General features: G+C 34.0%; 1 protein-coding gene and 1 pseudogene across 6 annotated transcripts; one reads left to right on the top strand and one right to left on the bottom strand.

The window, feature by feature from the left end:
* Positions 1 to 5,655: 5,655 nt before the first annotated feature.
* Positions 5,656 to 10,486, top strand: LOC145634867 (cationic amino acid transporter 1-like; annotated as a pseudogene). The gene is made up of 2 exons (XR_014113653.1): positions 5,656 to 6,422; positions 9,438 to 10,486. The product of XR_014113653.1 is annotated as a cationic amino acid transporter 1-like (transcript).
* Positions 10,487 to 12,898: 2,412 nt separating this feature from the next.
* On the bottom strand, positions 12,899 to 57,320 carry LOC145636054 (187-kDa microtubule-associated protein AIR9-like). 5 transcript variants are annotated; one of them, XM_081687495.1, is made up of 38 exons: positions 57,000 to 57,319; positions 55,476 to 56,368; positions 53,883 to 53,954; positions 52,108 to 52,173; positions 51,904 to 51,975; positions 51,754 to 51,819; positions 51,572 to 51,634; positions 51,423 to 51,488; positions 48,601 to 48,700; positions 48,421 to 48,522; positions 42,751 to 42,977; positions 42,533 to 42,647; positions 40,808 to 40,928; positions 40,316 to 40,491; positions 38,842 to 38,977; positions 37,903 to 38,003; positions 37,778 to 37,825; positions 36,488 to 36,672; positions 36,280 to 36,397; positions 35,623 to 35,750; positions 35,355 to 35,523; positions 34,879 to 34,997; positions 34,298 to 34,466; positions 33,831 to 33,915; positions 33,681 to 33,754; positions 33,496 to 33,615; positions 31,455 to 31,650; positions 31,241 to 31,362; positions 30,680 to 30,887; positions 30,275 to 30,348; positions 28,425 to 28,563; positions 23,536 to 23,717; positions 22,296 to 22,451; positions 21,121 to 21,252; positions 20,640 to 20,698; positions 17,132 to 17,164; positions 16,891 to 17,037; positions 12,899 to 13,314 (listed from the first exon to the last, which is right to left on the bottom strand). In XM_081687495.1, the coding sequence occupies exons 2-38, from the start codon at positions 56,322 to 56,324 to the stop codon at positions 13,138 to 13,140; spliced, it is 5,172 nt and encodes a 1,723-aa protein (XP_081543621.1). In that variant the 5' UTR covers positions 56,325 to 56,368; positions 57,000 to 57,319; the 3' UTR covers positions 12,899 to 13,137. The 5 variants fall into 5 exon arrangements, with proteins under 5 accessions (XP_081543621.1, XP_081543623.1, XP_081543618.1 ...); XM_081687497.1 differs by having other exon boundaries at positions 16,906 to 17,037; positions 57,000 to 57,310; XM_081687492.1 differs by having other exon boundaries at positions 48,421 to 48,700; positions 57,000 to 57,320.
* Between the last annotated feature and the right edge of the window lie 14,769 nt (positions 57,321 to 72,089).

The raw sequence follows: 72,089 nt of genomic DNA, 5'->3' as shown, positions 1-72,089 counted from the left end.
TGCAAGTTATAATTAAAGCTGTCAAAAACCGACCCGAACTAGTGAATCCGAACCGTTTTGAACTGTTTCGAAAAGGAACCGAACCGTTAAGAACCTGTTATTTTAAAATCGTAAACCAACCCGACCCGATTTTTTTAAACCTGAAACTGAACCGATCCGAATGTTTGAGAACCGTTAATGAACCGTACCCGATATCAAGCCGAACTGATACAACCCGAAACCGAGAACAACCCAAACGGATTACTTTTGAACCCGATAGCAACCTGACCCATTGTAAACCAAAACCGTTTAAACCCGACAAAAACCCGATAAACCCTAATCTTTTACAACCTGTAACTAGTTAGGATTGAACCATTTATAGCCCGTAATAAGTTATGATCACTCGTAATCGGTTATAATCGAACCGTTTATAATCCGTAAGTCCGTAACCCGTTATAACCGTGGATTTTTTTTTTTTTTTTTTTTTTTTTTTTTTTTTGCGTACATTTTATCATTAGTAAAACAAAAGGGTTTAATTTGAACTATAAAGTATTTATATTGAAAAGGTTTGGAATTTTAATGTCATTAAAACTCTTATGCTACAATATTATCGTCCTCTAACGAGTAACGGCTTATGGAACACTATGTTGTATTAAAAAAAAATTAAAAATCTAAATCAAAAGCTAACTCTAGATTTGTTATTATTAGTTGATCCTTAAAATCATCATACAAAAGAGGGACATAAAATTAAACAACTAATTAATACTCCGTATGATCTACTGGAATAACTAATTAAAGAATATTGAGGATATACTAGATATATGTTAACGAAACCCGTTTAAAACCAACAAAACTAGTTGTCAAATTGGCTGAGTTCAACTTGAACCAATTACAACCCAAACCGATTACAACCCGACCCGATTAGGACCCGATATGTGTTGACCTAAAACCCGCTTTAAACTGACAAACCCCTTTTTTAAACCGACCGAATTTAACCCGAACCGATTATGACCCGAACTAATAATAACCCGACCCGATTAGAATCCGACCCGAAAAAAACTGTAATAAAAATAAATCAAACCAAACCGACCCGAAATTATTTAAAATCGACCCGAACTGACCCGTTTATAATTCCAACCCGTTAAAAACCGACCCGTTACAAACCGAAAACTGATAAACCGAATCTAAAACTGAAGCGAAAACCCGATTGACACCCCTAGTTATAATCCTTAGTTTTCTGTCAAAAAAAAAAAAAAACCTTAGTTTATATTTTTAATTCAGAATATATTATTTTTATAACTTTATATTCCTCAATTAATTTCTATTAGAATTATATTGATTAGGTGAAGAATTGAAGTTACTAATGGTGTAGCTATTTCTTGTATCAATTCTCTTTCGTAGTGAGTAGGGGATTAGAAATTAAAATTATTTTTTTTTTGTTTTTTGTTTTTTTTTTTTTTTTTTTTTTGTTTTTTGTTTTTTTTGTAAAGAGATAAATTAAACCTTTTAATTCAGTGTATTTTTTTTAAAATATTAATCATTATTAGTAACAGAGATTAAATTAGAACTTTTTAAGATATAATTGAGAGAATTTGGATGGTTGATTAAGATTAAATTGTAATCTTTTATATACTCTATACAGTAGACAAATACAATCAAATAATCATCCATAACCAATAATCAAAAGTATTGAAAACCTTGCAACGTTAATTTTTTTTAATCAAATTTTATAACTTGATCAATATCTTTCAATCCTTTTACATGTACATATGCAGAAGTGCAGAACTTATATATTCACACATAAGAAATTATAACCAATCTAATTACATAATATGATGCATGGCACATTCCTAATTCAGTTTCCAACTCTCATTAGTTATATAGTAAAAATTAATTATGTATCTGATAAAAGCAAAATCTTGTATTTCCAAAAGCACCCTACTTGGTAAAGATCAAACCAACCGATAAAAGCAAAACCTTGTATTTCCAAAAGCAGTGTACTTGGTAATTAAAGATCAAACCAACATTATTGATTCCTGTCAAAAAAAAAAAAAAAAAAAAAAAAAACAACATTGTTGCTCTGAAAAATAAAATTTTAAAGATATAAATATAATCAGTACATTGATAACATTCATTATAATCATAGGTTGATAACATTCATTATAATCATACGTTGATAACATTCATTATAATCATAGGTTGATAACATTCATTATAATCATACGTTGATAACATTCTTATATTCAAACAGCTTAAAAATTAAAAGTTTATAACCATATACTAAACTGGGAGTCCTCATAATAATCTGTATAACATTATAAGCGAAAATTGATTGCTTACCGAATCAGAAACCGAAGATCCCAATACAATAATCTACTATATCACCAAATTTGATTTTGTCTTTGTTTATATTTTTTTGCTATGAAGTATGAGTATTGATAACTGTAGTAGTAATCTTAAGTTTGGTATATTATGAGGAGTGAAAATGAAGGTGGAGGTGTGGAGTTTTACAACTGATTAGCACATTTAGTGGTTTTTTTTTTTTTTTTTTTTGAAAATGAGATTAGAAATAGATTACGATAAGGCTGATATTTTTAGAGAGCAGTTTATGGATGGTGAATTGTATGTAAACTACTTGTGTAATCCATTTTTTTTTTTAAAAAAAAAAAGAATTTAAATAAGTGAAAAAGGCGGGAGTAAATGAGAGTGTAGTATTGGGGATTTGGAGGATTCTCGTGAAAAGTGTCTCTCTAAATATATATTAGAGTTATTTTTATTTTTATTTTATATTTAATATGGAACATAATATTTTATTGGTCTATTTATATATTACAGAGTAGTACAAATGGAGTGTTAATTATGAATTTCAAAACTATAAAGAAAAAATGGCCGCTAAACAAGATTTCTTGCTTTTCATTGCCTAAGTGCGTATTTTTCATTGCCTAAGTGCGTATTTTATTCGCATTCATATCTAAAATTTTCTGTTTCGATTTTTAATATGTACTTTTAATAAGTTTTTTTCTGATAAGATTACAAAAAACTGGTAATGTTCTTAATGGTCAAAAAAAAAAAAAAAAGAAAAATCAAAATGAATGAATTGAAGTATTATTACTATTGTATCAATATTCATAATTATAAATGTATTAAACATTTATTTGATAGGAGGTTCTATTAGAGATAACTATAGATTAAATTCGGATCGGGTGGAGCTTCACCCGCATCCATTCATCATTCAAATAGCTCCATCCACATCCATCCATCACCCGCTTCACCCTCATCCATATCCAAATTTGTCCATCCATCATCTGTAGATGAAACGGGTGTATCGGATGACTATGTATGAACATTTTATGATAAAAAAAATCACATAAAATTTAATTTATGGTCGAATCTACATTATTATTTTTTAAAAAATAAAGAAGCATTAACTACATATTCTTTGTAAAAATTAATTTGCAACAAATAAAGTATATTTATTGTATATTTCAATTTTATTGAATTAAAATTTTTAGATTAAAAATCTTTATATCCCTACCTTATAAAAAAGTAAAAAGTTGTTCTTATGAATAGTGCACGAACTTTTATACCCTTCAAAATGTTATTTTACCTTTGTACCCCTATTTACCCTTCAAAATGTGTTTTACCTTTGTACTCTTATTTGTAATTTTGTACTCTAATGGTCCAACTTTAAATTGTTCTTACTCGTCTACATTTCCTTACACATTTGAGCTTTCTCTCCTCCTCTCCATGGCTCCATCTCTTGAAAGCTTTTAACTTTTCTCTCTCCACACTATCATTGCCATTTTCGAGTACTAAATTCCACATCTTTGTTCACCACCTTCCCAAAATTCCCTAATCAAATTGTGGGCAAAAAAAATTGACAATACCAATATATAGCGGTTGTTTAATATTGTTAGCCTATGTGGTGGATTAGGAATTAGTCGTTTCAGTTTTATCATTGATGATTCTTTCTCCATTTCGTGTTGTACCACCACAATTAAGTAATGCTAATATCAACACTGCAAAATAAACAAACAACAATTCTGACATTTGTTCCTTTTCTGCATTATCATTGAAAAACCTAAGAATTATATTCTACAGTGACTCTACATAGTATTTCAATTAAAGAATCACCATATACAAATAGTAAAATAAAGATTTTTTTCAATATACAAGATATTTCACACATAACATTCAACTTAGCACGACTGCAAACAAACAATGCATAAGCAATAGAAATACTACTTCCGGTTCAATGTACTCGCAACAAAGGGGTATTATTTGTGAGACATAAAATATTTCTTTGATGCGAGTAAATTGAACCAGAGTTATTATATTCCTTTGCCAGTCTTTTATTCCTCCATGTGAAGTGCAAACACAAGACAAGTAAAATTAAGTTGTAAAGGCTAGCCATTCCGCACGCAACGCGCGCGTTGGCTGCCCTAGTATGTTAAAAGGTGGATGGTTAGCTGATGAAAAAAATCATCATCCACGTCCAATCCATTATCCACTTCACCTCACCCGTGGGTTAGTGAATATCCATCTAATATTGTCATTCCTAGGTTTTATGATAAGTAACTTGACGAAAAGGTTTTGTGTGAGACCGTTTTACGTGAGTCTATTTATATTGCACACAACCATCACCCACCCACTGCCACTATCTAGCCGCTCCGGCGACCCCCCCCCCCCCCCCCCCCTCCCATCCCCCAGCGCAGCAGTAGGCAAGACCTCATAAGACCCCCCAAATCTTATAGAAACACCCAAAGCCTTAGAAACCACAGCATAAACCATAGACACCAAGAGGACAACAACACCCACATGAATCAAAAACGCAAAATCAAGATGAAGCTTAGATTCCTCGAGCTCACATTTAGTCGACCCTTCAACCCCACTAAAACATCAAGAAGACGACGACACCCTTCCGGAATAAACGCCTCCACAATTCCACATAGAGCGACAACCCAGTTTGCAGAGCCCACAAAGTTTGGAGGAGATTAAGTTAAAGACTGGTGATGTTTCAGCAAGAGAATATTATGGAAATCATAGTTAATTAGGTATATGGTACCTCATGCTTTAAAAAAAAAATAAAAGAATTTTGTTAGTGGGGAACAATTTTGTCAGGAGATTATGGAAGGCGTCAAGAGCAAGGGAGAGTATGGAGGTTGAATTCTCCTGTTTTCAATATTATGATGAATATTGTCGAATATCTTATAAACAAATATCTGACTATTAAAATTTCTAACACTTTTAATCAAATATCTGATAATTATAATTTAATTTTTGACCATTACATTCTAATATCTGATAATTCTAATCTAATATCTGATAATTCTAATTTAATATCGGAGTATTATATTCTAATTTCTAACATTAAAACCTAATATCTATCACTTATAATCTAATGTTTGAACCTTTTTGTCTAATTTTTGACACTTTAAATCTAATATATGATATTTATAATTTAATATGTGACCATTATTATCTAATTTATGACAATTGAGAATTTTTTATTTTTTTTATGTTTGTATAACCGGATTCACATGAGTCCATTCTATACAATACTTTACCCGTACGATTATATGGGTACAACCTAGTTGTATACTTAATACTTGTTTAAATCCTTTGTGTAAAAGCCATGACTACATACTCTATAATGAATTAACGAGGTCATTTGGTTAGTGATAGAATGGATATAGTTTCTTTTAATAATTTTTCTGTATTTCTCATCCTTTCTTCCAATGCATTAGAAATTGCTCTTATTTGGAGGATTTTTTTATGTTTACTTTTTTTTTCTTACCATTAATAACGAGGTCGATTTACAAATAACAGGTGGTTCATTTGCATATTTAAGAGTCGAGTTAGGAGATTTCATGGCGTTCATAGCAGCAGGAAACATCATCTTAGAATACGTCATAAGCGGCGCAGCAGTTGCACGCTCATGGACATCATACTTCGCCACCCTCTGCAACCACAAACCCGACGATTTCCGTATCATTGCACATCACTTAAGCCCTGACTACAGCCACCTCGACCCAATCGCAGTCGTTGTAATTGGCGTAATCTGTTTTGTTGCAGTCTACAGCGTCAAAGGCTCTTCCCGTCTCAACTACATTTCTTCCATCGTCCACGTGTTCATCATCGTCTTCATCATCATCGCGGGTCTTACTCACGCCGATACCAAGAACTTAACCCCCTTTATTCCCTACGAACCTCGTGGTATTTTCCAGGCCTCGGCTGTGCTTTTTTTCGCGTATGTTGGGTTTGATGCAGTGTCGACGATGGCTGAGGAGACGAAGAATCCTGGAAGGGATATTCCTATTGGATTGGTTGGTTCCATGGCTATAGTTACCGTTGCGTATTGCTTGATGTCTCTTACTCTTTGCCTCATGCAGCCTTATAATCAAATTGATAAAGATGCTCCTTTTACATTAGCCTTTGAGAAGGTATTCTTCTACTCCGATCCTTACACTCCTTTTATTTATTTGGACTATTTTTTTTTTTTTTTGGTGTCTAGAGAGCAGTGGCGGATCTAGGATTTTCGAACTTATGAGTCACCATCAATAATTGATCACTTGTTTCAATCCAAAAATTATATATATAAAAAAAAAAAAAATTATATTTCACCAAAATGATTTCAATCCAAAAATAGGATATAAAAATACATACTATAAAACTATTACATTAAACTAACTTTATGATTTCTTACTTAAAAACAAGAATTATATAAAAAAAAAGTAAGATAACTTAAGAGACCGGTTATTTAATATAACAGGTCTCTTTAATGAAATATAAAAGCAGCACAAAAAATTATTCTAATGGCTGACAAAACGAGACCTGTTATCTAGAGAACAGGTCTCTAATGACGTGATGGCAATAGCAGCAACAAAGAGACCACCTATATGATATTTTAATAGGTGGTCTCTTTGATATTTAAAAAATTGGCAGGCTAATCTCAAATAGAAGCAAAAAAGAGACCGCCTATCTGTAATAGGAGGTCTCTTAGATTTTTTTTTTATTTTTTTTGTGCTAGTGAGTCACGTGACCCACTGTGCACCTTAATAGATCCGCCCCTGCTAGAGAGCCATAAGAGCTATCTCCTGGAACCGGGAGGGAAGCTCTAAGCCTCTAACCACTTGAGCTATCCCTCACTCTCTCATTTATTTGGACTATTTGATTGACACTCTAAAATGTTTTCACTTGTTCGATTAATTACACGTACTACTATGTCAGATGCTTACCACACTTTTATTTTTACGTTTGTCATTATATAATTTCAACTATTAATTTCTTAAAGGAAATTTTAACATTTGCTACCACTAAAAACACCACGCTTCACATTTGCTACCTGTTTAAATTTTTATTTTTTATTTTACTACCACCTAAAACAGAGTTTGTTAAAAATCACTACCACATGCCTTATTGTGTTACTATTTCCGTTCGTGGGCCCACTCCACCGTTTAGCCACCCCTCCAACCACCTTGCAGCCACCCCTCACCTCCCCCCTCCCCCTGCCGGCGCCGCCGCGCGAACCCACCCCCTCCCTTTCCCCCACCCTATGCGCATCCAATCCCCCCTTTCCCTTTCCCGTTCTTGAGCTCCGACCCCCACCCCGAACGAAAATCACCCCCTTTCCCCTTCCCTCCACCGGAAATCGACCCCCCTCCCCTGATTCCCCCACCGAAATCGACCCCCTCCCTTTCCCCTATCCTTTTCGGTCGTCCCTAACCCTAAACCACCACCCCAAAACCACCCTAAACAAATTTTAGGGTTTCGGTTGTGGTGGTTTTGGGTTAGGGATGGCCGAAAAGGGTAGGGGAAGGGTAGGGGGGTCGATTTTGATGGGGGGAATCAGGGGAGGGGGGCCGATTTCCGGTGGAGGGAAGGGGAAAGGGGGTTACAGTGGTGTTGGTATGGGTTTTGGGGGTTACGGTGGCGGTGGTGGTCTGGGTTTGAGGGTGTCGGCTTAGGATTAGGATTGTCAATTTTGGGTGTGGAAAAGGGAGGGGGTGAGGTCGCCGGCCGCCGGAAGGGGGGAGGGAGAGGGTGGCAGATTAGGTAGGGATGTCAGTGGGGCGGGTCAAGTAGGAGACCCGCCCCAATGGGGCGGGGATGGGTCTCAGTTTGGCGGGTGGTGGGGCGGGGATGGGGATAAAAACCATACCCGCCATGGGTGATGGGGCGGGGGTGGATTTTAAGTTGTACCCGCCCCATCCCCGCCCCGCCACCCCCCCCCCCCCCCCCCCCCCGCCCCCACTTGGTACCCGCCTCATCCCCACCTCATACCCACATCCATATATCTTTTAAAGCAAAATTACATACTTTTATTCAATTTATAAAATAATTACATGAAATACAATATTAATTATAATACTTTGTACGACACTTATATTATAACACAAAAATGTGTATAGAATGTTTTATTTTATAATTCGTATTAATTATGAAAGATTGTGTATTTGAGATACGGATATTAGGTGGATCTTGGGTGGGGATTAGGCGGGTCTTCGGTGGGGATGGATATCCAAGTGGGGGTGGGGCGGGGATAGTTTTGGAGTTGTACCCGGTGGGGCGGAGATGGGGATGAAAATTGGACCCGCCGCGGGGATGGGGATGAGGATGGGGATGAAAATATTAGGTGGGGATGGGGATGGAAAGACCAACATCTGCCCCGCCCCGCCCCGCCCCATTGACATCCCTAAGATTAGGGGAGGGAGAGGGTGGCGGATTAGGGGAGGGGTGAGTGGGGTTGCTGGTTTTTTTATTTTTTTTTTAATTTTTTAAAAATCTTTTTAATTTTTTTTTTTTAAATAAACTTAACGGAAATCCTAACGGATTCCGTTAAGTGGTAGTGATTTTTAACAAAGTCTGATTTAGGTGGTAGCAAAGTGAAAAAAAAAAAAAATTAAATAGGTAGCAAATCTGAAGCGAGGCGTTTTAGGTGGTAGCAAATGTGAAAATTTCCTTTCTTAAATTTATGTTGAGTAAAAATGGTAACAGTTAAAATTAACATTTTAAAAATAAAATTTGAGGAAATATAAATATATATTACAAATACATATAACTGTGTTTTTTGTTTGAATAAATCGTAATGCATAGTGATAGTAGAATATCTTAACAAAGTAGTATTAAAAAATTTACAAAACTTAAGCTATGACTGAAGTACTAGTTTTGACCGTACCACATTTTAATATATATTACTAACATGTAAATAGTTCATATATGTCGATAATTTTATTGTTATTGGCTTGATTACAATATTAATTTTCAAATATATATCTATTTTTAATTATTTTTTGAATACAAAATTAAAAATATTAATGGTTAAAATTGGGTAAAGGCAGTAACCTTGGTGTGCTAGCTCTAACAATTCTAAACATTTGCTAATATGAATGTTCAAACATAACTCTAATGTACCACATATGTTTGTATACTTACATTTGCTATGGAAATATTTTTAGGTAGGAATGAATTGGGCGAAGTATCTCGTAGCCATTGGTGCTCTAAAAGGAATGACAACCGTGTTATTAGTCAGTGCAATAGGCCAAGCTCGTTACCTGACTCACATAGCGCGAACACACATGATGCCTCCATGGCTAGCTCAGGTGAACGAGAAGACAGGCACTCCAAGAAACGCTACCATTGTTATGATGTTTGCTACTGCTATTATTGCATTATTTACAAACCTCGACATCTTGTCTAACCTCCTCTCAATTTCCACCTTATTCATCTTCATGCTAGTAGCATTAGCCCTTCTAGTACGAAGGTACTATGCAAGTGGGATAACTACACCTAGTGATCGTAACAAGTTTGTTACTTTCGCTGCTCTCATTCTTGGCTCTTCAATTGCGACAGCTACTGGGGTGCTACACAAACGGGGTGGATAGTATACACCATCACCGGGCCTATTTGGTTCCTTTCGACGTTGGGACTACAACTTTTTGTTCCACAAGCAAGAAATCCTAAACTGTGGGGTGTCCCATTGGTTCCTTGGCTACCATCTGCGTCGATTGCTGTCAACATATTCCTTCTAGGCTCAATTGACAAGGACTCTTACATTAGGTTCGCGATATGGACTTGCCTTCTAATGGTTTATTATGTATTCTTTGGGTTGCATGCGTCGTATGATACCGCGATTGAAATGGCAAAGGTAGGTGTGGAAGAGAATGCCATGGAATTAGGTAAAGTTGAAGCAAAGAAGTGTCCTGTTACTCGTGAAGATTTAGAAGGTCACAGTGGGAACAATGACGACAAAAGTTAGTAATATATAGAATGTTTTTTAGTGTATATAAGGGACAATGTAGTGATTGTTTCCTATTTATTTCTTTTTTGGTTGTTTGATTATTATGAGAAAATTTGTGACTACACAAGTATGATTGTTAATAAAATTAGGTGGGAAAATAGTTATATTATTATGAAAATACACTGTTTTACGAAAAACACTTTTACAAAGTTAGTGATAACAATTTTTAAAACAAGACGGCTAGTTGGCTACAATATTACAAAAATAATTTAAATCTCTGCAAATATATTTCAATTTGTACAAAAATAGTTGAAGAGAAGAAGGCCTATAAATATTACAAAAATAGTTGCTTTATAAAGAACATATATCTATTTTATAAAGAATATCTAGTTTTATATGTTTTTTTGTAAATCTAAAGAACATTTGTAAAAAAGTACATTTTATTGTATTATATATAATGTACATTATATTATATTCGAGTTATATACAATTGAAGGTACTAAAGTTTGGCAAAAGTTGCACAAAAGGTACCAAAGTTTGAGAAGTTGCATTTAGAATACTCAACTTGCTACAGCAGGTAAACTTGCTTGAAAAAATAGGAAAAATAAAATTTTGACAAAAAAAAAAGAAGGGTACTAATGTTTCTGCACGGATTGAATTCATATCATCACAATTCACAATCATCATCTTCTTCCTCAATTCGAACAATCAAAACCACTTACAAATCCCCATTTCCTCCTTTTTTTCCACTCAATCATGGATTTCCCACAATTCTAAAATACCCCATCAAATCAAAATTATCAATAAAATAAGCTCAAACCAATTTATCAGTGGTGAATTCATCAATAATGGACTTATTCTTTCAACGCTCATTAGATGATTTAATCAAAAGAATTCGACTTCATTCCCCAGAATAATCAACACTCCTTTCATCTTTCCTCTCAAAAGCCATTGAAGAAATTCGTCGCGAAATTAAATCAACAGATCCACAAATAAAATCCATCGCACTCCTCAAATTAACTTATATTCATTTAATTTATGGGTTTGAAATTTCTTGGGATGCTTTTCATGTAGTAGAAGTAATCAGTTACCCTCAATTCAATCTCAAAAGAATCTCAGTAGAAGTAATCAGTTACCAATCAATTCAGGAATGCTAGAATTTCAATTAAAAATAAATAAATAAATAAATAATTTAATTAATTGTTTCTTCTAATTTATTTTTATTTTTTTTTATTTTCTGCTTCTTAATTGAAGGTTTTTTAAGGAGAGAGAAAATAGAGGAAATGAAGGATTTTTGTTGCAGTAATGGAGGAGAGAGAAAGTTGAGAGTTGGTGAATGGTGATGAAGGAAATGAAGCTTTTTTTTTTTTTTTTAAAAAAAAAGGAATATAAAAGGGGGAAACCGGTTGGAGCAAGTTACCACTTGGAGTTTTACCTGTTGTAATAAATTAGAGTACTCTAAATGCAATTTCTCAAACTTTAATACCTTCTTTGCAACTTTTTCCAAACTTTAGTACCTTCAATTGTATATAACTCTATTATATTCTAATGAACATATATGTTATAATGTTGGTTACATGTTTAATGTACATTGTATTATTTGCATCATGTAAGTATATGAAAAAGAACATTTTACTGTATTTTAATGTACATTGTATTATTTGAATCTATAACATTTTCTAAAATTGTCTATTTGCTTGCTTTAATTTCTTCTTCAAAAATGGATTAATTGGACGATCTTCTTCAAGAACTTCATTTTATTTCTCATTGCAACAACAAATAACATCAAAATCGCAATTAATTCCCAATCAAATCAAATATTACAATTTTCAATCAAATTTATAAAAAACAAACACTCAAACTCAAAATAAACAAGTATGAATGTCAAATAAACAAGTATGAATGTCGAATTTGGTCTTACCTTTCGTTTTTATTTGTCATCTTGAACAATTTTGGACTCAAAATTTCGAATTTCTTGAAATTTTGCTTGAGGTTTGAGGAATTTAAATGGGTTTGAAGTTTTGTTTGGAAAGAGAGTGAACATTTGGTAAAAAAAAAAAATAAAAAAAAAAATAAAAAAAAAATAAAATTGAAATAATTGTAATTAATGTATGGTAAAAAAAATAATTATAGTACTATTTATCTATTTCATTATAAAAAAAAAATAATTATATTATTATACAAAAATAATATACCAAATTGTTGCACAAAAATCTAATATACATTATAAATGAACACTATATTCTTTTATGTATATGTCCATGTACATTATAAATGAACACTATGTTCTTTTATATTCTCATGTACATTAATATATATACCTGCTTGTTTATTCCGCCTTTTTGTACTTTAGAGCGGATACACCATGCGGATCGTGCATCCGCCTCCACGAATCAAGCTTTAATAAATACTTTCTAAAATAGAATGAATTTAAAGATTCATAACATGCATGAATCGCTGCATCAGTACAATTAATGTTTATTAATTCTTAATATTTCCATTTTTTAAGCTTCATGTGCATCACTTTCCCTTATTAAGTATGTGGGGCTTTTTCTGAGATTATCTCATATCATTGAAATGTTTTTATATGATCGTGCTTTGTTGGATGCTGTTGGGAAAAAGCTGATAACCTGGATCAAACTTTCCTATAGAAGAATGTATGACTAACATAAGAAGATATAAAATATACGATGATATACATATAGTATTAAAACATCATTGAATTCTCTATTCATCGTCATAAATTAATAAATTTACAGAGCCAAACTTCTAGCTACACGACCTGCCATTGTCTATGATGAATTTTAATGAAAATTTCGATACAAGTTAGAAAATAAACGGATATGAAACAAACCTTACTTCAGACTGATGAAAATGACCTTTACATTGATTCACTGTGAGAAACTGTGAACAAGTTCCTATGTTTCTATTTTCAACAAAGAATTTAGGGATGTGCTGTTGAATTTTTGAGCTAAACCTCTGAGAACAAGCACAATTACATCCCTCAAGTAGCGTGTATGCACTATAATATCTGCTTCATTATTGCTGTCAACCACAACCCTCAACCGGTGTTGATCATTGCGAAAAACCTCCACCTGATCAAACAAGTAACCTGTTATGATTAAAACTTTTCCAACCAAAACAAACTGAGAAAATCTGTAATACACCAATTGACAGATCTTGTTTTTAAGAAAAATGTATTAGTCCATCACGCTTCAGATAAAGGTCAGATTATGTTTATGCATTGGATGATTTTTGTCCTAAATCATCTTAATCTACATCAACCCACGAATAAGATTTGCAAGAACTAATACTCCCTCCGTGTTTTTTTAAGTGACACACTTTCCTTAAACGACTGTTTTTTTTTTAAGTAACACACTTCCTCTTTTAGAAATTCCTTACATTTTAATAATATATCTTCACCCCACTATCTCTTACTTTATCATTTCTCACTCCTTTTATAGTCCCCACTTCCTCTCACATTCTTTTACTTTATCATTTCTCACTCCTCCAACCAACCCCACTAACATCTTATTTTATTAAAGTCAGTTAAATCTCCTAAAACTACGTGTCGATCAAACTGTGTCACTTAAAAAAACACGGAGGAGTAACTTATTCTTTAAAATAATATAAAACTTTAAATCTCAATTTTTAAATTTAAATCACAATCTAATATTAAGTCTTGGTTCCAGTTGCAGTGTATTTGTCCTCACCATTGCTTAGATGGCTTTGTAGTAGTCAATTAGTCAGAGTTAAGCACAATACTAGGTACTAAACTATCAAAGAAGATGCAAATAAGGTACTCAACTTTCACTTGTTGCAAAATGGGCACTCAACTTTGGTAGAGTACTTGCCAGAGGGAGGGAATATTCCGATGAGTTTACCTCTATTAACAAGTTACAACCGGTTTTACTTATAAAAAAAAAATTGATTTTCGAATATCAGAGCAATTGCCTTGGTTAAAGAGAATTGATGTTTTTCTTCTCCCAACACTGCTCCATCAATAATCCAAAGAAAAAAATGAATTAAAGACAATTAATCACACAAATAATACTTGAATATGCTTCAATTAATTAATCATGAACAAATTAAAAAAAAAAAAATAAAAGAGAGAAAAAACAAACCACGCCTCTTACGAGATTGCCATAAAACACTAGTTAAAGAAACGGGTGAAAACCCATCAAAAAAATCTCTACTACTACCATTGTTTCAATTCTCTCTAAATTTGCAGCCTCTCCCATTATTTGTTGCAAATTTGAGCTAAAAAAAAACTAATTTCAGCTTTCTCTCTTTTTTTTCTTTTTTTTTATTTTTTTTTTTTTTTTTTATTTTTTTTTTTATTTTTTTTTAATGAATTAAAGTTCCTTTTTTTTATTGTTGATTGAATTTGAAGCGGTGAAATTGTAAATTTGCAAGCATCTTCTCTTATCTCAACTTAAATAGTCCGTAATTTTTACTCAAAATAAATTAAACAAGAAAATTTGTTAAAAGGGAAATAATGAAAATGTCAGAAATAATGTTATTTTGGAAATAATTCAAACAAGAAGATAATGGAGCATACTCAATACTCATCATCTTTATACTAGTATATTGTTAAGCTTATACGGCTATATTTTTAAAATCTGATTTGCAATGCTTACTCTGACAATTATTGAACTTCACAAAGTTTCATATACGGCTGGCCGTACGGTGCGGCCAGCCATATATTTTTTAAAAAAAAAAAATCTTCTCTCTCCTCTTTTCTTCTTCCATCTTTTGCAACATTTTTATTTCTCTCTCCTCTGTTCTTCTTCCATCTTCTAGTCTTCTACAACATTTTTCTTTTTCCCCCAATTTTATTACTCTCTCCTCTTTTTTCTTTAAACTTTATTAATGGTGTCATCTTCTTAACCCAAATTTCTTCAAAACTTCATTAATGGTTTACTTTTGGAAATTTATGTTCCACAACTTTTATGTTGAATTCAAGCTTATTTGCTGAAGATTTTGATTATATAACTTGTAAGTTGTTAAATTTTATTACTTAATTTTTTGTTTAATTGAAGAACGAAAAACAAATTATTTTTCGTGTATAGTGGTGGTTTCGTGGGTGGGTAGTGGTGGTTTCGTGGATGGGTGGTGGTGGTTTCGTGGTTTTGGGTTCTAGATCTGGTTTCGTTGGTGGTTTAGGTTGGTAGTGGTTCGTTGGTGGTGGTTGTTGGTGGTGGGTAAGGGGTTACTAGGTCCAGTCAGGGGTTACTAGGTCGGCGGTCAGGGGTTACTTGGGGTTACTAGGTTAGGGGTTACTTGGGGTTACTAGGTCGGCGGTCAGGGGTTACTTGGGGTTACTAGGTCAGTTAGGGGTTACTAGCTGGTCGGGGGTTACTTGGGGTTACTAGGTCAGGTAGGGGTTACTAGGTCGGGGGTTACTTGGGGTTATTAGGTCAGTCAGGGGTTACTAGGTTAGTCAGGGTTTACTTGGTCAAGGGTTACTAAGTCAATCGGGGGTTACTTTTGTCTTGGGGTTACTTTGTCATTTGCTGATTTGGTACCCTGCCGCATGGTGCGGCCAGCCGCACCAGAAACGCACTGATTGAACTTAGTATCAGACTACAAGGCAAAAAAAAAAAAAAAAATAAAAAAAATAAAAAATAAAAAAAATAAAAAATTGCTATTAAATGCTGTCTATTACCGACTACAACAAGTAAAAAAAGGTAAGAGTACAAGTTTAGTACTTTAACTGCAATAAATGAAAGTTAAGTACCCAATCTCCAACTTTTGGCAAAGTTGAGTACCCTCTCTTATACTTCACTCCAATTAGTCATGTAACTAGGTTAAAATCCCGTGCAATAATGCACGGTTGTTAAATATTTTTTACAATAATATTACAAAATATAAGGTATATAAATATATTCAAAAATATTTTATTTAGGTATATATAGAATAGGATTAAAAAATAAAAATAAAAAAAGACAAAGATAAGTGAAAAAGACGGGAAAATTTTTCACAAGATAATGACAAGTGTTATAGATGGATTGCTTTTAGTATAGGTTAATAGACAGGAGAAAGAAAATGTACATTAAAAGAAGTATGTGCTAAGGTACAACTTTGCAATTTCGGAGAACCGTAGACCTCTCTCCTGGGCTACAAATATTACAAAACAAGGCCAATACCACCAGATTACGGACTTTACAAACATTACCATCAGTTAGCAAAATTAATAACAGAGTACTCATTAAGAAACACCATATAAACTATGGCATCAATGCACCATCATATGTTTATCAAGTATCTTCAGGCTCCACGTTCAAAATTTAAAGAATTAAGTACTAATCTCGCAATAACAAAAAACTGATTTGACCGAGATAAAGTTGGCGTTTCATCTTCTAGCAAGGGCAACATTAACTAAATACTTTCTTTTTAAAAGAGAAAGACAACTCACAGCAGCTAGATAAGGTATTATGTACTGTTTTGCTCTGGTTTAAAATCTTTTAATCGTGTTAATAGTATGGCGTATAATTACGTAGTTAGTATCCTGATACATCTTAACACATGGATTTGAGATAGTGGAACAAAGCAAAGACAAAACTCATGTGCCACTATTCCAACTGACATAAACAATGAAAAAGAACATTATCAAAATACTGCAGTATAGTTAAAATGATATGATGGACAAAAAGTGACATTCTGCCAACCTGAGTATTACTTACATGGAATGGAGGAGCATAACTGCCACGCATTTCAGTAGTTGGGAAAGAGGTTTTAGAACCAGGCTTCACCACTTTGGCTCTCTTTCTGTTGATTTCAAGTATTCTCCTCTCAAGTCCCCCAGTATCCAAAATCTGGGATGTCATATGGTATTTTAAATCATCAATTCAAAAGAAAATTTTAATAATATACAAAAAAAAAAAAAAAAAAGGGAGCAGAAGTAGCAACCTTCTTGGATGATGGAGCCTTGTTGCATATTACCTGTAGTAAACAGTACAAGTCGTTAAGCTTAACCAGACCACACTGGAAAAGGTCCACATGCCTTTGAATTTTAATTATAATGAAGTGAGATTGAAGGAAAATTGAAGGAAAATATCATGCCCACTTCTAATGAAGTGAGATTTAATGTTTGAATATTGAATCATAATGAAGTGAGATTAATAGCTCTGTAACTTTTAGTCATCTTGGAGCATTAGATAACAATTATGTATCGTACTAGATTACAAAAATCAGCCCCTCTGTCATCAAAAGGGTCACACATTAGATTAGAACATCCGATATGTCCCACCCCCACCCCTCTCTCTTCCCCTCCTCTCATTCCCTTTCCTAGTGCAGTATTGAAATGGGTTGAGGCCATTGTCTTCTTACTCATGATCACAAAGTTGCAATGAAGGTGCTTAAGAAGATTATTTTCCTGAGAATTGAAATTACAGGAGCCATAATTGGTGATGGGGGTTCTCACTTTGCTCATGGTACATTCCAAAAGATGTTGAAGATGTAGTTCATCACAAGGTTGTCTTGCATATCACCAGCCAAGCCCAAATTTCCAACCAAGAGAAAAAGTTTATCATGGGTCTTTTCCTTTACTTTGATAGTTTATCAACCGGTTCTCCCAAAGACCGCAGCAAAATATAGGAAAAATTGGAGAGAAGGTAAATGCAGCTCTTTGGCCTTTGGAGACTCAAATTGGGAACTTCTTACAAGCTTGTCTATGGGAAGCTGTGTCGCTTGAGTTAAAGAATCAAACTCAATGGGTGATCAAGAAGATAAACTTTGATCTTGCTAGCACCACTGAGCAAAGGTAATTGGATTTGCATAAAATGGAAGAACCTATGTTTGTGCTAGTGTGTGTAAGGCTTGAAACAAAAAGTGGCATGATTTCCAAATCAAAAAGGAGCTCCATGTTGATGACAAAGTCTCTAGTACATTTTTGAATCAAGGTTAATTCCTAGGAAGCTCAAAGTGTAGAGGTTCGCTGAGGTGAAACTGTGAAAGAGGTCTTTCCACACGGGGTTGCTGAGTTATGGGATAAGTCAAGTTCGTTCATTAGTTAACGGATATCGTTACGAGTTGTACTATGAAGGTGTCAATATTGGCACGGTTTACACACTAATCCACATTGATACAAGAAAGACTCATCAAGTTAAGACACTGCATTAAAGACACGAAAGGGCAAGCTATTTTTATTCTCATTAAATAACTTTATTCTGGCATTTTCTCTACTTTGTCATTTTGGATGTAGATTGCAAATAATGAGAAATACCATGTTTAATTCAAGAGCCACAAGTAGGTAGTGTTGAAAGCCCATAAAGAGACGTACTTGTGGGAAATATAGGAAAAATTAGAGCCTTAAGATACCACATAAAGTTCCGAAAAAATTTTAAAGTCAATAATTTGAGCTGAAAACCCTCTTAATGTAGGTAGAAGGATATGAGTGCCTAAAGTCATTAGAGATACCATTGAGCAGGTGCTCGCTACAAGAAAAGACTAGCGGCACCCACTAAATGAGTAACTGACTTCAATTGGATATCATATCTTGCTAACACTCTCAAGTTTCACTCAATTTGCACTCAAGTACTCAAAAAAAATACAATCTCTGTCAAATTTATTGATCAAAAACCCACTCTCCCTACTAAAATATTTGCTAGAAAAAGAACCCCAATTTCCTCCTTGTTAAAGAGGTTGATACTGAATAGCACCCAATGATACTTAATTGAAGCAACACAAATATTATGGATTGAAGAGAACTTGGTTTTTCTACTTATAATCTTGGTTCTACTTATAATCTTGGTTTGAGGTTCATGATTTGGCTTTCCAAAACTTACCCGGACTTAAATCTTGAGTTTTCTTATCTTCTATAATTACTTAAATTGGAAACAATGATTATTCGGTTATTCCAACTCGACAACAGACCTCAAAAACTCACCCTCCAGCAACACAATGAGCTAATTTGTTTTAATCCGGATGCCGGCATATCTATTTGAAGTTTGCAAAATTTAGCGTGTAGTAAATATGGTTGGTGGTGGCAAGAAAGATCGGGGAGTATAATTTCATTCTAACTCGTGAAAAGAAACTCACCCTCTGGCCCTTCGTATTCTTCATCAAATCTTGGAATAAACTATTTTAGAAAAGCAAGACTTAGGAAAGATCAACAATAATGAGGATTTGATTTTATGGATGGACTTCACAAAAAATGATGACATACTCTTGTCATGGGTTATTTTTTGATATGAGCACGAACACTTGGATAAGCTGAACTTATATTTGGATATGGGCTTCATAAAAATGATCAACAAGTGTGTGGCCTCCTCAAATATTTGGATAACAAGAGCATTTTGATAACAAACCTCAAAATAACACAAGACAGAGAGCATGTCTTGTGTTCCTAATGACCACAGTAACTTAGCCAAATAATACTATTTTGGGTCTTTTGTTAAAGCCTAAAGCACAACTACTTGTGAGAATTTTAGAACCGTCTTAAACCATTCAAGCAAATGAAATTAGCAAATTATCAGTATTGTTCTGGAACTCTACGGGCCTTTGTGAATGTACTTTGATTCCTTCAAATACACATTTGGATTTGATTCAGAAATTCAACCTCAAAATGGCCTATGATTCCATATCATATTGGCCCAAAATAATAGTCCCTCCGCCCCTTTTTTATCTACCCGTATGGCCAATTTTAACAGGATAAGAAGGGGAAGGAGGAACTTCAAGTAGTAGTAGTACATGGGAAAGCTAAATTCACATTGAAAGCAAAAAAGTAGAGAGAGAAAGTAGTGGAAATACATGGGAAAATCAAATTCACATGGAAAAGCTAACTTTTGCAGAAATATATTTGCAAAATAAAGGGTAATATAGGAAGATCACCAAATAAAGACGAGAAAATGAAGATAAAAGGGTTATTTATGTTATCCTTCAATAATAAAAAAAAATGAGATGGGTACATCATTTAGATCCACCAAAAATGGCATAAGGGTAGATCAAAAAGGGACGGAGGGAGTATCTTTTTACGCGAATTGTGACAATATTGTTCATCTGTTCTCCAAACAATCAGGTTTAAAGTGTTGAAACTTTACAATTATAGATTTGGCAAACAAAACTGTTCTAACAGTAAGTAAAGTCGCCCCATGGACCAGAAAGGTACAAATTCTGTTTCTTGTGGACTTTTAAAATTCATTTGTTTACAGGACCAAAATTATTAACATGTATACACTAATTGGAAATGGAAAGGGTGAAAGCTAATAATATTGACCACCTATGCATGAGAGGACAGATAATAAACTATTGGCACAGAAAGACAGGGTGATCAAAAGACAACCCATAATTTTGAAATTCATGCATGGCCTTATTTGGAAGACAAATGATGACCACAAAGAGATCATTATAATATATTAATTGAGCTACAAATTATTTTCATATCAAAATAATTAAATTGTATTGAGCACATTAGTACCTCAAACTTCACAGAACCAAAATCAAGCTTTTTCTTCACTTCTTCAAGAACATCAGGCTCTGCAAGCAACAAGGCAAAAGGTCAGATTTTAGGAACTATTAGAATTTACAAGGGTATCTTTCAAAAAAAATAAAAATTACAAGGGTACAGTGATCTATCATGTAAGCATAAAACATTCAGAACATTCCTCGAAAAGTGACTGAAAATAACATTAAACAGCTAGAGAGGGGGAAGGGGAAGGGGCATCGATGGAATCAAATTATGCAATGATGTTGAAATGATTTGTTCCGCAATCATAATTCAAGCACAAGGAGATAATATGATCTTATGACAGCCATATGATTTGTAAGCAAACCAACTGGGTATAAAAAAAGATGATAACTGCTGTTCTGCATCAGACAAAATGATAGGGAAAGAAAACTAAACAAAAGCAAACTTCTTAAGAAATAATCTATGAATATCTATTTACAGAAGTGTTTACCAACTGCTATTGGCTCTGTTGAAGCCGAGACCGGGTGTCCCTCAACTCCATCATCTCTCACAGGGGTGTATACTGCTACAAGTCGGTACCCCACATCATCAACATTAGCTTCATACATCCTTCCCGTTTCTCCTGAAATAGTAAATATCATAACTCATAAGGTTCTCACAGTCACAATAAATGCTGTGCTTAGTGAATACCGATGAGCATAATGCATATTGGAGTTTGTTAGTGACTTAAGTATACGTTCAGTAACAATAATGCAAAATTCTGACAATTCAGATTTGAAAAAAGCCTCACTAAGTCTTTCAATGAAGATATAAAATTTAAGAAACTTCATAGCACATCACATATGGTAGTTTGCAATTGATTAGAGTACCCACTATCCATACGGCGACAATAGACAGATTCAAAAAGCTTCTCCTACACTATTTACTCGAAATGAAATTTAACACACTTCAGCCTGGTTGACATTTTTTCAGCAGCTTCTTAACCATAGACAATTGAAATGACACAAGATACTCCCCTAACCCCAGCCAAGTTCTATTCCAACAGCCAATTCCTGGGGGGCTCCCTAATAGGCTAAGAATAATGTTTGTATACTCCAGCACAGATGAGCCTAAAATGACACAACGATGCTACATCCTGCTTTAAATTCAATATGATGTTTCAAATGCCTTTATTAAATCTTAATCTAAAAGATGATCCCATACAACACATTAAATAAAACTCTTCCATTAATCTGTTCTTTAAGGACGAAAGACCACATATTCTACATAATCATCTTCTATGTATAAAATGATCTATCATATCACTATGAATGTCATTTGCCAATGATGAGGTTTTACTATGATAGTTAATACTACCTCCGTTTCTTTTTTAGTTGACACGTAGTCCTTTTTAGGAAGTTTTTTTTTAGTTGAAATGTTTCCTTTTGGGGTAAGTTTTTTACCTTGCATTTACAAGCTACCCCACTTGTTTTATCATTCTCTCTCACTCTCTCTCCTCTCCTTAATATATGTGCCTAAATCAAACGCGTCAACTAAATAGAAACGGAGGAAGTAGGTTACAATGATAGTTATTAGACAAGGTCACATGTACATGCTTAAGAAGATGATAATAGGATAACATATAATGAAGTTTATGGAGACACAGAGTAAGCCTGACGGACATACCTGGAATAGAGATGAGATCAGGACTGCCAACCATGGATCTAAGCCACTGTATTCTGCTTTTTCCCTCTTTTCCTCCACTATAAACTCCTCGAACAGCATACAAATTAGTGTGAAATCCTCTTCCCTCAATCTCCAGTTTATTAATTCTAGGTGTTCCTGAAGATAGCAAGAAATTAATTTGATAGAACAACTCCTACATAAATATTAAAGGATAACATGACTCCTGAGTAGAGCCAAGTGGAAATTGTATTGATTAAATAGCGGCAACTTTAAGCAAGTAATATGAAATGTAAGTTGCATGACTCGTCAGCTCAGAAAACAAAGAATTGTGCTCACTCAATCCTCCAATTATTGTCCTTATGGACTTGCAAACACATATTAACATTGATAGTAGGGTATATAGGTTTTTTTGTTGGATAGAGGAAAAACAAGAATTAAAATCTGAATAAGGAAATAAGAGTTGATGGAGGGTCCAACATTGCTTGATTTATGAAGAAAGAGAGAATGAGATAGCTAGTACTAGGGCCCACAACGCATGAGTTGGATGTGTTATATAAAAGGTGAATTTTCCATTTAAGGTAATAAGACAATCATATAGGGACTGACCAAAATGGTAAATGGAACAATTATTTGAGGACAATAGTGATAAAGACATTACAGCAATTAGTTATGCTTGCATTCCCTTCATGCTGTTTATCATCCATTTGAGTAGCTCAGTATCTCTCAAGTGAGAACAGTGGGAAGAAAATTTTCTTTGATGACAAAACAGTACATCAGACACAGCCTATTCCATGTAAAATGCTCAAATACGCAATGAATAAAGCAGATTTCAGATATCTAACCCAACAGAAATTGGTCATTACTAGGTAAACAAAGGGTAAAACATAAAGATATGGAATAGAATTATCAACCTCTACCATATACAATCAAACATCACATGGTCATATAAAATAAAAATAATCATCTAACTGTATGTGCATTCTAACATCAGTCATGACAGTCAATATAAGTCAACTTCTTTACTTATGTTCTAGCTTCTCTATAGAAACACTAATATTTTAGGATACTAAAAATCCATTCAGCAACTATGACATGCTCATGCGAATTAAGATGTTATTTCCCAAGTATACATCGTGAATCATTTCCCTCTTCTTTTTTCCCTTTGTATCTGTATTATGGAGTAATTCATTTTAGGATCTGAGAGAAGAACAGAAGAGAAAAAGTGGGAAAAAAGATATACCTGGCATTATAGGAGTACTTTCAGTATATACGGGCTCACTTGACCTTCCAAAGACATCAGTAACAATACACTCAGATCTCAAGCAGCGATCAATGTCTTCATAACGCAATCTGTAAGAGCAGGAACTTTCTGAAGAAAGTAACTCCCAGGATCTGACATCCTCAGAATCTGAAGAATAATACCTACAGCATAGTGCATGTCAACACCAAGGTAAACTAAAAGTTTCAGATAATAATCAATCAAAAAAAAAAAAAAGGAATATTCATCAAAGAAATGCTTTTGAAAAATGAAAACACCACTTTCTGGCTAAGTTGTTGAATTCTTTTTCCTTTACAAATGTGGCTACCAAAGTGGGCAAAGTCACTCTCATGGGGATGGAACATTAATTTTGAAGAGGCATACCACAGGTATGCTAAACTCAGACCATTAAAACAAATATGTTATAAAGGAAAAATATCATGCATTGAATGAACAAAACGAATACCCTCTTCCATAAAATTTGATGCAACATGCATGCAAAAGTGGGGACTGGTGTAGGGAAGAGGGGACTGGTGTAGGGGAGAGGGGACTGTTAACTTAAGAAAAGTCCACACTAGTTAACGTTAAGAATCTAAAATATAGTTTGTCTTCCAGCTATTTGGGAATATAGTTTTAAGAAGATTTCATTATACTTTAGATTTCATGTTACTTTATTTGCTCAAATATAAGCTCATTAAGAAATTTGGTAATTACCATGTAACTGCAAACGATGGGTATTGTAGGATTACAATGTGACCTTGGGTTATCTTTAATTGTGCATATGATGTGATTCTTTAAGACTTGTTTATAGATGTTTAACTTTATCTTGAGAATGTAAACTTATTCATTGTAAAAGTATAATCTACGTACATTGATTGAACACTACTAGCAAACTATCAGCATTACATGAAGAACATAAATATTAAAACAAAAAGTAATTCACATTTGTTTTGCCTACTTATAATATCAAAAAAATAGTCCTTTTGATATTTCGCCTACTTATAAGAATTGCTTTCTTTAGGACTTTATCAATAACCCGAATAAGGCCCAGATGAACAGCTTCATTTATCAACGCCCGGGTCTTTTGAATTTGATGAGGGAATTCACAAAACAAAGAAACTTGCTAAGGCCCGCACAGACTAGATTTGCTACAGCTTTCATCACACTTTTATCAATATATAAGCAACAAGATAATCTGAAAAAGATGTTTACATCTCAAGAATGGAGGACTAGTAAATGGGCCAAAGAACTGGGAGGCAAAAGAGCTACTGAAACTATTTTGATGCCTTCCTTTTGGAATGGAACTGTGTATGCATTGAAGTGTAGTGGTCCATTAGTTCGTGCATTAAGGTTGGTTGATGGAGAAAAAAACCCCATGGGATATATTTATGAGGCTATGGAGTATGGACCGTGTCAAAGAGGCAATTGCTTCATCTTTCAATGGAAATGAGTCTAAGTACAAAGAAGTGTTTAAAATTGATAAAAGGGGGGAGTGTCAGCTACATCGCCCTTTGCATGCTGATGGACACTTCTTCAAATTGAGCAATGTAAAGAAGTAGTAAATGGCTTGTATGAATGTATTCAAAGCTTGGTTCCTATTGTTGACAAGCAAGACAAGATCATGGAAGAGCTAACATCTTACAAACAAGCACATGGTCTCTTTGGAAATGCAATGGCAATAAAACATAGGAAGACTAAGGCTCCTTGTATAAATTTCCTCTCTATTCACTTTTACCTTTAATACTTCATCTGTTTCACTTTATCTGCAACAATTTCCATTTACGGAAGCTTCACATTATGTGAAAAAAAAAAAAAAACAAACTTTCCTATTATAGTAAATTTTTTGTGTGAATTTACAGTTATACCCTTACTAAAGTTTACTTAACTTCAATAAACAACATATTAACCTCATAATCCAAATTAATTTATCCATAATTAAAACCCTAACCTACATTCTCTCTCCTCCCTCACAACCACATCCACCACCATCACCACCAATTTTTTCTCTCTCCTCCCTCTCAACCACCACCAGCCCTATTCACTATTCTCTTTCTTCTCTTCACAACTACCGAACCACCACCACCGCCGGATCAACTCGCCCACCTACTAGCCAGTACGCCGCCGCCGCCCCTCTTTGTTGCTTTTCAAAGTCACGTCGTTTGCTCTTTTCCCCCTTTTCAAAGCTCGCCGAATTTCAAAATCTAAATTGGATGGGTTTTTTTTAACCAATACGAGGTGAGGTTTTGGATCTTGTTGGTTGTAAGGTAGGGTTTTAGATCTTTGTGGTGGTGAGGTGGGATTTCGATTTGTTTCCTTGGTGGTGGTTTGCTGGGGTTTTAAATCTAAATTAGTGGTGTTTTGTTGGGGTTTCGATTTGTTGAAGGTGGTAAGGTGGTTGTTCGATTCGTTGGGTGGGTTCGTTGGTGGACGGTTGGTTGGTGATGGTCGTGTGAGTTAGTTGGGGTTTCGATTTGTTGGAGGAGGTAAGGTGGTCGGCTCGTTGTGCGAGTTGGTTGGGTGGGTTCGTTGGGTGGTGGTGCGAGTTTGTTGGGTGGGTTTTGGATGGTGCTGCGAGTTGATTGGTGGTGGTGCGAGTTGGTTGGGTGGGGTTTGGGTGGTGGTGCGAGCTGCTTGCTTAGTGGTGGTGACTGGTAAGATGGTGGGTTACAAGGTGGGTATTGGTGGTGTTACTTTCTCTCTCATTCAATTAATCACATGACCCTTTTTTTACTAATCTTTGCTTAACAAATTTTGTCTTGGGGAATGTGAAAGGGAGTTTGTTGCATATTATGTGAAACGAAGGTAGTATAAAATTTGTTGTGCAATTATATATTATGTACTAATATACTATTTATCTTATGAATTTGAAGCTGAGTGGTGGTGTTGTTATGGCTCTTCAACTCCCACTTTACAACAATTTGCCATCAAAATCCTAAGTCTTACATGTAGCGCATTAGGGTGTGAAAGAAATTGGAGTACATTTGAACATGTAAGGAAATGTTCTCTACAAACTAATGTGAACTATTTCATAATTTTATATACACAAACTAATTGATAATACTTTTCATTTTCAGATTCACAGCAAAAAAAGAAATAGGCTCACCCAAGCTCGATTAAGTGACTTGGTGTATGTTAAGTACAATCAAGTATTAATTAAAAGATATAAGTTACGTGATAAAATTGACCCGATAGCTTTAAAAGACATCGATGACTCCAATGAGTGGCTAACTGGGAGGATAGAAGACGCCGAAGATGCATTAGTATTTGAGGATGATGATGGTCTCACATGGGAACAAGTTGCAAGTGCATCTGGAGTGTATGAACGGAGGTTTAATTTGAGGTCTAAAGGGAGTAGTTCTGGAGGAAGGGGAGGTAGCACGAGTCGAAGTTCGTCACAAAGGAAAACCATAATACTAGAAGAAGGGGAAGAAGATGAAGAGGATTGGGAAGAAAATGAAGATTGAAGAAGATGATGAAGGCTATCAATCACTTGAGGAAGATGACATGGAGGAAGACATTGCGCAAGGAGATGACTATATATGATGCCAATCTTCCATATCCTTTTGATATTAAAAGTAACTATGTTTATATATATGTAGTATCTTTGTTGCATAATATTTATTAAAAAAAAATTAAAAAAAAAAAACACATGATGTGTGTATCACCTACATGTTGTGTTCTTGGAAAATTAATATAAAATAAAAATATTTAGATACTTTGTTGAATTATTATGTGCTTTCTTGATTTATTTAGTGGGTTATGTATGCTTGTGAGTAAAAAAAAAGGCTTATCTAAGTAAAAGTGCGCCTCACTTTGACAAGGCGCGTGCCTAACGCCTGCGCCTAGGCTCCAAGACCCCTATCGCCTTAGTTCACCTTGCGCCTTTTTATACATTGGAAATAAGTTAATGTTGCCACCATTTAACAAATTTTGTCAAATGTTCCATCCAAGTAAGCCAACTTCATGTTATCCCTAGTTTTCTCTTTTTTCTACCTTTTCTTCTTTTGATTTTCACATTTAACTAAATTTTTGTTCCAACAAATATTTTAATTGGGTTAGGACAAAGTATATTGTTATAGATTTGATTCATTTCTAGTTCATATAAAAAGAATAAGTTAATATATATATCAATTATAATATACTATTCTTCCCTTAGGGATTATCTTGAATTTGGAGAACCTATCAAATAGTGTTAATTTCCAAATTAAACGTAATTTACACTAGTTAACTTCATATTGAACCAAAATATGTTCAATTTATAAGCCAAAATATCCTCAATTTATGATTATTACTAAAAATTCTATATAATATCTGACATATAAAAAATAAAATTTAAATTTAAAAAATCCCCAGCTTGCATATAAAAATTTACTAATGTTTTTACCACCTTCACTTTGTTTAGCTTAATTTGTCAGCCACTCTTTTTTTAAAAAAATCCAACAAACCAAAAAAAAGAACTCCTTATGTTTTCTCTAGTCTAGCTTGCTCTACTTTCGCTTCGCACTCTACTTAGTTTACTTTCTTAACATATTTTTCTTAATTTACTTTTCACTAATGATAACAAATGATGGTTCATGTTAGCTGACCCCACATCCTTTTGGGATAGTTGTTTCTGTTGTCAACTTGTTATTGGCTAGAGCTACTATCACGCTAGTAGACTTTGTACATAACATTTAGTTTCTAGGAATGACCAACATCAAAGCTAATAAAGTAAATTATTTATATTGATCCAGCATTGAATTAAGAAGAATTTACCAAATAGATGAATTTTGGAGAAATGCTAAAGAAATTAAATTCTCAAATACTCATCACTCATTAAGTCAAAAACACACAGAGAATATGATGCATTTGCGCAATTATCAACACCTTACCACTGATATTTGACATCTTTCTTATACTTGCTCCAAACAATTTGTTGGCTCTCGCTATTTGGAATAACTTCAACGGAAGTGAGCAATTCTCCTTCCATTGCTTTTCCAGTGAGAGCAACCATCTCAATTTTCAACAGTTCTAAAGGAAGAAAAAAGCTTTTCATCATCCAAGAGAAAAAGACAAGGTATAGAGTACAAATTTGTAATAGAAATCCATAACAATTACAAGTTATGTCAAAGTCGTGTAATTAGGTAAGACAATTTGAGAGTCCATCTCTATTATGTCTGAGAACAAGCCTACCTCATACAAAATTTGCCTAGAAGAAAAGCCACAGAAGAGCAAGCAATCTATTGCTTGTAAGTTAAAATAGAAACAGATAAAAGAAACTGAACTGCAAAGGAAAAGTACAACATAAAGACAAAAGATAAGAAAGGCTAAACAAGCAGGAACTGAAATGGATAGTTTTAATGCCATTAAGAGAACCCAAGCACTGAGCGCAGGAAAAAGATAGAGACGTGTTCAGAGATAGAAAAAACAAAGGTGCCATGCATACAATTAAAAGACAAAGTGTGATGTTGCATGATAAATGAGGGTACATGAGTCAGAAAATGCAAATCATTTCAGAAAAATTTCACGAGAACTAGGGCTGAATTTAGTAGCTATAGAAAACTTCAAGGTTTTCTCACCCAAAGCACTATTCATAAGAAATTGAGGCACTATCCACTTTTAATGGGATTAGGGATAGGGGTTAGGGTTAATTCTAAACCTAGGGCTATCAGCCTACCATATAAAAGGAGCCTTGAGCAGAAATCATCATTATATCAGGGAGTCGGAGATTAACCAAGGCATCAGGGAAATATTATTCATAAAGTAAATGAAGGGCTAGTAAAAAAAACACTATGACATCAGGATACAAGATATTATGTCCACAAAATCAAGAAAAGACGAGTGCTTAGATTTTTGACAGGAGGAAGTTTTTTTCGTCAATATCTGCCCGTTAATTTGTTACCTTTGTTCATCATTCCCAAGCCACATCAACATTTTACTTTTAACCTCCAGGGTTGAACCAGCTCAGCTCAAACAAATATAAGCGCAGCACCACGGGGAGAGAGAGAGAGAGAGAGAGAGAGAGAATCCAAAGACATTAGAGTGGTCAACTCAATCAATTAATCAAAGCCTTAATCCCATAAGTGGGGTTGGCTATATGAACCAAAAGTGATTATTCCATTTTCCGTATAGTCATCCACCAAAATCTTCCTCCTCCATCTCTTATAATCGAATACCTCATTCTCATGCAAACCCCATAAGAGTTGGTCAACTGATCAACTAAAGTTTTTTGATCAACAAAAATTTTATTAGAAAGGTGAAGACACTAAACAGAATACATTATATGAGAGCAAGTGGGTAAGAATATGGCAATAAAAATGCTGGAAATATTTTTACTTCAGCTTTTTGTCCTTGGGATGTGGGTTGTTTTCCTGTTGTCCTAAAATTATAATCCAAGACAACTGGCATAGAGCGTATTTCAAATGAGCCTAAGAATTACTGCTACTTGCTACTAACAATATCAAATTTGATATCAAATCAAGAAATAATATGAGATCGTGTTACATCTGGATGTTACGTACTTGTTTGAGTAAAGAGCAGAACTCCCAAGACTGGGACCCTGATAGCTTGACTTAAACTAGATAACTAATTCATTACACAAGCAAAGGACCGTGTGTACAGACACACACATCACCACCTGATATGCATGTGCAGACACACAAGTGAGGTCCTAATAATTTGAGACAGATCATAAAACTAATTCATAGCACATGCAAAGGACATTCCTCAGAAGCAGTCTTACCAGGAAATAAAAGGTCTGTCGGATCTGAAAGCCTGAGTTCCCCAACGACTGAATCCAAACGAACTGGTGTATATCTGTTGCAAAAAGATTTAATGTAGCAAAATTTCAAAGCATAGATTAGCTAAAATCTAAGTTACCCTGTTACATATAAAAGTCAACATTAAGAATCAACAAATATAGATAACTAAAGTAAAAAACTAAAAATAGAAATTTAAATTCCATGGAAATTATTCCAGAAATGGTTAATTTTTTATATTCATTATGTAAAAAGGTCATTCATTAATATGCAATCACGAATAGCTTCAAGAGATAAAATCAGTCAAAATAAGGGTCAAATATGCAGCCCCTTCCATCAATATGGCTTGGCTCTTACATACACTATGCAGATACATTATAATAACTTACCCAAACAACAAACGACAATTGTAATCTGATTCAGTGACTTCATATGTCAGAGAATCAGCCCCATTAATTAAAGTAATTGTGCCTTCAGCTGTTTCTCTGTACCAACTGAACAAGCTTGATCCTTCATGTCCCCCAAAATATTCACCTTCGCCAGAATAAGTGCTTAAATTTAAAGATTTCACACAAATATTTCTGACAACGGGATGAGCTGTAAAAGTCAAACAGTTCAACTTTAATATTAGTGACTACGGAACTCGCATACAGCCCAGTTCCAAGCAAACAACCAGGTGCAAAATGCTAGCATGTAACAGAACCTTGTGCTTGGGCAATTAATCACAGATGAATAAATAATCTACAGCCAAAATCTAATAAAAGAAGCACCAGATAGCTCTCATCACTACATACTCCATCCAACGCCACCAGCCCCTAAGAAAATTACTACAAGAAAAAGAACAACAGATCCTGTCCATACAATCATAAGTTAACAGTCACGTGTTTATATCCATTAGAATTGCCTACAAAGGAAACTGCATGCATATTAAAAAGTGAAGCGCTTTATACCTGGGGCAACTGGATCATCACAAATTGAAACCAATGGCTTGCCCGGTTTCCCGTCATCACGAATTGGAACCCAATATAGCACCAAATATGTCCCCACATCATCAAGAAATGGTGTGTATGTTCTGTAACATCAATTCATCATCAGAATTATTGAACTACAGCATGGAAATGGATATGTTAAACTATGTACAGACCCAAGCAATATATTACTTACAAGTCTCTACCACAAATAACAATATCATCATATGTATCAGATATGCTACTCAAATCAGATCCATGAAGCTTATTCTTTGTTCTGTACCAAATATATTCCCCAAGACCTTCATGTCCGCCAAAGTATATCGTATGTGGAAGCACCACCTCAGCCTCACAGCAACCAGGAATAGTAAGCTCCAAACCCACAGGATCAGCTGGCAAATATAAAAATAGAAACAAAAACAAAAAAATAAACATTAGTAATGTTCAACTAAGTGAATAAAATATTACCAAAAAAAAAATATTTAAAAAAAATATTTAAAAAAAAAAAAAAAAAACCCACATATCGATAGTCCACACTCATATGTCATATTCCATCCAACTATCACAAGACAACAGGTTGCCATGAAGACAAATTTCTACAGAAGACAGCTGCCCAAATCCAAGTGTCATGAAATTTATGATGATAAGAAACTAAATGGGGTCAGGCCTCAAGGAATCATACTAATAATCAAATAGGTCAGAATATAGTTTGTTTTCCTGACAAAATATTAGTCAGAAACAGGTGATGTATAAGTGTATAACCACGAAAAAAAAAAGAAAAAAAAAATGAATTCAAGAAGTCAAAGTATCCTTAGAATCAATGGGAGTTGAATTTGTTTACCCCCTACAAACAACCCAGCACGGGGATATCACTAGGTTTTTAACCTAGCGTCCTAGCCTATTTGTGTAATTTTTTATATTCCTCAAGATCAATCAACCATCCTTACACCTTCCCCTGTACATAACTAACACATTGTTACTTAACCTTGTAAATCCATTACAACAGGCATAGCTCCTACCTCCTAACCCAGAGTTAAGGGTTCAATTCTCATCACCGTTAACATTATAGTTGAAGTAATGTGGTGACTTCTTTCAAGGTAATACTCTTAAGTTTTATTCTATACGTTTCTTTGTGGGTGTTAATCCCCTCATCCACTGCCTGCAAGAAATCGTGCCAATTGTAGCCGGTAAATTTTCCAAATACACATAATCAAAGTAAAAATCAGCCTCCTCTCTATTTTCTCTCTCTTTTTTCTCCCTGGGGTTCTTCAAAATAAGTGTTTCATAGGCCGGAAATAGCCAAATTGCTCGACCCTTTTCCATTATTTAATTTATGTTTTTGTTATTAAATACAATAAATCTACATTCTTTGAGTGTAGCAAGTACCCTTATAGTGGGCTTCAATGCCGTAAGTGCCCCTATGGTGGTTTTTTTCAACTTTTGTTTTTGAGGTAAGGATTTGTGCAGGATCAAATAAGAGGTTAATTGTTCTATTACAATCTGACGAAAATTTTCTTCACGGCTACAGCAAATCAATACACCCCTTCGTCGAAAAAGTTTGTATATCACAACGATATGAAAGAGGGTATAAAAATTTACGATTTGCAACAACGATCGTAGCTATTCTAAAAGGATGTTTTTATTAGATTCAATTATCATGTATTTATTAGACATAAATCTCTTTGTAATGGCGTATGACTTTTTATTTATGAATCAACTTTTAGTACCAAAAAAAAAAAAAAAAAGGAAATCAGGGTACACAGGCTAAATATTACTTCTACTTCCTTCGTTTCTTTTTAGTTGACACATTTCTTTAGTCACTTTTTTCAATGCACAAATGCCTTTAATTACCAATAAGCAAAAATTATAAAAAGTTGATATTTTGAAAGTATATATCGTGACGAAGCTAACAAGATCACACCTGACTACATTTTTCATTACGTATAAATCATAAAATACGGTCAAAGGTAAGTGTGTGAATAGTGCTAAAGTCAAAACTTGTCAACTAAAAAAAACTGAGGCAGTAATTTTTAAAAATTAAAGAAAAAGTGGGGTAACTTTCAGCCAAGCAGTCAATTTAAAGAGCAAATCTGCAAGCATACTGATAGAATTTTATTAAATCTAATCAATCTAATAAGAACAAAGCAGCTTAGTGCAAAAATTGTTAGCACAGACTAGCAAGAATAGTCAACGTACATCGAAAACATGCACAATTTCTGTGTGTTCAAACCACCTACCAGGAATGATAACATCAGATATAATACTCTGGGAAATTCCTCTTATTCCATCACCCCGAACAGGCGTAAATATAATTTCAATGCAGCTCCCAACATCATCAAGGGTTAGATCCAGATAATCTGCTAATATGACATATTTAGATAACCATTCATTTCATTATATAGCATGAAAATTCTCTCCTCACCATTAGCACATAGTTTCTCCTTGTGACCATTGTTTTGAATTCTAAACCATTCAGTACAACAGTTGCCTTTTACCCTGGAACGGATCAGAAAGATGATTAGAAGTACAATTGAAGAAAAAAGGAAGTTTAAATTTTGAGTTACATTCTCACCCTCCATGATATGAAGCAATGAATGCCAATCGTTCCCCTTCCATCATAGAACCTGAGAACTTCAGTTCCTCACAGGATGGAAGGCCTACATAATGTCATATAATCAGAGAAAGAGTAATTTTCAAAATGATCAACCAAATTTAATATGCGGAATAATCTCTTTTTTTATTCTTAAAACAGGCCACCTGATTTACACAAAAAACTACAAGTCAATTGCTCAATTGCGCTCGTTTGTTTTCTAAACAATGAGTTGAATTGAAGAAAAAATCATAATACCATAAGTTTGTTTAATAGTGGCCACTAAAACGAATGTTACTCAACATTTTCAGCACAAGGTAGTATAAATGCCTATTACTATGTTGCATAGAGCAGATAAATCTGGTACAGGTAAGAACTAAATAGTTCAATTTTTTTCTATAACAGAAACGTGAAACCATAAACATTATCAAAGACTACTAGATATTTACCAGGTACTATGGGACCAAATTGCTCAGAGATTACTTCTGGACCACGTGCCCAGTCACTTCTAACAGGTCCACAGGATACTGATATTAAACATCCAACATCTTCAACCGAAAGTGTGTATGATGCTGTCATAGCATCATTGATTTCAATTTGTTGCCCACTTGAATCAGTCTGTAATTACAAATAAAATATGCTAAGAACACAGTAATTGCATCTAATAAAATTCGAAAATAAAAATAGATCATTCTCACTTCATTCTATTTTTATTCGAAAATATTCTTTGGAAAGTTGCAAAATGTATGCTACATTGTTTTTTTTGGCTAACTGCTCTCTATGTTCCTCTCCTAATCATGTGGGTCTCTCTTCTTATATCTCTCCTCGCCTTGAAAATATGCATCCCCCACCACCACATTGCAATTAAAATAAAAGAGAGTAAGAATAAATTTAAGCTCACAACCACAACATGACGAATAGTAAAAATAATCTGAACAGAGATTGATTCAAAATGCACATTGAAAAATAAAGTCTAGGACTTGAGTGAGAGCGAATATCAGTCACATGCAACATAAACTGGATGCAGTACCCGAAACCAGCGAAAAACTGATTCTCCCTCTTCACCTCCCCAATATAATTTCTCAGCAACCAATGTTGATCCTTCAATAGATTTGCCAGCTATTTGCAAAGATATCAACCTTGGGCTTCCTGTCAAACAAAATTTCAAGAATCCAACACTGTTAATTATAAATTTATTAAAGTCTTCAGTTTACATAGGAATAAAATATCATGATCAACCAGCTATATTTTTGAGAATGTGTTATTTACTGCACATGAGTCCCAATAGTCTTTAACGTGGGCAACCAGATACAAGTTTCCTTTTCATTGAATAAGGAAGCAGGCACTAATGATTGCAATTGACATACACCTATATCTAATTCCAAATTGATTACGAGACGAATTCAAACATGATCTCAAATGATATAGGATGAAAACAAATAAGACCCTTCCAAAAAAATGTTGTAGAAATAAATACAATGAAGAAGGTAAATTAGATGTATTTACCAGCACGAACACGCTCATGTCCCATGCAAATGGTTTCTTTGCCAATCATACCATCATCTCGAACAGGTATGCATTTGAAGGCTATAAATTTACCAATCGCTTCCTTGGGTATTCGAAACTGAAGATGCCCCAAAACCTCATTGATTAAAGTGCCTGTTTCAGTTTCATCCTATGAATAGAGAAAATATTAGCTATGACATGTTAACTTTTAGGGGAGGTCAGATGAAAGAAGAGAACCTGTAGTAACACCCTAAGTGGTAACTAATACCTCATGAAGATACCAGTTGTATATACTTCTGCCTTCGTGACCACCTATATAACCATAGGAGGCTGTCAACATTTCACCTTCTGCATAATCACCAGTGACTGACAAGAAATTCAAACTTGGAGGAAGAGCTGCAAGATGTTGTAAAGATATTAGTTATAGAGAAGAGTTTGATCTTGGCTTAGAAGGAATGCTAGCTATATGCTTAATTGTAATCGGCTAAACAAAAATTAATAAATAAACATAAACATAAAAATATACAGTATAGAAATAAAAATAAATAATTAAAAAATAAAATTAAAAAAACAAAATACAGGAATACATCCCTCTAACATTTTTTTTATAAATGAATGAATGAATGATGATCAAAGTTTCATTACATTATTGAAATACAAATGTGAGAAGAGTTGCAACAGTAGAGTCAAATTTAATAACTTGGACACAACATTCGGTTCCGGCCTTCCGCAATGTAGCTTACAATTTTGTGACAATCATTCTCTTATAAACTACGGTTTGGAACCCCACCGGCCCACCCCCTCTCAAAAAAAAAAATTAAAAAAAAAAAAATAAATAAGAGAGACGGAAAGAGAGAGAGAGAGAGAGAGAGAGAGAGAGAATAATATATGCGAATTTTATATAAGCTTATAAAGTTACACGTACTCTCAACAGTCATCTCAGATATAACATAAGCTGGTTCACCAGCTTCATCATCAGGGGTCATTGGAGTAAATTTTGCAACAATATAGTAGCCAACAGCTCCTAATGGTATGCGAAAGGCCTGCATAAGTGTAATAGTGGCAATAGACATAAGCACAAAATTGGAAAAGATTCTTATATATGTAACCCATAATATGATTAAGAATCCCACCTTTGCAATCTTGGACATGCTTAAAGCTTCTAGGCCATCCTCCCCAGATAAAGTAAAAGAGCTTGTTTTAAACCATTGTACTCTGCTGGCCCCTTCTGTTCCTCCAGTAACAGCACCACTTACGGTAATCTTACTTCCCTCTCTAAGTTCACCAACAATTCTTGTATTCGTTACCTTTGGAGGTGCTGCAGTTTGTAATACAACATGAGGATGTATGCTTTCCACATAAATTTACAATTTACAAAATTCTAGTTCATCCATCTAATAAGAAATAAATATAAACATTCAAGCAGCTCTCAGGCATCATTCTCAATATTTTTTATTACGGCTACCATAGAATGTCTATATCAGTAGCACTGAGTGGCTGTCGTGTGACTCGTGTCATCAGTAATCAAAGAAGAAAGTCAAACTAAAAGTAAAAATAAATAAAATATGAACCTTTTTAAACTCTTAACTCTCAGAACTACCCAAGCATATTGGGAAAACTAAATACAAATTAACATATTCCTCCAAGCTAGATAATAATTCAAGGTTCAATCGCTATAATTAATAGTGCAGTTACATATAGAGCCTCACTAAGCAAGTATATTCTGCTGGTTTTTAGCTGAGAAATTTCATCAACTAAGAAAAAGGATGTGGAAAGCATGTACACTGGAATTCGAGGAGAACTAAACCATAAAGCATTGTCTAATACTTTTAGAAGTAACAAATATCATTTTGTCCACCTCCTTTTTAATCCCTAGTTGAAATTGTCACATGATAAACCATCTTCTAATGATGATAAATATACGTTGTATTAAAATTCTAAATTCCCAAAAACATATTCATCTCACACATTTTCCAAAAATAAGAAAATGCTTCAATAAATATCTTACAATCAAATAAATTACAACATATCAAAGGGAACTTAGTATACCAGACACAATTTCAGAGATGATCAACATGCTGTTAATTAACTCTCTAAATCATGCCCCATGGAATATATCCAACGTATGAACAACAGTCAACATAAATTAGATAACAATGCATTGCTGGCCCACAAAATATGTTGGAAAAGTAATACATCAATATAGCACAAAGACAAAGAAATGGCTTCATGAATCATGAGCCTCCTTCAATTCCCAGGCTATATATAGAAGATTCAATATGAATGGCAATGATATGACAAAAACTCAAACATGAAAAACTAGATCAAACATAGCACAAAGAAACATCCACATGAGCCAATTTCTTCACAAACCTCCAGATATAACCAGAAGAATCAGAATAAGGGAGTATCTTAGCCATTACCTTGCTTAACTATATCAGAAAATGCAGAAGCAGATTCACCTTCTTTACCTACAAATTGACACAGAATTAGAAACATAGAAATATATATATATCAAACTATGCAAGACAATAGAGAGATAGCAGACCCTCAAAATTCACAGGTATATATGTGAAAACCACACGGCAGCCAACATCGTCCCGTGTCAAGGTATATTCTGGAGCCCCACTTAATATTAATTCAGATACCCTGAAGACAAATAATTAGGAAATAAGATAAGCTTTTACACTGATTTCTGTGGCCAAAGAAACAAAAACTAAGCAATATAGAAACAAAAACTAAGCATCACCTTAACTATAACAGCTGAAACTTTTTACCAGTGAACAAGACAAAATTTGACCAGAATTTTATCCAATGTTTTTCCAATTTAAAGTTTTATGATAGAGTACTTGAAATTTAAAAACATAATATAACTAAATGTTCAAATGTTATATGACTAGTACGTTGTTAGAGATGAAATGAGGTGACAACTGACAAATGAGTCATTTTGTTTGATCATTTGGATTTGGTTAATATCTGGTGTTTGATTTTATTACAGTTTGGCCAAGGTAAGTGAATAAATTGTTAGATAAAAGAAAATAATTATCAGTAGCATTGATTCTCTGATCAGATTGGTTTAGGGTCAATATCATCTCAGGTAAAATTGCATATTAACTATAGGTTTGGGTAGGGCAATCCTAGATCTGGTTTAGTTCTGTCTGGACAATGTTCTATGAATGAAGACATGAAACATCAACCAGGGTGCCATGTTGATCCTGCAGATCTTCTTAACCCTTTGCTCTAACAACTGCCACCTAATCACACTCATTCATATACTCTAGGCAACATACAGCATCTAAGCAAATGAGGTATGAACATACTATTGTCTCATGACAAATTTATTTACTAGACCGACCTGTACATAGAACAATTCACCATTCCTCAAGAAAACATATGAGGCCAATAAAACAACACTATGGTAATAAGAAAGAATAAACAAAATTTTAAAGTAATGAATACTCAATAATTACACCAGATATGAGCTAACCTTGTTTCTTTATTGGCACGCAGCCACTCATACTTGCTAGGACCTTCTCTTCCTCCAAAGTAATCTCCAACACCCTTGATAGTGTTGCCTTCAACATAATCTCCAATTATCCGTAAATTAGAGACTGATGGAGGAGCTGACCATTGATAATGATCATAGTCAGACAATAATAACTATTATATTTCTCTGAATTGTATACTCATACACCATGAAAGAAACAGGGTTATTATGATCCCAAACGAATACTAAAACATAACCAGACAGTAAAATGCATCAATCAAATGCATTCAAAATATCCAGCTAATGAAAAATCAACTCTAGTTGAATGAAGTATGTTAGCAGTAGTCAAACAGCTGGGGTAAACATGCACATCCAGATCTCACAAGGGTGAATGTCTCCTAAATTGCACCTCATTTCAATACAACATCCTTAAATATTAGAAAGCAAATATGCTTTTGTTGAGAGTAAATCCAAAAATTAAAAAAAATAATAATAAATAAATAAATTAATAAAAAGTTAATAGATAGTCCCACAAAAAATTTAAAAAATAAATAAAAGTCTTTCTTGAGATGGGTCCAGACTCCACTCTATATATAATGTTTTACTTTTCCTCCTTTTATTTGTTTTCATCTTCTTTCTACGCAATTAAAGCATTATGGTTCCCGCTTTCTCTCGCCTCAATTAATTAACAATAAACAATACTGGCTACTTATTTTCATATTCACTTATTCTCAACATAAAAAGTTCCCAACACCAAAACTCTCCTAAAACCATGTGCCTGATAATAAATAACAGTTGAACATAAGATATATACCATTCACGTACCTAAAGAACAACGAATTTAGCAATATTAAACTAACCGATGTGAAGATAACAACACCAGTTACACTACATGATCTTCCAAAACTGCATGACTGTCACAACACAGCATGTCTATTCTCAGTCCCACTTCAGTATTCTTCATCCTAAAACACAATGTAGTCTATGGTAACACTCAACACTTATTATCTTTAACTCGCCTTCTCTGACTTTTGTTTACATTTTATACAGGAAAGTTAAGAAAATGTTATCTTGGGACGAGAGAATCACCCTACCGAGTGCAAGCAAATGTATAGTGCCCATATCAGATAAATCTCTTCGACATATAACAGATTAAGCATTTATATACATCAATGTGAGCTTGCTAAATGCTACTAAAGTATTTTTGGGTCTCAGGATGTAGCTAAAAGAGCATATTAGAGGAGCAATGCAGTTACAGTGAAAAGCCAATGAATCAATCCAATTTTGCTTGTATTTACCAATTCATAGTATTGCGAAAAGATCAAAAGGATACAAATAAAAAAAATAAAAATAAAAATAAAAACAGAACAGGAACAAAAAAGAGTATTATTCATAATGCACAATTATTCTAAAAGTAACAAAGTTGGGGACAGAAATAAAATCTAAAAAATTAGCAGATTAAAAGCTCACACACCTGATTTTACATAATCAGTGATGGCATACTGAGGTTCTCCTTTGGTACCTTCAGCTGTTACCGGAGTGTACATAAAAACTAAACTTGAATCAACATCATCTATAGTCAATTGATATTTAGCTTCTTCAGCTCCATGAATTACTGCAGGGCTGCTGTTCCATTTTCTCCTTAACCAGCTGTGAGATTGTGAATTTATCATACAAACAAAATCAAATGGCAATTGCTGATCCATAAGTCGGAAAGTTTACAATAGCACTACTGTGCAACAGTCATGCAACGATGGTTCAATATTTTGCTTCATAGGTAAATCACAAATCTATGGGATCAGCTATACCATCAGCCTTTTTCCAACAAAAACAGAAACACCTCCTCTCAATACAAGACAAATTTTGGGTCTTTTAAGAACTACTTTCTAGAAAGCCTCTTAATAGATCAAAGCTTGGGTTTAACAGTGGAATGGAATATTAGAAAATTAATGCAAATAAATTTCACCTGGAGACACTTTTTCCAGGAGTCCCACCACACCAAGCAACCTCAGCACAGCCCTTAATGATGTTTCCCTCAACAAGGTCACCACGCACATCAAGATTCAAGACCTTTGGACATCCAGTTCCTTCAAGGACAGTAGATATCCAATGAGCGACAGCAATAATATCAGATTATCAGTCACCAAATAGTTTGATGTTCATATTTAAATGACTAGTTCATTGATGCACATATGATACCACATTTCATACTGTAAATAACTAACACATTTGCCTTACAAGTGTACTTCATTTTTTTAAGTTGTAACATATTGACTTTTGACATCATCCATATACCTCACTTTGACCATCATTTCCATCGGTTATTTATAAATTAAGAATGAAAGTTATGTACTTATGTTGGGTCTTAATTTGTCTCAGCATATAGTTTAGTTGTAACATGTTGAATATTGACATCATCCACATACCTTACTTTGACCACCATTGCCATTGCTTATTTACAAATTAAGAATGGCATGTGCTTATGCTGTAAAATGTTGAATTTTGATATCGTCCATATACCTCACTTTGACCATCATTGCCATTCGTTATTTAGAAATAAAGAATATCAGTTATGTACTTATGTTAGATCTTAATCTGTCTCAGCGTATAAGTATTAAGTACAAATAATAAACTTTTTGTAATAATTACTAGCAAAATTATACATGGGTCAGCGCTCATAATTAATGGAACTAAAATAACAGATGAGGTACATATCTGGCAACAAAATAGACTTTCAACCTTTGTTAACATCTACCAATGTAATCCAACACTTCAGATAGTAACCAATTAAAATATTATCAAAAAACCCAATGAAAAGAACAACACGTCAAGCCATTTCCAAGCCAAAACCAATCTATAATCTGAATAAACAATCACGAAAAATCACTATAAAGCAACCACCAAAGCCCTCCTAAAAGCCAACACAATGACATCAAAAATCACAGCCCTCCTCATCTAAGGCCACCTTCACCGGCACCTTTTGCAACCGAGTGCTACTAATACTGCTCCTATACTATTTTATTTCCTTCATTAAGTTTAAACATATAAAAGTACTCCCTTCATTTTTTTTTTTTTTTTTTTTTTATTTGCATCACTTTCGTTTTATGGGTGTTTTAATTTAAATGCATCACTTCTATTTTTATCCTTTCTCTCTCTTACTTTATACCCCACTCAAATTATTTTATCGGTTCTCTCTCTTCCATAGTCCATTAGTCCCTACTTAAATAATAATAATATTTATCTCTCTCACATACTTTCTCTTTCATGATTCCCATCTTACTTTTACTATAAGTATTTATTCACTCGATCATAATATTATATTACTCTCCTAAAACTCCGTGCATTCTCAAGTGATGCAAATAAAATTAAAAAAAAAAAAAGAAAAAAAGAAAAACAAAGGGAGTATTTCATTAATGGGAAACAAGTGACGACGAATGTAGCACAGAATTCCATCTCCTTCCAATAATAATTTATCTTTGCAGCATTTATTCACAGAAACCTATCTAATATCATTGAATGATTATGGGCAAGGCTTTACAACTCAGATCAACAGAATATTATATCTCCTGCTAAGCATCATAACTAGATGTGGAAACAAGAAATATTCAAGATAGTTTAATAATTAACAATCCAAGTTCTAAAATTTATACAACACAAAATAAAACTATAAGTAAAAAAAAAATTAACACACCAGGAGAGACTTGTGAAGAAATTGCAAAAATTGGAGGGTATTCTGTCTCCCCAAATACAGGAATGCATTCAACCTTCAAGTACTTATCAACTTCATCATGCTTTGGACAGTAGACCTGTCAGAGAGACCAAATGATCAAGCAGAGGCAACACACCATTTACAGATCAAAAATCTCTTTGGGATCCTCAAGAACTGTTAAAGAGAGAAAAGCATATTACCTCAGAAATGGCATCAGGAATTGCCTTGAAATTTGAAAGAACCCCTTCTCCGACATACCATTGATATTTTAAAACCAAGTTTGAGTCATTACCATGGTCTTGAAGGAAAATAAAGTGGCAGCGGCAAGCATCTTCCTCAAAAGGCAGATCAATTGATGCTTCCTTGAGGAGAAATCCTGGGGGCAGTTGATCCCTCCATTGTTCAACGAGGAAGTCAAAAGTTGAGTCTGCAAAAGAATATATATAAAGCAATATTCAGTAAACTGTACATAAATAGAAAATTCAATAGTACACTTACTACCCTTTTCAGGTGGAACACCAGTTCTTTGTAATTTTTGGAAAAAGGAACACAGATAATGTAAATAAGCTCTCAGGCATATAATTTCAATGGAAATCATATGGCTTGCCAGCATAGTCTGCAAATTTGAAGAGTAAGTAGCCAACTACTTCATTTTGTCATTAGGAACTATTTTTTTGGCACTTGAGTTTTTATATGAAATATATAAAGTTCAACAGTGAAGTGAATTGCTATAACAGCTCAAGAGTGGGATTCAAAAACAAATGGATTGCAGACATGTGGAGAGTAGTTCCTTTGACTATTCGATGGTGTACATGGAAGGAAAAGAATCCACAGATTTCTTAGAGGAAATCCTTGTCACTCCATATGAATTGTTATTTTTGAGGATCTTGTATAGTTGATGACTTGATGTTGTCGAGCACTTCAGCAAAAGCATCACTATCTTGACTTCAAAGAGCGCTCATGAATAATTCCATCGAAAAAGGAACAAGTTTTGTCCACAGGTTCTTAAGAAAAAGAAATTTTGTCACTGTCTTGGGGGATAAAAATTCTCAACCCTAGCACTACTCCTTTTTTGGGGGGTCAACACCCTTTTATGCCCTTAACAAATTCTTTATTACCCATCCAAAAAAAAGTATCAATCACACTGCACTGCAAGAAAAACTACAGGCAACTAAGTCCTAGTATCAAGAGGGATCATATGCAAGGGAGTACCCCATTCTCTGAACCATGTGTCATCTCCCAAAATTTTTAAAAAATAAAAATGAAAAGAGTATCAACTGTCACCGCCTACTTTACGCAAGGCCCAATTTGTAAAGAGTTGAATTATTCAAGGGATATCACATTTAGATACAATCTTCAAAATCCAAGGTTGGGTAAGTTCACAATTTTAGAGGGATTGGTTAAGGGAGCTCCGTTGCATGTTTTAACCTGTAGCACTTTTTTCATTTACTTACAAAACAAAATATTTGGAAAGCCAAGTTGAAGATTTTACATGGACACATGCTTGTTTTGGATAGACAACCAATTTTCAAAAACTAAAGGAAATTGTTCGTGATGATAAACAGTATAAATTGAATTTAGATAAACTATTATCCCCAATGTCCATTGTTTATACCTTGGTAGTGAGCTAGTGATGACTCTAAATAGTGAAACAGCTTCCTTTTGTAGAATAGGTTATTTCCTGGAGATCAGTTGAATGTCTACAAGTTAAGACTTTAAGAGTCAATATGCCATAAACCCGTCTTGCTTATTCCTTTATGGGGTTATGATAATAGATTAAGCACAAATAATTTTTCCTTAAACTTTTAAAGAGATTTAGAGATTCTCTTTACACATGCCCAATCTATTTTTCCTTCTAACATTTTTATGACATCGCTGACCTTGATTTTCCGGAAGTTGTCTCATTGTTAATTTTACAGTAACTAGGGTGCACGCGGAGGGGCTAGCTCTTAAGAAGAAGTTGTATTGGTGTGTTTTTACACCTTTGGTTTCGTGGTAGTTTTTAATCCATTTGGTTTATGTGCTTATGTGGTGGATTTGAAGAAGAGATTGAAAGCACACCTGAATCTTTTATGATGATTATAATTTAAACCCTTTAAAGTTAAAGGGTATTATTCCAAAATTACTATTAAATTATATTTAATTGATTTGCATCCCTTCATATAATATTATTATCCCTTCATATCTTAAGGGGCAATTGTTAATTTAGAACTCTTGAGTGATTTCCATGTTTCAATAATACTTAGTATACTATTTCTAGCGTGATTTTTTTTCCGATGACTTTTTTCTGAGCTTAGGTCATAATATGTGAAATATTGCAGCTAAAAACTTCAAAATGTAAGTTCTTTAATGTTCTACGACCATCTAATCTATTAACTATTACTAAAACAAAACTTTGTTGATGTCATCACTGTCCATATGTCACTCTCATTATAAAAATTTTCCCGCCTAAATGCATGATGATGTCATGTTCTTTTTTTTTTTTTTGAGCTATTATATTTAATAAATTTTGAAATTTGAATAATAAAAGCTTCAATATTACAAATACAACCTATCATTTTATCCTTAAAAAAATGAAATAATTTTAAGTTGTACACTAATAAATAGACTCCTACATTAAAATATGTATTAGGCAAAGTTGAACAAGTATTATATTATAATTTTGATAAAAATCTAAAATTTTCAAAATACAGATATTTTGTACAAGGTGCATATTCTATTTATATTTATTCTTTTTTTTTTAAAAAAATGTACAAATTATAAAAATAAATTTTATATAAACCGTGCATCGCACGGGTTCTAACCTAGTATATATACCTAATACACTAAAGCAATAATCACTCAATAATATTTTTCCTCTTAAATTCCTTCATTTTCTCTCCCATAATTAATACCATTTTATTCTATCGTAGATTTCCCTTGATTTTAGAATTTTTAAGTTCTTTACCCTCTTGATAATGTTGTTTATGTGTCATTCACAGTCCCATAACGTTGTTTATGTGCCATCAAATAACGTAAATTTCAAAAGCTAATAAACCTTAACAATAGTTGTAGTTAAACGACGACAAGATTGTAAATAAGAAGAGTAACCATGAAGGAGTAAAAATAAATAGTCTCTTGGTAATAACAGTCTCTTTGTACATAAAGTTTTTTTAAAATTTTAAATAATAATAATTATAATAACATATGAAGTATAAAGCATTAGAAGTTTTTTTTATTCAAATAAATTAAAAAAAAAAAAACATTACAAGTTTTTGTTAAGAACAAAAAAAAACTTTGATTTAATTGATGATATGTTTAATGAAAAAAAAAAAAAACATTGAATACATTAATGAGAGTATGATGAGTCACTCTTAGGGAGTAGTTTTAGAGTCATTTTTCGTATTTATTTTCCTCCATTTCCCTTTTTATTCTCTTATTTTCTATTTAATAAATTTTCTTTTTAGTTTGGTAATTTTGGCGTGTTTTAGTTTATTTGGTTTATTTATTAGTTTTTAAGTTTATTTTGTTATTTCATTTGATTTTATATACTTGAATAATTTTATATAATTTTTATTAGTTTAGTTTTATTTCTCTTATTTTTATTATTTATATTATTTTCTTTGTCCCAATCCTTTCCTCGATTTTGTGTGTAGGCGTTCGGGTTTCATGTCAAGTGAGTTCGGGCGCCAATTTGAGCAAGGAAACAATGCCTATGCTGCTACTATGCTGCCAGCTTACACCCCACCAAAACCTTATCCTTCACCACACAAAGTCAACCTCCCCTGCTCGCTATCTTCTCAGTTAACTACACTCCAACTCCAACTTATTCCCATCAACCAACCGCAGCTCCTCTACTTCACCAACCACCCAGCAACCAGCCACCCAAACCGAGCACCAACACCACCAATCAGAACTCTCCTGCTCCCTCGATCTTCCCACCTTTGCACATTCAAATCAACCACCTGCCACCTTAATTACCCCCTTCATCCCAGCAGCCCTGCTCACGCAAACAACCAAACCGCATCAACCGAATCAGAACAGCCACCCACAACAGCCGTTCCCAGCAGCAACTTCCAACCACCATCACCGAACACCAATTCCAGCCCACCACCACCGCAATAATCACCTCAATCAACCACCACCTTCACACCAAATAAATGTCGCAGCTGCTCCCTCAGAACCCGCAATTCACCCACCGTTTCCACCTCCTCTGCTCCTCCCTCACAATCGCAATTCAGCCTCAATTCAGCCCCAGTAATCGAACCTCAATAAAGCCCCAATTTATTTGGAGCTTTTCGCGGGCGCGCAGCCCCGTGATAAGACGCGCGAATGGAGTCCAGAAAACAGATTGTAGGCAGTAGCAATTGCGCGACATCTTTGCGGGTGCGCAAGTTTGGGTATAATTCGAACCAATCACGAGCTTTGGACGTGATTATTTATGGAGATCGAACGGTCTTGATTTGATGCTTGATAATTGCGGTTGAGGATGAATGGTGGTGATTTAATGATGATGATTGATGATGATGTTTGGTGAGGCGCATTGGAGGCAATCGTTTCCCATTAGAGCAGCTTCAATTCGAGAAGGAAAATGAGAGATGATTTGTGGGATTTGTTTTGTTTATTTTTATTTCATTTTCTTTATTTTTTATTTTCTTTTTATTTTCCTTTTTCCTTTTCTTATTCCTTTTATATTTTATTTTCTTTTGTTTTCCTTCTTATTTTCTCATTTTCTTTTATCTTTCTTATTTTTCCTAGCTTAGTATAAATACCCATATTTGGGGTAATTAGAACAATCAACTATTATTCTATCCTCTTAATTAGTTTTAGGAAAGCTTCTCTCTCTAGGTTTAGATTAGGGTTAGAGTAATTTAAAGGGAGAAAGTGAGGGTTTCTCCATTGTTGAACTTGGATTTTGAAGAAGAAGCTTAATCAACCTCTTTATAGACCTTCAACTTCAATCAATGAGCATCTCCTTACTCTTTTCTCTTTATCTTTTTATTTTATTCTTGTTTTAGTTATTAGTATTGCTTGTTAATCATGTTAATGATTGGCTATTTATTAATTAATCTTGTTGGCATGATTAGTGAGTAATCTCCCCATTAAGGGGATGGTTGTGGTTTATTTGGATCGTAAGCATGTTTTAGGGTATGGAGTTGATTTGTTTGTGGTTAAAGTCTTTATATGCTTGATGTTCTTCAATTTACTTGCAAAATGCATGTTGTTAGTTGATTGGAGGTGAATTATTGCTTGAAGATGCGATAGCGGACCTAGCAAGATTCATTTGTATCGTTTATTACTTGATTTCACCTTCTAATATATGGTTCTAACGTGATAGCATAGAGGCTATGTTAGGAGAAGCCAATTGACCCCGATAGGTGGCTAGATTGGACCTCTTACTTCGATATTCAAGCGTATTTAGTTCATGATTATTTCAACTTCTATGCCTTTGGTTATGTTTGAGTGAATGCTATACCTAAACCATTTCCCTTAGTGTTTTATTTCTTGTTTCAGCATATTTAGACTTTAGTTTACTTATTACCTATTCCGGACTAGCTTAGTTGTTGATAACATTTGGTGGTGTTTTATTCGTTCCCAGTAATTCGACCCCTATGCTTGATTTATACCAGTATTAGGTTTGCTTAGCTTGTATAAATTGTATTTGATCTAGGGATAGACATTTGACAACGCGTTTATTACCTTGTTAGGGTACACATATTAATGAAGGTAAAAATGTAAGTACAGATTTTTATACATATTTTTGTTCATAGTTTTGAAGGTATAGTTGGTAGCACACTATTCCTAAGAGTTATCTTATACTTTTTATAAGTAGGGATTCTAAGTTGGTATTAACTTGATCCATAAATGATCATACACCTTAGAAAACCAACCTGCAGCACGGTCTGGAGAGCAAAATTCCCAACCATCCCTTATGCAGAGGGCAGTACACGTAGGGTAGTGCTTAGCAATTGTGATTTCTTCCTTGGAAAGGTCTGAAACAAACCGTAAAAATGAAATGAGAGATTCTATCACAATAGTGATCGATTTCTTGTATAAGGGTAAACACTGACCTCTGTCATTAAACTTCTTTAATGTGGGACCGACAAGCAAAATGGATGCTGCTTCTATATGAGGCATCCGGAGGATCGGGTTCTCCTCGACTCTTAAGTGCTGCACAATGTGAGTGATGTCAAGGCATGGCACATTACAAACATATGGGAAGACAAAAAAAAGTGGAAAACACATAATAAAAATAAATAAAAATAAATAAATAAATAAATAAAAGGGGATTTTGTTAAGTTCATTATGAAACAAAAATATATTAAGAACATTATGAAACAAAAATTAAGAACATTATGAAAAACAAGGTATATGTAATTTAGGAAATTTTGACTTTTACCACCAAAATAAATCAAAAAATTGTTTTTTGCCACCAAAACTTCTAAAACTTTTAGTTTACCACCAAAAAAAGTTCTAAAAATTGATTTTTACCACCTAACGTCAAGAAACCGTTAAATCTAACAGTTTAAAAAAATTTCTTCGAATTTTGTGCGCAAAACATGCTTTTCATAAGTTTAGGGGCCTTTTAGGCCTATAGGTCCAATTTGAGGTCAAAATTGACAAAAAATGATCGAAAATGTCTCGTTTTGCGTGTTCACACAAATCGAGGTATTTTTAAACATGCAAAATGAGACATTTTCGATCATTTTTTGTCAATTCTGACTTCAAATTGGACCCGTAGGGCCAAAATACCCCCACAAAACCTTTACAGAGCATGTGTTTGACACGAAAATTCAAAGAATTTTAAAAATTTCGTTAGGTTTTTGACGACAGGTGGTTAAAAATAATTTTTAATTTTTAATTTGGTGGTAAAATAAAAGTTTTAAAAGTTTTGGTGGTAAAAAACAATTTTTTTGATTTTTTTTTTTTTTTGTGGTAAAAGTCAAAATTTCCTATAATTTTCTAAGTTCTAAAATTAAACTTATATTTTGATCCAACTTATGCACATAACTATATAAAGATTTCATTTAACTTAGGGTTCGTTTGGCATCATTGTGGTTTTCTATTTTTTTTTTGTTTTTTGTTTTTAAAAGTCACGATATATGTCTCATAATGGATTAATGGCTTAAAAATTAGACAAACTTCTTATATTCATGACAATTTTGAACACTGACAATAAAAAAGTGGAAACACCTTTTTTTTGTTTCTTATTTTTGGTTTTTAGTATTTTTTTTTAAAAAAAAACAAGAAACAGAAAACAAAAATCAATGCCAAACAAATCCTTAATAAATAATATACGTTTAAGGGAAGCTTTTCCGAGAGTGACACATTAAGTTTTTAATTTAGCTTATATGAATTCATATGCAATAAATTGAGGTAAAACAAAATTGGATAAGAGATGTGAATAAATCAAACTCGATTCTCATTGAACAAGAATACTAACCATTAGGATCAATTGGTTTGTACACATGAAGGGAAGAAGAATGACTTCAAGAAAGGCAAACAAGGAGAAAGGAGATACAAACCCCTAAATTTTACATTGTGTTTGTTTCAAGATGAGATAGGGATGAACAGGATCTGCTTCCTTTCTCTTTTTTTCACAGGAACCACCAGCACCACCAAGCTCCATCAGACCCTCACTACTGCACAACCCAACCTACACCACCTAATGAGGACTGCTGCTAATATGCTGCTAATATATTTCCTTTTCTGTAGCCTGAGAATAATTTATGTTTTGCTATTTTGTCTTTTCCCTTAACGGTTTCTTTAGGTTCATTGCATGATTAGCTGTCCTAAGTTTGTTATTAGATTCCCTGTGCTTATGCTATAAGGGGGTAGGCTGTAATCTTGGATTTCGGGTAATCTAATACTAATCTCTCTCTCTAAACTTTCTAATATCCTCTGCATTAGAATGAATGCATAATTGATTCAATTTAATCATCACCACCCTACACAGCTACACCGTTACACAACTACACCGTTACACAACATACTACAACCTTACACCATAATGCAACCCACTACCATCAGCAGCACCAACACAGCACCACGAAACACCACCACACCACCAAATTTCAAAGAGAAAAATGTGAATTGAAGTTAGGAGAGCGTTTTTAAAGAGAAAAATCGAGGAAAAAAAATCAGTCAAACGGGTCAAAATAAGCGTTAAGTGGGGCCTACAGATGAAAAATCCACCGGATTTTTGAAATGGGTGGTAATCTGAGCATTTATTTAATTTAAGGGGTGGTAATTTAAAATAAAAAATTAAACGGGTGGTTAGTTCGAAATTGGTTACATTTTTGGGTGGTAATTTAAAAATTTTCCTTAACCAAATAAACAAGATAGAAAAGAGGAGACAGCATCTAAGGACAACAATAGAGATTGGAGATTTGGAAACCGGATCAAGGAAAACAAAGAAAGAAAAGGAAGAATAGATGCCAAAGGTAAAATACCAGAGGTAGTGAGCTAGTCTTATTGGTGCTCTATGGTTTTAAGGGTGTCAGAGAAAAGAAAATGAAAATTTTTGGAGGTGGGGCATTTTGGGGGTAAGTTAAAATGAAATAGGGTAAAAGGGAATGACAAATTTGGCCCAACAAACAACAAAGGTAATCAGACCATCTCTTTCCCTTACCCTTTTTCAATAAACCCTCCCCCCCCCCCCCCCCCCCCTCCCTACTATACACCTAATTAAAGTATGACTCTTGGATATAAGTCAAGATTCCTGAATATTTATATTTTAATAGTTTGTGTGATGCAAGAAACCCCAGCAATGCATTGGCTGAAAAACTAGCACTACAATATAGCACAATACAACCCGAATAAACAGGGGTAACTAGTGCTACTAACAAAGAAAGATAGCTCTTTTCAAAGGTGGTAATGACAGAAAGCTAACCTCAAGAGATGGTAAATGTGGGAAACCCTTGAGAGATGATATTTTGTTTTTGCTTGCAGCTAACACCTGAAGAGAGTAACAAGCAGCTTCAGCAGCTAAATATAAACATGAACTATAAGCCAAAACTTTATCATTTTGCAAAAGCAGACCTGTAGCCGAGGTTGACTCGCCATAGAGAGAGACTTCAATTTATTTTGAGCGACGGAGAGAAACTGTATAAAGGAAAAGAAAACAAGAAAAGCAATTCAGAAAAAGTAAAGTAAGAAAAACAACGCAGCGATCATGAAGTGTAAACAAGTGCAATATAACGTATATTGAATCAAGAGACAACCTCCAAATTAGGAAGCTCTGGGAGGCTTGAAAGTGATGTTATTTGATTCCCAGCAAGATAAAGTTGCTACATGAAACATAGAGACTTTTCAAGAGCATGCCAAATAGATTCGTATAAAAACAAGTACATGATAAAAAGTCTAATTAAGACCTGTAGGACTTGGCAGTTCCCAAGTGGTTCGAATCCGAGCCATTTAAATTCGTTGAAACTCAAATCAAGAACCTGGTCATTATAAACAACATCAAATTAGTTGCACATAATATTGCATTAGAACACAGTGAAGTCAAATAAGCTTTATAAGGTAATTGGTTAACAAAGTTGTGCCAAGAAACCAATACAAAATAATAAACTGACCTTAACTCTTTTAAGTATTTCAATGCCTTCTAACGAAGATAATAAATTGTCCCTGAGATAAACGAACTGCCAAAAAATTACACCAATGGGTAAGATATTAAGGTAATCTCTAGAAGTATATACATTTGCTTTTCATACATAGATAACTGCCCCTTGATTTCCATCTTAAGAGGGGCCAAGGAAACGCCTGTCTGTAGATTGTGAAAGGCAGCAGACTGATTTGGAGGACCAACAATATAATAACCACAACAAAAAGAGAAAGTAATACTAAAAACAACGGAGCTCAAAGGGACCACTCTTGTAGTCTTATACCCCCGTTCGACAGGCTGCATTTTTGTCCTTTTTCCTCTTAGGTTTTTCATTTTAATCTTAGTCTTTCATTTGTAATCCAAGGGCTATAATTTAAGAACTCTAGCTTTTTTTAATACCCCTATAAATAGGGTGATATTTGTTGTTTGGACATCTTTTTGCTTAATTGAAACCAATTGAGGTTTTCTCTCTCCTCTATCTTTGTGATTGATATAATCTTGGTAATTGCTCCTTAAATCTTTGCTTTACTTGGTGTTGGCTAGGATTAAGAATTACATTAAGCTTTATGGTTGATTGCTACTTCATTTAATGTTGTCAATTATTGTTCACCTTCCTCACTAATTATTGGAAAATCAACAAACCCTAGACTAGTATATCAACTACTAAATACAGTTAGTTAATCAAGATATCTTAGGTTTTAACCATATTAATGCCATGAATGAGATTAATCAAGAATATAAGGTTACCAAAGAAATTAAGTTTTTTTTTTAGTTTACCAAAGAGAAAGTGCAATTTCATAGGGTTGCCAATGAGAATTTCCCTTTTTTTACATAAAAATTTCAAGGGGTAACTACTACAGCAATTGATCTAGCAAAACAAATACCTTGAATAGTGATTTTACCTGGCAAGGCTAGCAAAACCACTATCTCACATAAAAATAAATGAAGATGTAAAGTAGTTTAATTTTTACATCAAATAAACTACTTGAGGTGTAAATAGTTTATTTAGATGGCGGTTTATTTTTTATTGTGGATTTCCTTGTGGATTCATCTCATGCTCCCACATAAGATCCCATTATTTTTTTATTAACACTTGCAATGTGGAAAAAAACCGCCTTCATAAGAAGGTTTTATATTTAAGAGATAAAGGCTGAATTGAGCTACTACCTCTGCATCTTATCAGTTGCAACAAAAGGGTATTAATAGTGAGACATATTAGAATTCCTTTGTTGCAAGTCTTGCAACTAATAAGAAAGAAAGGTAGAAGTTAAACATTGTATGTCCATACAAAGTTTTACCAAGCTGGTCAATAGCCGATTCACCACTGCAAACAAGATTACAAATCTTGCAAACCGTACTTAATTTGGAAAAGAGAGAAAGAAATGTGGTTTTTTCAAACTAAAAAAAATGGCAAAACACTTACAATTTTCTTAAACAAAATTGGTATCTTTGCTTAAGGAAGCTTACGAAGCCATTTTAAGCCATTCATTCCGATAAATCATTAAATCTAACTGGTTTCACACGTATCTATCTGTATGTCTAGAGCAAAGTAACAATCTATTCTACCCCATTAGCACCAAATTCAAGAAATTGTAAATTTGTAACTTTGCGTTGAAGCTTAAATCAAATATATAAACAGTGCATGCACATTTTTTATGATAGTATGTCAAATATAGGTATTAAAGAGAAAGTAAGACAATTTTCATTGTATGCCATCTTAGAAGGAATTTATTATAAGAAAAGTACCTCTAAATTTTGAGACAAATTCACACCACTTGCGCTCAGGCTACGGATCCTCAAACCTCTCAGATCTAGCCTCTAAAACCACAACATGAAGCAACCATCAAGCAAAAAGCATGTTAATATTGTCTCCAAAGGATAAGAGAAATACTAAAGCATTGGAAATAAATTAAAAAGTGAGAAGGACAAATCCAAGAAAATAACTAAGTAAAATGCACTAACAAGGATCTACTCTATTCTACTTAAACTGAATGAAAAAGTAGAAATAGATAATCTACTAATAACTTGTAACAAGAACACATTATTAAAGAATAGAATGTATAAAAACTCACAAAGAGGAACACAAGAGGATAAGTAGTCCTCTTAGAGAAAAACTTTTAAACATATATTTACAAGTTAAATTCTTTGCTAACTATAATAGAATCACAAATATGCTTAACTTTAACAGACAACAAAAAATGATTATGCATGGAATGACATTAACAATATGAATAATTGGCCTGTATTTCTCATAATTTGTAACCTTTGCTTCCCCCTAAACCACACCAAAAAAAACACTCAAACCCCACCAATTAATCCACTTCTCCATCAATAGCTCTGTGTGACTTTCTTAGTTGCTTTCTATCCTTCTTCATTCTGGCCAGCAGCAACCCTAACTTGAATTCTAGCTTAACCATCTAATATTTCACCACCAATCACACTACCAAATATCAACCACTGTATGCCCAACCATAGACGCAAAACACCAATCAATTGATTACTATCATTAATGGGCTCAACACCGTCATTTTGCACATAAAGATGCTAGATTATAAACTCACAAAGTAGTTCCTACTTCTTCATGACTTGACTCCATTCCCTATATCACCAATGAGCACCAGATGCTCAATCACCAAAATATAGTCACTAGTTCTTTCCTTTTTTTTACATAGTTTTGTGATTTTCCTACAGTTTCTTTACAAGTTTAAGAGGGATTACCTTTAATTGTGGATGTTTGGGTGTATTATATTTATTTGAGAAACCAACTATCTCTCACTATAGTTCGATCTCAAAACCTTGTCATGGGAGGCTATACCCTCCATATTGGTTGGATCCTTTACAAATGCACCACCAAAATATCAACAAACCATTTTCCACGCTTCATTAAACCAAACTTTCTCCGTCCATATCTAAGTTAAGAGAGCACTTTAACATCAAAAGGTTAAACCTTGCTCATTCCAAACAAAGCTAATGATTTTACACCAAAAAAAAATGTCCATTTTGTATTCTGCAATAGCTCATCAACAAGCAATTTTTTTAGTCTTCTACCAAGTACTATTTTTATCTTTCATAGACACAGTGCATCAATTTGTAAATAATTTACCATGAAAGAATGAGTTCAGGTGATTTCATAAATATGTAATATATAATTCTGCTAAAATCATGAAGCACTATCATACCCAACTACAGGCAACCTAACTTGTAGGATAGATAGAGTCTAACAATTATAGGAATAAGAACCTGACTGTGATCATGTTGCAAGCTTCTACAAACAGACACATGCAGTATGCAGGCACAAATAGCAATTAGACTGCAACTAAAGCAATGATAGCAACTTACCACATCATCCCCAGCTTTGGTCTCTACCTGTGGCAGAACTATGAAATGAGAATCCTGGCAATCAGAGGTTGCTGCCTTCTTTCGACCAGATGAGCTTGAACTCTGGTCCCGTGAAGCTGACACGGTACCTTTTCTGAATCCACTACTTACAGATGGAGACCGAGTCAAAGGTGAAGAAAGCTTGGTACTTTTCTTCAATCCACTTGATACTGATGGGGATTGAGCTGACTGTGTAGAGTTCTTTGACAATAACTTTTTGGTAGTGCTGCTTACTGTACTATCAACTGAAGGAGAAGAATGAAACTTACTTGTTGAGGAACCTATAGCAGGTGTAAATGACTTCTTGTTATCAGAATCATTCTTACTTAAACTAGAGCTTGTAGACATCTTCGAAGTTCTAGTCCCAGGTGAAATTGGCCCTGATTTTGTATCTCTGATACCCATTTTGCTAACACTCTTACCAACATCAGAAACCTTGGACGTCCTTGTTTCTGGCAATGATCGCCGTACTGGCTCCGAAACAGAAGGACCAGCAGTTTTTCTTCCCGCCAAACCAGAACCAGATTGCTGCTTTTTTGCAGGAATAGACTGCTTTTCACCCGACCCACCAGTGCTACTTCTTGCCCTTACAGTTACCACATTGGGATTATGTGGACTCCCACTTACACATGATTTAGCCACACCTGTTTTCAAACCTAAACTACTCCTTGCTTCTGCTCTCCTATTACTCGACCCAACAGCTGCTTTCATCACTTCCACAACTTTTTCACCACCATCAGCAGAACCATTGCATAGTTCCTCAATCCCTTCAGACATCAATGGCTGAGATTGCACAATAGGATCCTCCATTTAAGACCAGAACACAACCTCCAAGAATGCGTCAAGCAATTCTTCTAGCAGAAATGAACAAGTTACACACTACCCAAATCAATCATTGCAACACCGACATTATTAATTTAACTATTACGCAGTTTGGTAGGTTTGAGTAATGCACCATTTCAAACCAACCACATTTGTCTTTTAGGTCATAATTAACAATAAAATCCGTCCCAGACTCAAGAATAATAACAGGAAAATTCCACCAATACAATTTAGTATCCAAATAATAATACTACCTCTATTTCATATTATTTTGCAACTTTGGAATTATTATATCTCGCAAATCATACACCAAAGTTGCAAATAAAATGAAATTGAGGTTATATAATGATTATTCCTAACAACTCATCTCCATGCCCACCCGGCCACCCCGCCCGGCCTGGCCGGGAAAAAAGGACCATTTTCATAGTTAATCAGAAAAACCGGCAACACGTTAGCAATCTCGCTTAACACTTGCAACTCAAAATGCAAACAATAAAATTCAAACAACAAAATCGCTGGTTATAATCTTTCATAACTAAAACGAAAAGTTCAACAGTTCAACCCTAAAAATTGAGTATATGTAATACAAACAATAGTGTGAAACTAAACGCTAGATTGTGAAACCGACATTCAATTGTTACAAAAATGAAACAGAATTATTACCTTAAAAGTTTTTTCCGTAGAAGAGAGAAAGCTTAGAAAGCCGCTTTAATGGAGAATTCAAAGTACGCTTTAATGGAGAAGAGAGAAAAAAGAGTGAAAGTGAATGAAGCTTTATAGTTTAAAAGTGGAAGAAAGAAAGAAATTATTAAAGACAAGTAATTCTTCCGTTTTTTAAAATTTGGGGCCCATTGCAATGCAAGGAGGAGAGAGTGTAAACGCAATCAGTTGGATAATCCATGCTTAAATTCTTTAACGAATTTTTTTTTTTTTTTTTTTTTGAACGGGAATGAAATTATTTAAAATTAAAGAAAACGATTGGTTCTTAATTTTAAAAGATAACGGGGAGGGAGTGTGGGAGGGTAATATTCCCTCCAATGAAATTTCAAAGTAGATTGTCGTTGCGTTTCAAATGCTGGCTATCTTACGGATGGTTATTCCTACGATTAAGTATTGTCCACTACGAACAACAAAGGTCCATATCTATTTTGAAAAAAAAAAATTCACTAAGTGCTGAAAAAACGCCATTTGCTATTTTAATACTGCTATTTTAAGTTTGAGCTTGTTATAATAAATTTAATGTCGTTATATGTTTCTTCAATATTGTTTTTGAGGTGTCATTTTACTCTTTTCAGTAATACTTATATATTAAAATGCAAGTGTTTGTATTAGAAAATAATTGTTATATTTGTATACTATTATCGCATAAGTGAAATATGTTATTAAAGAAGACAATACTGTTATTTTAAATTAGAAATTGTTAAGCTACGAGATTTGGTATCAGAGTCATACGGTTAAAAGTTAAATTAAGTTGTTAATCTAATTAATAATTAGGTAAAACTGGAGAATGCTAGACCTTTTACTGAGTGTAAGAAACCTGATTTTAAGCATTATTATCATATTCCTTAAAATACTAATAATTTGGCCTAGTCCTTAATTATATAGTAGATCACATTGGTGAATTAATATACATGCTCGTTGTGTTAATATCGAAAATAAGATATCAATAACCACAATCGATATTAATAATAAAAAAAAAAAAAAAAAAAAAAGTAAGCGATCTAAAAGAACAGGTTAAACAAGTTCAACTTGCTTTAACAAACAAAGTTAGGCATCAATTCGAAAAAGAAGTATTACCTAATAAAGAGAAAATTTTCTCGCATAAATATAAGTATCTTTTCAAAATCCCTAATCCCTAAACCTATAAAAGCACCAAACATCAAAATTTCTATAACTCCTTATGAATAGTGCACTTCCCATATTGTCCTTAAATTTTAACTAGCATTTCCTTATGAATAGTGTTCTTCCGGAATTGACCCTCAAAATTTTCTCTCACCTCTCACATCATGAGCACTTGACTTTGACCTGTGGTCCAAATTTCTTTACTTTCCTCTCTCTCTTATTTCATTTTCTTTCTCTACAATTTTCCTCTCACCTCACTTCTCTCTCCTAAATCATGTAAGCCATGATTTTCTTCAGTTGGAAATTTGAGCTTACAACAACCAAAATTAGTATGCTTTTCTTAAGACACGTTTATAACCTATTGCTTCCTTCAATTAACACTTTTTTGTCCTCGATACTTCATCATCGCCTTCTTCATTTGCTGTTGCTGCTTCATTATTTAAGGGCTTTTTTTTTTTTTTTTTTTTTTTAAAAAAAAAAAAAACAAAACAAAAAAAAAAAAAAAAAAAAAACTGGGTTCGCGTTTAATGAGAATGAGAAGCCTGCTACTGATCAATCTACTCACAACAATCTCAAGGTTAAAGGTCAGGTAATAATATAATTTTTTTGGCCTTTTTTTGGGTGAATTTATATGTTTTTTTGGGTATTTTTGTGGTAATTTTGTATTTTGTGATTGTTTCCTGTCAAAAAACTAGGGTTTCTGATTGTTTCAACCATCTTCATCAACTAAACTAATTAAGCAAATTATTCATTAGGGTTTGTAATTTCAATGGGGAAAAGGTGTAATGTTATTGTTGTTTTATCAAACGACGACGACGATGACGATGAATTCACCACTGGTAGAAAATAATCTACTTCAAATTCCAAGTTGAATCATCGAAATTTAAAGTCTGTATCGAATTCAAAGTTGAGGAGAACTTCTTTTGCTAAAACGACGACGGCGAAGAAGGCGCGACTTTCTCATTCTCTCTCATTTTCGTTTGAATTGCTCCTAATTTTGATGAGGTGATTTTTTTTAATGATTTGGTTGTGTTTGTTTTTCCATAAATTGAGGGTTGATTTTAAGGTAATTTTAAATGCAGTTCAAGTTTCTTTCTGGAGATTTGGCCGAGGATTTTTCTGGGTGTAAGGTATCTACTGGTATGCGAAGTACATCTATTTGTTCCTTGATTTTTTTAAAAAAAATTAATAGAAGTTGTAATTTGGTCTACTGTTTATATTGTGATTTTTCTGGAATAACACAAGTAATATAAGATAACATAATTCTTCAAAATTTTTGAATTGATTTTTTTTTTTTTTTTTTTTGTTCTAGGTTTGATGTTAATTAATTTGATATCTTTGAATTGTTGATTTTGAAGTAAGACAAAGAAAATAATGGAGTCATTCTTCCAATCGCAATTGCATCCTGGTTATGGAAGCTCATGGCATCTCAAACATGTACCATCTCTCTCCAATTGTGTATTGGCTTGATCAAAACGAATTAATTTGGATGGGTGATTGCTGAATACTTGAATTTACCAAAATATGGTATGAGATATTGATTGTTTAATTTCTGTCTTGGAAAATGTGATTAAAATGTGTCAACAAACAAAGAACAAGGAAGTATTCCGATGGAAAATTTCAGAGATTAGTCACCCAACCCAACAAAGAATCAAAGACTAGGCTAATTAGTTCATAACACAATTACCAAATTTAGTTGCATTACCTTGATTCCTATTAATCCTATAACAAGGTAACTTAGATTGCTCCAGGCACTTCTCCAAAGCTCGAATAAGAAAAAGCGTCGGAATAAAGGAAGAGTTGCAACTAAGAATCATGCATTGCTTTCTGCTGATTACATCAAGCTTATTTTCGAGGAGCTTACTGCTTTGTAAGAACAAGACTCATATTTCTTTTTACTAGGGCGCGACATGGCTAGCCAATGCGGAGAAGTTATCAAGGCTTGTCTTTGTACTTAAGATTTTAGCTTGTACATAGTTATGATTAGTAAGCATTTTGCACGTAAAATGTCTTATGCAATCTTTAAATACCTTGAAACTGGTAAGGATTAATACAATGAACCTTTAGAAAGAGTAATAATCGACTATTAAGTTCAAAATCATATATCCTTAACCTTTTCTTATGTATTCTAAAGAGTAAAAAATAGCATTTATATGTTTTTTCTTATAGAGTCTAGATGATTCTCTAGAATAAAATTTTGATACATATTACAAGCTGAAAAACAAAGAGAAACAAACAGAGGAATAATGAAATTTTGCATCAATTTGTTCTTGAGTACCCTATGAGTAGTTAGGACTCTTAGGTGTTAAATTTTAGTTTTGAGTTTGGATTTTGCTCAAGTCCAATGCACCGTACATTTATACTTAGTATTGTTGTTAAGTCTAATATGATCATCTAATATAAAGTTTTGGTATCTTGAACCCAATGTAAAAATCCAAAATAATAAAATATGGAGTAGCTTTTTTTTCCCTCTCTTTGTATATTGGTCTAGGGGCTTTATTTTTTATTTTTTAATACTATGTAATTAAACCCAATGTAAGAAGAGTTGAGTTATCCAATGCAGGCAAGCTTGAGCTCAACTTAATTCAATTCAACAATACAAAGAAATACAGTAAATCATTAATAAGCTGATACTCATTAGATGCAGAGGATATAGCATTATTAGGATGCATCATATCAGAATCTCACCAGAAAAGTGGTATCTTCTCTTCTAACAAGTAACAATAAACCTTTAAGGTAGGTTAGGATTGATAAGAGAACTACTCACACCTCCTTTCCTTCAAATATAGAATATACATCCAGAGCCTAAGCACAATGGCATTCTACTCCCTTAAAAAAACATGTACCTTGAAAAATTGCATCTTTTAAAGTTGTGGACTCTCATTTTACGCTCTTAATCCCCAAAATTATAATCGAAATTTAGATGTCCTTTGCATCTCATAACAACGAATCTAATAGCAATGTTGAAATAAAGCGACCTTTGTAAAATTCTACAATCCCCAAAATCAAAACCAAAGTACAATCTAAATATCATAAGTAAAAATCCTAAAAAACCCTTGCTTATAGTGTTTCTGGTTCTCCATTCACTTTAACAACGAATCTAAAGTTGGTATATTTCCCTTTCTTATAGTGTTTCTGATTCTCCATTCACTTTAATTATCTACTATATTTTTTTTCTTTCAAAATCCAATCAAATTTAGGAAAAATAGATGAATACCCAGACCCTAAAATTTAAAAAGGATAATACCTTAAAATCTAAAATCAATCAAAACCTTATAAAACAATTGAAATTAAAATTGAAAAATACCTTTGAAGATTGTCAGTGACTTTGTGGTTGAAACTTGAAACTAATAATTCAACCGATTGAATGGGAAGATGAAAAAGTACGGAATAACAGAGAGAAGATATACAATATTAAAAAAAATCTTGTAATATTAAATGGGGGCAAATGCGTAAATACACATTTTTGGGGTTATAATTGTCACAACAATATTCATAAGAGCAATATTCTACTGTTTATAAAGTAGGGATATTTCTATTGAATTTCTTAGGTTTTTAGCTTGATTATTGAATATTGATGTCAAATAAGAACACAGAATTGATTGATGGATTGATATGTGCAATTGTGCATCGTGTTAATTACTACACGGGACCATGTTGCATATCGTGGTTCTAAATGAATTTATAATTGTAGACATCCATTTGTGTCTGCCCAAAACCAAACCTAGTGATGAATACCTTTCATGTCATTTGATTATCGAACAAAGCGAAAGTGTGAAAAGTCTAGTGATGAGGATGTTTTTATTAAAATATCTCTTCTTTTTGTTTTTGAAAATATTTCTTTTCTTACTTTATTTATGAAAAATATGCATTCCAGTTTAGTTTGGTCCATGATAAGGGTCCAATAATGGTGTAGTTGGATAGGGCTTGAAAAGACCTTTCCAACAATATATTATAAGCCCATTCCTATTAATAATGAGGAAGTTATGGCCAAATTACTAAACTGGGCCCGATTTGGTTTTTATATGCGGCCCAATGATCTAGAGGAGGGCATATTATTAATTATCTTTCCTAAAGCTATTAGGATTGATTATAGTTTTCTAGAATATTCTAGAAGGTTCTCTTAAATCCTAACGGAGTTAGGATTGATAATTATGTTTCAAAGAGTTTGAAATTGAATAAAACTACTCCATTTTAGAATCCTTGTTTTGTACGAAGTGGAATATATTCAGATTTTATTTTCGTTCCTCATAATATTTATCCAAATTTTATATGGTTGGATAGATCTTGAAATTATCTTTCCAATTATATATTATAATATTAAATCCGTTTTATAACGAAAAAGATATGAATGGAATATGAAACTCTATCCAAAACTGATATCGTCCTACTATTTCGGCTATATCTTTTTATCTACAAAAGATTTTAATCTGATTCTAATTGGGTTGGAAAGTAGACTTCAAGAGCTTTCCAACAAAATATTATATGCCTTATTTGGACTTCCAGATCAAAAGATATGATAAAATAAAAAATGCATGAAACTGATTATTAGCGCCTGACGACAAGCATTAGCGCCTGCGCTAACTTTCAGCGCCTGGCGCTAATGACCAACGTCTGGCGCTAATTGTGTTTTATTCTCGTTGAAACTCTAATTTTTTTTTATCCATCCGATTGATTTTCTCTATAATTAGCCTCTTAAAATTCTATTTTCAATCATCAATTCTTATTCTTTCTAATTCTTTCTTCTCATCAACTCTCATCAAGAATTTCTTGATTCTCTCTCCCTCTTTCTAGCCAACCCTTTTACAAGCAAAATTCCTCATACATTAGATCTAGAAACACCTATCCAAGTTCGAAGTTGCCTTCGCCCTAGACGTGAAAGGTTTGATATTTCTGAGGGTTTGGTCCCTAATATTTATTTCAATTATTTAATTTAATTGTTTGATTATTATTTTCCTTGAAGTTACTAACGCGTGTATTTTGTTATTAGAAAGAGATACGAGGCATCCAAGCAAGTGCTTTAATTGATTTATTGATATTGTGATATAGAAATCATGCTTAGGTTGTTATTATGATTCCTAGTGTCATGTTAGGGCGTTTTGATCTTCCTAGTATCATGTTTAGGGTAATAACTATAATTTTAATATCAAATGTGACAATTGTGATTACTGCGATGCTTCCTATTTTCTTCCTAATAATCATGTTAGGACTATATATTTGATCTTTATTGTTTAGTGACATGCTAGGGTTTATTATTAATCTTGTTAGTATCATGCCTAGGATCTTGCTATTATTATGATTTAACATGATTATTTTAATTGTTATTATTATGATAATTATTATTATGATGATTATTATTTTGATTTATTATATTGCTTGATGCTTATTTATTGTTATTGCTTGATCACACCTTTTATGCATGTTTAAAGGCAATTGGTACTTGTAATCACGCTTAATAAGATAATTAATAATCTTGTTTAGGGTTAATTTGATTATAATTCAAGTGATCGCCAATAATAGTTTTATTTGTGCAATTAATATTCAACCAACATAGATTAAACAGGTTTAGGGTAAACCTATTAATTGTATGTTAGTCAGAAAAGCGCACATGAATACGATCAGAATAAAGTAGAGGCCTATTATTAGAGCAGGTTCAATATCTTTTAGGTTGGATTTTTACCTTCATCCCCGAACTACCAGTCATGGTTCCAAACCTATTGGAGTTGACGATCTCTTTGATCGTTAAGGGGTGTAACCTTTACCTCGTGAACGGTTTACAAGTTCCTAAAACTTGTTGGCGACTCTTTTGCTCTATCTTCTTTCCCTTTAGACGCCACTGTACTTTAGTGTATGATCACAGTGGGGTTCAAGCTAGGGATAATGCTTGAAATATTCCCTACAGTTTTTTGGCGACTCCACTGGGGAGGATTTCTGTTTTAATTCCTGAAATTTATTTTGGCAATGATTTAGAATGAGTGGATGAGACTCGAAAATTTCTAAGTATTTCATGTGCGTAATTTTGATTAACATTATTGTCATATGCATAAAAAAGATCTCATTGGAAAGACCATCCGTAATGAGTTAAAACATTGGATTTTTACACGTAGGAAATTTGAGGAATATCTTTCACAACTAGGATCGAAATAATGCTGCGCGAAACTGGAAAATTTTATCGAGCATAGAAAGCTGTTGAGGCATGTAGGAACTAGCGTCAGGGAACAAAGTCTAGCACCAATTATTTGACTTTAGCGCCAGGCGACAGCTTCTGTCACCAGGCGCTAAAGCCAAATTGTGGCGCTGGCCTCTGTTTGCTGGCGCCAAGTTCTTCCATTACCGAGCCAGAAATATGCGTTCTAATTTTGATTAGTTTTTAGCACTATTTGCTCGATCCTACTTCCTGATTGAGTTTTTCTCACTTTTCTGAAACCCATATGTGTTCTACATATGGACATAACCCTCTGGGAATTCATGCTCCTTCTACCTGATTGAACGCTCTGTGCAACAAAGGGTATATCCGAGAATGTTGAATTCACCAAACCATGGAAGCGAGTTTTTCTTAAACTCGGGGTGTCCCATCCACTCGCGCCAACCCTTCACGGTTAGGCTTCCGCGCGGTGCATCCGGACAATTAACCATGGACCCTCTTTGACTAACCCATATCCCGAACTTTAGAGAACTAGATCCATGGTTAGGTTGCAAACTCATTGCATCATATTGTGACTACTTGACTACTTGTGCACACTCTATGTGTTTTTCCTAACCGTTTGTTTGACTTGTGATTTAGACTAAATAAACTAATTAATGACTAAAGGACTTTGTTTAATTAATTAATTAATTAATTTGAGCTAATAAATATGTCTAAAATCGAGTTATAGTCCTTTTAAGTCAACCTGGATTTTTTATTCCCGTATACTACAAAAGCGTCAACTTATTTTGGTCATATCCGGAGTTCTTGGAAGAAATACGAGTCATACAACCTATGGATCTGTAGCCTCAAGTTTTATCTTTAATTTGGCGTTGGTTTCATACCAATCAGAGTCACAGATCAAAAGTTATGACTAAAATACCACAACCTGTCCAGTTTAATGCATATACATGAAGTCTTAACTTAGTCTTTACTTGAGTCTAGTCACATAGTCTAGCCACATGGTCATGACACAAATCTTAACAGGTCACCTACACTCAATAGTCTTAGCACACACTTTTGTACATACTCTTTTCACACCATGACCATGTCTTAGGTTCATGCATGAGTCGGTTTTTTCCGTCATTTGAGTTGGGAGTAAATTCTATTCCTAATTTTTTCATATCTCTCCATCTACATCATCTTTCCATTCTCTACATGCTTTCTCCATATCACAACCTTCATTCTTCCTACCTTCTTCCGTCCATGCATGTTGAATCGAGTTTGAGTCATGTGATTGACAAAAAAAAAAAATGAGGGTAATGATGAAACAAATGCACAAGACAAGTTTCTCACCAAGATTTCATGCTTTCTTCTTCTTTTTTTCAAATCCTTTCCCCATTAAGTCTAGCATAGGCACCTTTTTATTCTCCTTAGATTAATTTTGTAGATTCTTTCTTTTTTTTTTCTTTTAAATAAAATGAGCATTTATTTCCTTGCATATGATTATTGCATTACATTGCATTCATTTAAAAAAAAAAAAAATTCCATGTCAAACTAAGCACAAGGTATACCAATGATTTGAGGAATCCCTTGTAGCCACATCATATCACCTTTCACCCTTCAAATATGCAATCCTTTGTTGGTAAACCACTTTGAGCCTCGTCTAACGATAGACCTTTCAGTTTTCAACCTACATCTACCTGACTTTGGGATGGTATTGTGTGCAACTTATGCAATTTTCAATTTCATAAAAAGCTTGAGTGACTTCAAAAGATTAAAATAGCAAAAAACAAAAAATAAAATAATAATAATAATAATAAAAGTGTACAAAGGGCAAGTGTTCCAATGTCTTTGACATAAACATGTATTTGATATGAACACGTCTCAGATTGCGTCTCTTATCGAGTGCTCGGTACCGTGCCTGAGAAACATGAATGCCAAGTGAGTGATATAACGCATGATCGGGATTGCCCACACTTATAAAAATAAATAAAGCAAAAAAAAAAAAGAGTTGAAAAAGAGAAAGCCTCAAGAATAAAAATATAAAGATTCAAAAGCAAGGTTGCACACCTTGGGGGCTTATCTAGGGTCTTGAGCCTTTTATCCCCTTCTTCTTCAACCTTTAGCCTAACCACGTTACAACCCTTAAAAAGACCTTTTTGAGGTATACACACACTTGTGCGAGGTTCGACTAGAGCTACGTTCGGCCTGATTCCTAACGGATACGTAGGCAACCTCACATCGAGGTGCGGCCATAATAAACATGCATTCATATTCACATTCACACACTTACACCATGATCATATCAAGGGATCTCCTATGCTCATCCCTATCTACTTAGAGCTAGACTTGGGGGCTTGATCCTTACATCATTAGCCTACCTAGCTGAAGAGTCACCACCATTTGACTCTTTTCAATATATTTTTCTCACACACTTAGCTCTTGCGGCCTAACCTTAGTGTCACTTTCACACACATCATAGATACATGACCAAATATACTTCCCTTAGGAACCCTTTGTCATGAAATCTTAACACGAAGTTGAAGCATGCCTTGTCAACATCACTCATAATCATCATTGCATCACAAAGTATGAAGTGCTTAGCCTCCGTGCCTAAGTTACCCAAATACTTTCATCATGGAGTAAACAATTGAGATAGACTAGGATGAATTAATCCATTGCAAAACATTTTACTAAGCTCATTCAACATGCACCTTCAAAAACTTCGCTTCTTTCTTTTTTCGCGTCCTTTTTTTTCGGCAGAAAGTCGGTACCCTCCACAAAAATGACGAAAATTTTTGCTTTTTTGCATTTTCGAGTCGCACGATCACAATACAATGCACACACGGGTCATGAGTCACACGTGTCATTTCACTTCGAGTCGAGTCAACCTCGAGTCAATCATAGCGAGTCATGTTTATACCTTGAGTCGTGTCAAGTTAATGAGTCAAGCGACATTAAGCCTTAGGTTAACCCTAAAAAATTAAAGAGATTAGCAAAGTCCTATAGTCAAAGATAAATACAGGTGAAGGTGGCCTGGGTTTGCTTGCTGCCTTTAGGTTTTATTGTTTGTTTGGTGGTGCTGTTTGGCCCTTAAGGGTCTTGTGTAGTTTGGGTTGGTTTCAACTTAGCTCCTTTGTAAGTTGTAACTTTTTTTTTTCTTTTGGTAATAAAATTTCCCCCTATTTTCCAAAAAAAAAAAAGATAAATACAAGTGCATCCCAGCGGCAGCAAGAGCAGAATAGGGAAGACCCGACTCTAGCGCCAGACGACAACATCTAGCGTCTAGCAACAGATTTCAGCGTCTGGCGCTAGATCTCAGCGTCTGGCGACAGAGCCAAATCGCGGCGCTAGAGGCATTGTAGCGGCAACAGAACGCTCAACCACTCAGAGCAGTTATTTCAGCCTCTTTCAGCAATTTTGGATTCCTTGGTACGCCAGTTAGCCCCTATAAGCAATTTGACATGATTAAGTAGTCGGCTTGATTACAATCGCAATACGTGATCGACCTGACGAAAGATCGTCTCACTTAGCTTAAAGCGCCTAAACATTGGCTCATCGCAAGACACTGACATACTGGTTCATAAACAGCAGAGGCACCGACATAATGGTTCACAAGCATCAAAAGCACCGACGTACTGGCATAGCGGAAGCAAAGTTCAAGCGAGCTTTAAAGATCGACAAGCGTTAGTCTTCGGAAGTTTTATTCGGAATATTATCGCAACAAACATTCAAGTATCTTTCAAGCTCTTTTGTTCAGAGACGCGTGGACATTTCTTTCAAGCTCTTTTGTTCAGAGATGCGTGGACATATCATCAAATCTCTTTTGCTCAGAGACGCGTGGGCATATTATTCAAAAGCTCTATTGTTCAGAGACGCGTGGACATATCATCAAAGCTCTTTGTTCAGAGACGCGTGGACATATCATTCAAAAGCTCTTTGTTCAGAGACGCGTGGACATATCATTCAAAAGCTCTTTGTTCAGAGACGCGTGGACATATTAAAAAGAAGCTCTTTGTTCAGAGGCGCGTGGACATATAAAAAAAGCTCCATTATTCAGAGACGAGTGAACATTAAAACAGCAAGATGGCGTTCCATAGATTGTGGAAGGTTGTCACAACGACAAATGCAGCAACAAATCGATTACTTTCAGAGACGTGTGCTCGACGGTGCAAAATACGCGTTTCTTAACTCTCTTATCTGTTTTAACTAACGCTAGTTTGCAGGTATCGGCGTTACAAGAATGATTTAGGATCGCAGAACGTCTGAATCATTCTCTTCTCTGTCCCTATTGATACTATGACTTTTGTTTTCGAAATTTGTGTTTCTCCAAACTTAGTCAAAGTGAGGGCTTCTGTAGACACCCATTTGTATCTCCCCAAAACCAAACCCAATGATGAATACCTTTCATGTCATTTGATTATCAAACAAAGCAAAAGTGTGAAACGTCTAGTGATGAGGATGTTTTTATTAAAATATCTCTTCTTTCTGTTTTTGAAAATATTTCTTTTCTTACTTTATTTATGAAAAACGTGCATTCCAGTTTAGTTTGTTCCATAAAAAGGGTCAAATAATGGTGTAGTTGGATAGGGCTTGAAAAGACCTTTCCAACGATATATTATAAGCCCAATTCCGATTAATAATAAGGAAATTATGGCCAAATTACTAAACTGGGCCCGATTTGGTTTTTATATGCGGCCCAATGATCTAGAGGAGGGCCTATTATTAATTATCATTCCTAAAGCTGTTAGGATTGATTATAGTCTTCTAGAATATTCTATAAGGTTCTCTTAAATCCTAATGGAGTTAGGATTGATAATTATGTTTCAAAGAGTTTGAAATTGAATAAAACTACTCCATTTTAGAATCCTTGTTATGTACGAAGTGGAATATATTCAGATTTTATTTTCGTGCCTCATAATATTTATCCAAATTTAATATGGTTGGATAGATCTTGAAATTATCTTTCCAATGATATATTATAATATTAAATCCGAGTTATAACGAAAAAGATATGAATGGAATATGAAACTCTATCCAAAACTGACACCGTCCTACTATTTCGGATATATCTTTTTATCTACAAAAGATTTTAATCTGATTCTAATTGGGTTGGAAAGTAGACTTCAAGAGCTTTCCAACGAAATATTATATTCCTTATTTGGACTTTCGGATCAAAAGATATGATAAAAACAAAAAATGCGTGAAACTGATTATTAGCGCCTGCGCTAACCTTCAGCGCCTGGCGCTAATGACCAGCGTCTGGCGCTAATCGTGTTTTATTCTCGTTGGAACTCTGATTTGTTTTTTATCCATCCGACTGATTTTCTCTATAAATAGCCTCTTAAAATTCTGTTTTCAATCATCAATTCTTATTCTTTCTAATTCTTTCTTCTCATCAACTCTCATCAAGAATTTTTGGATTCTCTCTCCCTCTTTCTAGCCAACCCTTTTACAAGCAAAATTCCTCATACATTAGATCTAGACACACCTAGCCAAGTTCGAAGTTGCCTTCGCCCTAGACGTGAAAGGTTTGATATTTCTGAGGGTTTGGTCCCTAATATTTATTTCAATTATTTAATTTAATTGTTTGATTATTATTTTCCTTGAAGTTACTAATGCGTGTATTTTGTTATTAGAAAGAGATACGAGGCATCCAAGTAAGTGCTTTAATTGATTTATTGATATTATGATACAGAAATCATGCTTAGGTTGTTATTATGATTCCTAGTGTCATGTTAGGGCGTTTTGATCTTCCTAGTATCATGTTTAGGGTAATAACTATAATTTTAATATCAAATATGACAATTGTGATTCCTGCGATGCTTCCTATTTTCTTTCTAATAATCATGTTAGTGTGATGTTAGGGCTATATATTTGATCTTTATTGTTTAGTGACATGCTAGGGTTTATTATTAATCTTGTTAGTATCATGCCTAGGATCTCGCTATTATTATGCTTTAACATGATTATTTTAATTATTATTATGATGATGATTATTATTTTGATTTATTATGTTGCTTGATGCTTATTTATTGTTATTGCTTGATCACACCTTTTATGCATGTTTAAAGGGAATTGGTACTTGTAATCACGCTTAATAAGATAATTAATAATCTTGTTTAGGGTTAATTTGATTATAATTCAAGTGATCGCCAATAATAGTTTTATTTGTGCATTAATATTCAACCAACATAGATTAAACAGGTTTAGGGTAAACCTATTGATTGTATGTTAGTCAGAAAGCGCACATGAATACGATAAGAATAAAGTAGAGGCCTATTATTAGGCAGGTTCAATCTATTTTAGGTTGGATTTGTACCTTCATCCCCGAACTACCAGTCATGGTTCCAGACCTATTGGAGTTGACGATCTCTTGGATCGTTAAGGGGTGTAACCTTCACCTCGCGAACGGTTTACAAGTTCCTAAAACTTGTTGGCGACTCTTTTGCTATATCTTCTTTCCTTTTGGACGCCACCGTACTTTAGTGTATGATCACATTGGGGTTCAAGCTAGGGATAATGCTTGAAATATTCCCTATAATAATTTACAAGGATTATGAAAACATAGCTCATATTGTTTAAAATTTATGAACACGGAGTCATAGAGTTTATAAATTATGAAGATGTATTTCAAGGATCATGGTTTGTCCCTCCATCTACCCTAGGAGTGATTTGGATTTAATCCTCACCCCACGACTCCTGTGATAGGAAGAGTACCCCCCGTATCATACCATTAAAAAATGAACATTTTAATTCTTGGTGATATGAACATACGTGGGTATATGGCTTGAATTAGTTTGTCAATTGTCACTTCAAGAGTTCAAGTGAGCCGCCGCAAGGGTCTTGCCTTTGATGGGACATACACATTATATTAGGCCACGATTTTCTTTTTAGGCTTATTTTACAAGCCTATTCTGATTCTTTTTTGGAAGTACTTGAATATCTCTATAGAGTTGATTTTGTGTGTTAAAGCTTGATAGTTGCTTGCTGGTGGATGTATGAAGGAATTTTCAATTTCAAGGAGAGATACTGTAGAAAAAGATGGTTTGTTGGTGGTAGAATTAGTGCCTATGGGGGTGAGGCTTAAGGATTTGATTGTATAATTAGGAAGGACAGAATTAAGCAGCAATTTTTGGATAGATTGGCTTCAATTCTTTTGGAGAAGAATAGTTGAAGTAATTAAATTAATGTTGCCAAAATTACTGGTATAAGTAAGGCTGATTGTAGAATTTAGTACCACTGTCCTCAAGGTCCGATCATTGCTTCCAATAAATCATAAACATACTACTTGTTTCTCAGCCTTTGTGTACCTCTTAGGTAGTTAGTAGCTTGTTTTGTGTGCTTCTGGACAACTGTTTTTGTGTAGAACTATCTACTAATTTTTACTTGTTCAAGTATATTTCTTGGCTACTCTATGTAATGTATCCGAGTTAAGCTAATTTGTGCGACAACTTTTCTTGACTATCATAACCTTTTGTTCTTCTGAATTTGTGATTTTGAGCTTATATGTGCAAATGAGGGCCATTGTGGCAACTATTGTTCTTTGAGTGTCTGATTATCATGTCATGTGAATCATGTTAACTCAACAGTCTCCTAGAAAAGTTGCATACTTAACCTATAAATATTTAACATCTTACTGATGTGTCTATTTTATATAGTATTTTACCCCCGTCCCTTGGTCATAATTGGTAGTGTTTTTGGCTCTTTAGAGCCACTTTTATTACTAATTGGTGTTTTCTAGTGTTTTCGTAGATTTGGTTGACTTGTGCAGGGATTTATGC

Source organism: Chenopodium album, chromosome 6 (genome assembly GCF_948465745.1).
Source record: "Chenopodium album chromosome 6, dcCheAlbu1.1, whole genome shotgun sequence".
In the NCBI taxonomy this organism is placed as follows: Eukaryota; Viridiplantae; Streptophyta; class Magnoliopsida; order Caryophyllales; family Amaranthaceae; genus Chenopodium; species Chenopodium album.
This window is presented reverse-complemented; position numbering and strand designations above follow the sequence as displayed.

Bases quoted from the DNA above. Each gene is read 5' to 3' on its own strand.
- LOC145636054 (XM_081687492.1), bottom strand. From the start codon at position 56,324: ATGGAGGATCCTATTGTGCAATCTCAGCCATTGATGTCTGAAGGGATT. The intron at 40,492-40,807 runs GTGAAATTTATT...ACAATCTCACAG, and splicing joins CCTGGAAAAAGTGTCTCCAG to CTGGTTAAGGAGAAAATGGA. The intron at 28,564-30,274 runs GTAAGACTGCTT...TTCTTCCTTTAG, and splicing joins GACAGACCTTTTATTTCCTG to AACTGTTGAAAATTGAGATG.